The sequence below is a fragment of the Mangifera indica genome, chromosome 2 (genome assembly GCF_011075055.1).
Source record: "Mangifera indica cultivar Alphonso chromosome 2, CATAS_Mindica_2.1, whole genome shotgun sequence".
In the NCBI taxonomy this organism is placed as follows: Eukaryota; Viridiplantae; Streptophyta; class Magnoliopsida; order Sapindales; family Anacardiaceae; genus Mangifera; species Mangifera indica.
In genome coordinates, this window is record NC_058138.1 from 21,289,974 (window position 1) to 21,360,693 (window position 70,720).

Here is a 70,720-nt window from a genome sequence, read left to right on the forward strand (position 1 = left end):
AGTCTATGTCATCGAGTGACTCTGGTGGTTAGGAGAAGAAGTCGTGGAGAACTGGAAGGTTGCCACCTGGGGAATCTTCTGAGTGGGAGTCAGGAACACTGTCTTCGGGTGGATAGGCACGTAACACAAAGTGGTTATGGTTATGGGTACATGTGCTCTGGTGACAGAAGGCAGGATAGGAATCTTCTTGCAAATATCGATAGACCGTTGGATCTTTATCATAGGTAGGATACGTGGCTGGATTAGCATCAGGAGGTACTGGGACAGGAGGAAATTCTCCTTCAATTGTAATGATGGGCTGAGGAGGGTGCCACGTAGACAGCGACAGTTCTGGAGATAATTGAGGGGAGATGTCCATGTCTTGACAGTTGGAGGTAGGCTTTGTCGGATCTGTCGGTTTGTGCTTTTCTTTGAGTTTTGAATAAAAAATATCACGGTCATGTTCAAGCTGGGCCATGTAAGGGGTTGGATATTCTTCCCAAGGTGCATCATCAGCAGGTGCGGGCCAGACTTGGTGTGGAATGATTAAGTTAGCTTCAGTGAAAAAGGTACATGTCCACCAAGGGAGATGGTAAAACCAGAGGAGAAAAATGTGAAAGGGGAGGAATTCTGGATTGTAGGGGCCATGTTCCAGTTGGTGAAGCCAGGTAAGCATAAGGCTAACAGGGAATTCGATAGCAATGGTGTGTTTTGCAAGTAAATACCATAAAAACCAGAGGGAGTTCCATGTAAAATCTCGAGCAAGGTTTTTAATGGAAAAAAGAGTGATGTAAGGAAATTCGGGGTGAATGCCGATTGAGCCAAGAGTATAGGGACCAGTTTCTTGAATGGCTTTGGTTTGGTAAGAGAACATCAATGTCTTGAGGGTTTCAGTTTCATCAATGGGTAAAGTAGAGTAAAGAGAAGGGAATTCGGGGGGTAGATCCGAAATGCCAGGAGGTAGGGGGTTTGGTGAAGAGGTGGAAGTCATGGTGTAAATCAGCAAAGGAGGAGTGTATAGGAGGAGTGGTTTGGAAGGCTTTTTATCATGTAGGCGGGAAAAGTAATCAGGGACAATGTGGTCTTTTTCTTTAACATGTTTGACAATAAAAGAATAGTTCGAGAACCACTCATTCCAGCGCATAAGTTGTGGATGTGGAAGTCGTTTAGACTTGGGGACCAACATTGATGGGAAAGAAGTCATGTCTGTTTCCACTTGGAAATGATGTCCACTGAGATGAAAAGCAAATCGTTCAATGCCTCGTTTGACAGCAAGGATTTCTTTGAATGTGGAATGATAATGTTGTTCGAAAGGCTTGAAGTGTCCGCTTTTATATCCGCACACGTGTCTTCGTCCATTAAGATCTTCGAGAAGAATGGCAGACCAGTGGTCATTGCTAGCATCAGTCTGTAAAATTCTGGTTCCTTCTGAGGGAAGTTTTAAAAGAGATAATTTCGGGATGAGAGCCTTGAGATTTTGAATGGACTGGGTGTGTACATCTGTCCAGGCAGGAGGATTTTTTCTGAGCATCTGGTAAAGGGGCTTGGTGTAATGACTGAGATTGTGGATAAACTCAGAGACATAGTTGACAATACCGAGGAATTGTTGGACTTGTTTTTTGGAAAGATATTCATCAGGAAAATCTTGAAGGTGAATACCGATGTGAGGTTGAGGAACATATGAGCCTTGTGATATTGTCATTCCCAAAAATTCAACTGAATCTTGAGCTAAAATCATCTTCTTTTCTGAGAGCATTATCCCATGAGATTTGACTAGAGCATGAAATTGTTGAAGGAGGGTAACATGGTCTTTTTCAGTACGAGAGAAAAGTAGGATATCATCAATGTAAATGAGGGCGTGATCTTGGATTGGGCTAAAGATTTTTGTGAGGGCTTTTTGGAATAGGGAAGGAGCAGTTTTGAGACCAAAAGGCATAACGGTCCATTGGTAATGATGTCCAGGTAGAGAGAAAGCAGTTTTGGGCCGATCATCTGGATGTATACCAAGTTGCCAAAATCCAGCTTTGAGATCAAACTTTGAAAGTACTGTAACTTGGGCTAATCTTGCAAAGAAATGTTGTTTATTAGGGATTGGAAATTTGTCATCTTGTAGGAAACTGTTGAGAGGCTTATAATTGATCACAAGCCTAAGCTTCCCTCGTATTTGTTCCGCTCGTTTATTGACATAGAAGGCTGCACAAGCCCAAGGGGATTGTGTGGGTTCAATGAGGCCTTCTTGTTTTAGTTGAGCTAACTCCTGTTCTGCTTGTTGGGCCAAGTCGGGATTAAGTCCATGATGACTTGCTTTGGTGGGATTGATGTCTTCATTCTTCTTAAAAGGGAGAGTAATAAAATACTCAGGATTTTTCCACAAAGGATGAGTACATTTGGTGAGGAAATCCGAATGAGAAGTAGCACATGATTCCAGGGTAATCTGCTGTCTGAGTGCATCAAAGGGGGAGATGGTGAAGTAATTGGGAATTTTACTCCATGGGAGAAATTGTTGGGTATGCTGTAGTCCATCAGAACGTAGATAAACTCGTTTATCAAGAAATTTCTAGATGAGATCAAAGCCAATAATTGCATCTTTTCCAGGGAGATCAGAGGCAAGGAATTTGTGGTTAATGTTGATAGAGGGAAATGGTTGGATAGTCACAGTCTTGCTAATAGCTTCTGTAGCAAAGACTTCATTGTTGGCGGCACGAAAATATTGTTTGTGGGGTTTCCAATAGTTATGAGGGATCATATCGGGTTTAAGGATAGAAGAAACAGCACCAGTATCAATGAGTGCAATGATCTTTATGGGGCGATCATACTTATGGAGCAACAATTTGATCTCTGCAAGAGGTTGCTGATGTTGTGGCTGATGAGTATGAAGCATGACACCATAGGAAGGAGGAACTAGATCATCTTCAGAAGAAGTGTCAGGAGAATCATCAGTTTGGGAATCATAGAGAATGAAATCCAATTCTGAATGTTCTGATTCTGTTTCGGAATAAAGGGATTCCACATCATGTGTGGTGAGATCTGCAATCTGAGAGATTTGTTGAATCATCTTCTTCTTTTTGGCATGAGGACATTCTTTAGAGAAGTGTCCTTTCTTTTTGCAATTGAAACAGCGATCATTTTTCTTGAAAGATTTCTTGCGGCGAAAGAAACGTCGTTTGGGTCTACTGGACTTGAAGAACTGAGGCTTCCTTCGATATTTGGGATTGTATCTTCTATGATGTCGTTTTTTAGTGGTACGACAATCACAGGTTTTATCAACATGAGAACATTTGATTTTGAGATCAGGACGATCACATACGCGTCCTAAAGACTTTCCAAGTTTGTCCACATTAACTAGGAACTTGGACTTGTTGCAGAGCATTTGTAATTGACTGAGGACCAATTGATAGAGATCACCAAGGGTAGTCTGGGCGAGAGTGCGGCCTTGGAATTCTAAGAATTTCAGAGTTTCGTTACCAAGAGGTTCAGGCAATTGGTTAAGATAAGCCTATTTCAAATTTGGGTCATCAACACCTTTCAGAAGGTAGAAGCGAGCACGGGCTTTCTTAAAATGCTTCTCTAAATCCTTTGGGTTGAAGGAACAGTATTTGAGCTTTAAAAATTCTTCACGGACCTGATCAGAAATATGGGCCGGACTGCCAAGAAATTTCACATAGATATTGTACATGAATTGATCAATATCGGGAATTTGCAATAGTTGAGTCTGTCTGTACTGGGCAAGAGCAATCCACCATTCTTTTAGATCACCAGTAAAGTGGGATACAAAAGATGTTAAAACCTGTACAAGATTGGCACCAGGTTTCAACATTTCAGTATTAAGCCAGCCAGTCATTTCATGGATCCGGTTTCTATACTGAGAAACAGGGATATCATCAAAAGTAAAAGTCTGAAACTTTGACGTTGTGTTGGGTACATATTGGGATGTACGAGAAGGTTGTGCTGGAAGAGGTTCTTCCATGGTGGATTCAGCTTCATCTGGAGGTTGTGAAGTTTGACCATATTCATAGGTCAAAACGGGATGAGTCTCGGAGGCAACTGAATATGTATCTGAAGTAGGGATGGAAGATACAGTACTGGTAGTGTCTGAACTAGAGTTGACCGTATGGGCCATGAGATAGTCACTGATGGGATTGGGAAATATGGCCTGTTGGGACGGTAAGGGATTAGTGTGGCTAGTGTCAATAGGTTCAGAGATGAAAATAGCTTTGCCTCGAGATGGTGGAGGTGTAGGAGCAGGTGGAGGAGCATATGAAGAAAAAGCAGGTCGAGAGGGGGGTGGAGGTTTAGGTCTTTGGTGGAGAACAGAAGAATCGCCAAAAAGACTTTTGTAATTTTCAAAACCTTGGAGGTATCGGTTGGTATATATTTGTTGGGGTTCTTTAGGTAAAAGGCTAGGAGGAGAGGTATCATGAAAGGCGAATGGGAAAGCAGGAGGAATAGCAATCTGAGGACCTTGTTGGACCATAGCTTCAAGATGGGCTAATTGGGCTTTAAGGGAATTCATTTCTTGTTGTTGGTAATGGAAAGGAATTTGTTGATCAATACAGGTCATAATGTCGGTATGAACCTGTTGGATTTTAAGTCGAAGAGCATCAATGGGCTTCATGACCATATGGGCTTGGGAGTCCAATTTTTTTTCAATCCTTTGGGCCGTATGATGAATGTCGTGCAGAACTTGGTTTTGGGCCAAAGCATTCTGAGATTGCCAATTAAGAACAGTTTCTGCTGGGCTTACTCGTTCAGGAGTGCCATCGGGCTTGACTGTCTGAGGATCTTTAATTTTCCGTGCTTGAGTTGTGCGTTGGACTGAATCAGAAATTGGTTCCAGAGGAGGAAAATCAGTAGGCTGGAACATCATGCAAGGTTGAGCAGGAAAGACTGGAGACTGTTTGCTGTGCTTGGGGACCCATTGTTGTTTCTGTTTGTAGATCTTCAAAGGTGACCGGTGAATAGGAGGACAGCAAGGAGGAGGTGGTTTTGAGTCATCATCAGAGGAACAAGAATCTGTCCATCCAGTAGGAGGAACATAATCAGTAGTATCTGCAAGAGGATCACCACGACCATAATACATAACATAGTCAAATTTGCCAGAGGGTTCACCAAGAAGATCATAACCAGGTACACCAGCTTTGTAGCGTTGCCAAAAAAGTCGTTGGGTATCTATTTTTGGGGGTCTGGCAGAACGCGAGAACAATCTGCGTCGATTTGTAGGAGAGAAGGGATTGGCCAGTTCTGTGCAAGAAACACATTGACACTGAGGGTTGTCGGGATCATGTGGTTGAAGTAAATAAATGGGGTTAACCTTGGTTGGTCGGTAGGTCAAGAGGTCTGGTGTGACCCTTTTCTTTCATAGAGCAATCAAGGCTTATAGATCCTAAGGTATGTTAGGGATTATGAAAGTGAAACAAACAACTTGTACCCAAGGTATGACCCGGTTTAAGCCTAACATCTACAGGCTTTGATGGAGGGTCCTTTTACGGGTCTAAGGTCGCTCAACACATAGTCAACCCAACCTTTCATAGAACCTAAATGTTTGGACTACTCTGTTCTAACATGGGACCAACCCGTACGAGTTCTGATGTACAGGATCCTTGTATACAAGGCAAGTACAGAGCATACTTTCGTATGGATTTGGTATGAGAGGTTTACTGGTAATTTTGACTCAAAGAGATTAACTACTTTTACCCAAGACTTAAGGGGATTAAGCTGTGAGCTTAGTCATAGTGAGAGAGAGATATATTGAAAGTTGTCTGCCTCCTTCGAAGAGAAGGGGTTGTTATTTATAGGAAAACTTTGTACAAAAGAGATGCCAGCTGTAGGGCATCTAAGATGCCAGCTATAGGGCATCTTTTACATGCGTAAGGGCTTACATCACACTCAATAATACATATGGAAAGCAAAAACAGAACATCAACAACAATAATTATACAATATCATCGGCAGATGGTGCCAAAATAGTTAGAGGGCCAAGTGTGGTGACGTGGAAGAGCGTGAGCCTTTTGTTGTGGATGGAGATGTCTTTGATGTTGATTGTTGGTGATGTTGGGCCACCAAGGCATCGATTACATCGAAGTCTATGTCATCGAGTGACTCTGGTGGTTGGGAGAATAAGTCGTGGAGAACTGGAAGGTTGCCACCTGGGGAATCTTCTGAGTGGGAGTCAGGAACACTGTCTTCGGGTGGATAGGCACGTAACACAAAGTGGTTATGGTTATGGGTACATGTGCTCTGGTGACAGAAGGCGGGATAGGAATCTTCTTGCAAATATCGGTAGACCGTTGGATCTTTATCATAGGTAGGATACGTGGCTGGATTAGCATCATGAGGTACTGGGACAGGAGGAAATTCTCCTTCAATTGTAATGATGGGCTGAGGAGGGTGCCACGTAGACAGTGATAGTTCTGGAGATAATTGAGGGGAGATGTCCATGTCTTGACAGTTGGAGGTAGGCTTTGTCGGATCTGTCGGTTTGTGCTTTTCATTGAGTTTTGAATAAAAAATATCACGGTCATGTTCAAGCTGGGCCATGTAAGGGGTTGGATATTCTTCCCAAGGTGCATCATCAGCAGGTGCGGGTCAGACTTTGTGTGGAATGATTGAGTTGGCTTCAATGATAGAGCGTTCAAAGTTACGGTATTCTTGGGTGTATTTGGTACGGTATTTGAGGAGGCTATACAGAAGATGGGCATATTTGCGGGTATGGGTTTCAAATAAAACCTTGTGGTGGTATTTTAGGATTTGGGCTTTGTGTGTGAAAAACAGGATGGAGTATTGGGCTTCAGCAGAGCGTCCAAAACTTTGGTGGTCCAATTGGTATTGGAAAAAGGTACATGTCCACCAAGGGAGATGGTAAAACCAGAGGAGAAAAATGTGAAAGGGGAGGAATTCTGGATTGTAGGGGCCATGTTCCAGTTGGTGAAGCCAGGTAAGCATAAGGCTAACAGGGAATTCGATAGCAATGGTGTGTTTTGCAAGTAAATACCATAAAAACCAGAGGGAGTTCCATGTAAAATCTCGAGCAGGGTTTTTAATGGAAAAAAGAGTGATGTAAGGAAATTCGGGGTGAATGCCGATTGAGCCAAGAGTATAGGGACCAGTTTCTTGAATGGCTTTGGTTTGGTAAGAGAACATCAATGTCTTGAGGGTTTCAGTTTCATCAATGGGTAAAGTAGAGTAAAGAGAAGGGAATTCGGGGGGTAGATCCGAAATGCCAGGAGGTAGGGGGTTTGGTGAAGAGGTGGAAGTCATGGTGTAAATCAGCAAAGGAGGAGTGTATAGGAGGAGTGGTTTGGAAGGCTTTTTATCATGTAGGCGGGAAAAGTAATCAGGGACAATGTGGTCTTTTCCTTTGACATGTTTGACAGTAAAAGAATAGTTCGAGAACCATTCATTCCAGCGCATAAGTTGTGGATGTGGAAGTCGTTTAGACTTGGGGACCAACATTGATGGGAAAGAAGTCATGTCTGTTTCCACTTGGAAATGATGTCCACTGAGATGAAAAGCAAATCGTTCAATGCCTCGTTTGACAGCAAGGATTTCTTTGAATGTGGAATGATAATGTTGTTCGGAAGGCTTGAAGTGTCCGCTTTTATATCCGCACACGTGTCTTCGTCCATTAAGATCTTCGAGAAGAATGGCAGACCAGTGGTCATTGCTAGCATCAGTCTGTAAAATTCTGGTTCCTTCTGAGGGAAGTTTTAAAGGAGGTAATTTCGGGATGAGAGCCTTGAGATTTTGAATGGACTGGGTGTGTACATCTGTCCAGGCAGGAAGATTTTTTCTGAGCATCTGGTAAAGGGGCTTGGTGTAATGACTGAGATTGTGGATAAACTCAGAGACATAGTTGACAATACCGAGGAATTGTTAGACTTGTTTTTTGGAAAGATATTCATCAGGAAAATCTTGAAGGTGAATACCGATGTGAGGTTGAGGAACATATGAGCCTTGTGATATTGTCATTCCCAAAAATTCAATTGAATCTTGAGCTAAAATCATCTTTTTTTCTGAGAGCATTATCCCATGAGATTTGACCAGAGCATGAAATTGTTGAAGGAGGGTAACATGGTCTTTTTCAGTGCGAGAGAAAAGTAGGATATCATCAATGTAAATGAGGGTGTGATCTTGGATTGCGCTAAAGATTTTTGTGAGGGCTTTTTGGAATAGGGAAGGAGCAGTTTTGAGACCAAAAGGCATAACGGTCCATTGGTAATGATGTCCAGGTAGAGAGAAAGCAATTTTGGGCCGATCATCTGGATGTATACCAAGTTGCCAAAATCCAGCTTTGAGATCAAACTTTGAAAGTACTGTAGCTTGGGCTAATCTTGCAAAGAAATGTTGTTTATTAGGGATTGGAAATTTGTCATCTTGTAGGAAACTGTTGAGAGGCTTATAATTGATCACAAGCCTAAGCTTCCCTCATATTTGTTCCGCTCGTTTATTGACATAGAAGGCTGCACAAGCCCAAGGGGATTGTGTGGGTTCAATGAGGCCTTCTTGTTTTAGTTGAGCTAACTCCTGTTCTGCTTGTTGGGCCAAGTCGGGATTAAGTCCATGATGACTTGCTTTGGTGGGATTGATGTCTTCATTCTTCTTAAAAGGGAGAGTAATAAAATACTCAGGATTTTTCCACAAAGGATGAGTACATTTGGTGAGGAAATCCGAATGAGAAGTAGCACATGATTCCAGGGTAATCTGCTGTCTGAGTGCATCAAAGGGGGAGATGGTGAAGTAATTGGGAATTTTACTCCATGGGAGAAATTGTTGGGTATGCTGTAGTCCATCAGAACGTAGATAAACTCGTTTATCAAGAAATTTCTAGATGAGATCAAAGCCAATAATTGCATCTTTTCCAGGGAGATCAAAGGCAAGGAATTTGTGGTTAATGTTGATAGAGGGAAATGGTTGGATAGTCACAGTCTTGCTAATAGCTTCTGTAGCAAAGACTTCATTGTTGGCGGCACGAAAATATTGTTTGTGGGGTTTCCAATAGTTATGAGGGATCACATCGGGTTTAAGGATAGAAGAAACAGCACCAGTATCAATGAGTGCAATGATCTTTATGGGGCGATCATACTTATGGAGCAACAATTTGATCTCTGCAAGAGGTTGCTGATGTTGTGGCTGATGAGTATGAAGCATGACACCATAGGAAGGAGGAACTAGATCATCTTCAGAAGAAGTGTCAGGAGAATCATCAGTTTGGGAATCATAGAGAATGAAATCCAATTCTGAATGTTCTGATTCTGTTTCGGAATAAAGGGATTCCACATCATGTGTGGTGAGATCTGCAATCTGAGAGATTTGTTAAATCATCTTCTTCTTTTTGGCATGAGGACATTCTTTAGAGAAGTGTCCTTTCTTTTTGCAAATGAAATAGCGATCATTTTTCTTGAAAGATTTCTTGCGGCGAAAGAAACGTCGTCTAGGTCTACTGGACTTGAAGAACTGAGGCTTCCTTCGATATTTGGGATTGTATCTTTTATGATGTCGTTTTTTAGTGGTACGACAATCACAGGTTTTATCAACATGAGAACATTTGATTTTGAGATCAGGATGATCACATACGCGTCCTAAAGACTTTCCAAGTTTGTCCACATTAACTAGGAACTTGGACTTGTTGCAGAGCATTTGTAATTGACTGAGGACCAATTGATAGAGATCACCAAGGGTAGTCTGGGCGAGAGTGCGGCCTTGGAATTCTAAGAATTTCAGAGTTTCGTTACCAAGAGGTTCAGGCAATTGGTTAAGATAAGCCTGTTTCAAATTTGGGTCATCAACACCTTTCAGAAGGTAGAAGCGAGCACAGGCTTTCTTAAAATGCTTCTCTAAATCCTTTGGGTTGAAGGAACAGCATTTGAGCTTGAAAAATTCTTCACGGGCCTGATCAAAAATATGGGTCGGACTGCCAAGAAATTCCACATAGATATTGTACATGAATTGATCAATATCGGGAATTTGCAATAGTTGAGTCTGTCTGTACTGGGCAAGAGCAATCCACCATTCTTTTAGATCACCAGTAAAGTGGGATACAAAAGATGTTAAAACCTGTACAAGATTGGCACCAGGTTTCAACATTTCAGTATTAAGCCAGCCAGTCATTTCATGGATCCGGTTTCTATACTGAGAAACAGGGATATCATCAAAAGTAAAAGTCTGAAACTTTGACGTTGTGTTGGGTACATATTGGGATGTACGAGAAGGTTGTGCTGGAAGAGGTTCTTCTATGGTGGATTCAGTTTCATCTGGAGGTTGTGAAGTTTGACCATATTCATAGGTCAAAACGGGATGAGTCTCGGAGGCAACTGAATATGTATCTGAAGTAGGGACGGAAGATATAGTACTGGTAGTGTCTGAACTAGAGTTGACCGTATGGGCCATGAGATAGTCACTGATGGGATTGGGAAATATGGCCTGTTGGGACGGTAAGGGATTAGTGTGGCTAGTGTCAATAGGTTCAGAGATGACAATAGCTTTGCCTCGAGATGGTGGAGGTGTAGGAGCAGGTGGAGGAGCATATGAAGAAAAAGCAGGTCGAGAGGGGGGTGGAGGTTTAGGTCTTTGGTGGAGAACAGAAGAATCGCCAAAAAGACTTTTGTAATTTTCAAAACCTTGGAGGTATCGGTTGGTATATATTTGTTGGGGTTCTTTAGGTAAAAGGCTAGGAGGAGAGGTATCATGAAAGGCGAATGGGAAAGCAGGAGGAATAGCAATCCGAGGACCTTGTTGGACCATAGCTTCAAGATGGGCTAATTGGGCTTTAAGGGAATTCATTTCTTGTTGTTGGTAATAGAAAGGAATTTGTTGATCAATACAGGTCATAATGTCGGTATGAACCTGTTGGATTTTAAGTCGAAGAGCATCAATGGGCTTCATGACCATATGGGCTTGGGAGTCCAATTTTTTTTCAATCCTTTGGGCCGTATGATGAATGTCGTGCAGAACTTGGTTTTGGGCCAAAGCATTCTGAGATTGCCAATTAAGAACAGTTTCTGCTGGGCTTACTCGTTCAGGAGTGCCATCGGGCTTGACTGTTTGAGGATCTTTAATTTTCCATGCTTGAGTTGTGCGTTGGACTGGATCAGAAATTGGTTCCAGAGGAGGAAAATCAATAGGTTGGAACATCATGCAAGGTTGAGCAGGAAAGACTGGAGACTGTTTGCTGTGCTTGGGGAGCCATTGTTGTTTCTGTTTGTAGGTCTTCAAAGGTGACCGGTGAATAGGAGGACAGCAAGGAGGAGGTGGTTCTGAGTCATCATCAGAGGTCAGTTCGGCTTGTTTTTTATATCAAAACGGCACCGTTTTGTGTATATATGAGGATCAAAACGACGTCATTTTGTATAAAAAAATTTTAAAAAAATATACCGAACCAACCCGAGCCAGCTATGGCTCGGCTCGAGCTCTATCGAGCTGAGCAGAGCCCGACTTGTTTAGGGCTCGAACCGAGCCGAGCCGAGCTCGAGCTTGAGCTCGAGTTGGCTCGGCTCGAATCTAACCCTACAAGGGATCCAGCATATAAAGCAGGGGCCATTCATACAATAAACTTTCACCACACGGCACATATCCGATGACCTCAAGTTCAATAAGAAGGAACTCAGGCAATTATTAAAACTTGTACTTTTCTTATTTGTTTATTTATTTTGACTGGTATAGGGGAAGAGTAAATAACTCATTCAAGAGTAGACATTAGTTGGCCAACAAAACCCCTAGATCCTAATGAAGGAGATTAATGTCAGGTCACTTGTCTAACTTTTTACTGAACTCATCTGCCTTTATGTAGCCAAACTTCATTTAGTTTGTAGATAAAAATAAGTTTTATTGCTTATTAAATTAATGTTTAATAATTTATATATTTTGTTAATTATGAAAAATATGTATAATATAAAATTTAGTATGTAAAATATATATAATTAAATATAATTTTTTTAGGTTATTATATATAATTAGAATTCTGATCGAACTGGCCACTTCAAACGGTCTCACTAGTTCAATCGAAACCAATACTTAAAACAATTTTTATTCTGATCCGATTTTAAAAACTTTAATATTATTAAATAATTTTAAATTAAAAAATAAAATAGTATTGTATCAATTAAGTGTATATAACAGTGCGCTATAGGCCATTGTTCCTGGCTTAGAAAATTATTAGCATAAATGAGATGCTCATTCTGTTTAACGAATGTAAAAAATTAAAGAGAGATGCAAATCCCACAAACAAAAGAAAAAAAATTCCTACAAATCCTTCTTCATTCATTTAAGAGCAATACTATGTGTACTTATTTTTTATACATAATTTATATATACAGTGACATGTCATCATGTAATTAAGTGATTTTAAAACATGTATCATCATATAATAAAGAAATATTCAATCACATAATAACACATTATCTGTGTATATAAATTATATATAAAAAATAAATACACATAATTTTATTGTTCATTTAAACATGAATATGTGCAATGATCTTTGAATCTGAACCGTTTGATTTGACCAACTCCAGCAAAATTTTGAAATATTTACCATAAGCCCGTCTCGGTTGAGAGAGATCCTCTGATAAAAATTTGATAAAGTGTTTGATATCAATGTCACGTGACTCTCTGAATGTAATTCAAATGGAAGATAAGCTATCAAAATCATGAATTAAACTACATCTACATCTGTCTTTTGATCTGCTATTCCGCAGATCTGGTCCTTACACACAACCACTCGTGGAATTGTGTGAAACTGCTAACTTCCACATTAGATATAGACAAAATTGCTGGCCCAACCTTATTGAATTAGGTTTAACTTTTTGACTGCCTCCTCCCCTCATGTGCTTTTTTACTCCAAGTGACGTATCATTGAAAGTTGTGTATATAAATTGTATATATAATTTTATTATTTAATCTAATTCCAATATTTTTAAAAGGTCAAAACAATATTTTTTGTCCAACTTTTAATATAAAAATAAATATATATATTCATCTCTATCAAGTATTGTTGGTCATCTCCCCCCTCTATCAGAGTAAAGATGAAGACAATAGAGACTACCATTGTTGTTATCAGAGTTTACAATAGATTTGAGAGGAAAATTATACTTTTCAAAATTGAGAATAAAGGTGAATTGAGAATTTTTTAAATTTGGAAGAAAAATAAGATAAAATTATATATTTTTTAATATTATTAATAAAATAACAATTTTATCTTAATTTTGACAAAAAATTTTAACGATAGTTGATTCATATATAAGACTTTAAGTTTTTTTAACTTTGTAAATATGAGTTTAGGAATATATCAAAACTTGTTTGAAAAACAGTTCTTTGACCTTTTAAAAAACCTATACCTTTAGGGTACATTTGATATAGGTAATATTTTATTATAAAAAATAAAATATTATTACACAAGTAAATTAGCATAAAAATAATAGAAATATATAAAATTAAAATTATATTGATAATATTTTAATATTTAAAGTAAAATTAATAATTAAATTATTTTTTATATTATATGTCACCACCGAAATTCTATAAGTAATAAAAAATATATTATCAAAATAATCATTTTATATCACAAACCAAACCTTGGGAGTAATTTTTTAATTCATCTTATCAAAAAGCAATGATACATGCACCTAATTTTGATTATTTAATTAAATACTCAGATAATATATCATCATATGATTTAATATTATTTTATCTCTAATTTAAAATTAATTAATAACATAATAACATATAATTTGAGTGTTTAATTAGATATTGAATGCACATAATTTTATCGCTAAATTAATAATTATAATTATAATTAAATGTATAAGTTGAGAAATCTTCAATGCTCTTAACATAAATTAGATGAAATCTCAATCAAATCTTTATTCTAGAAACACCCACAGTTGGGTTGGCATTAGAATTACTTCTGTGTAGTCCATTATGTCAAAAGATGGAATAAACTTAAGCATGTTCCATGGCTCCAATACTATGTTTTTCTACCCATAGATTTTTACTACCTTCCCGAAGCAACCTTATTTTCTTCTGTCCAATTTTCTTTCTCTTCAAGTTTCCATACCAAACAATAAAATAATGAAATGATGAGTCACATATGAGCAGTTTGCTTATATATTTACACTTAACAGTCTGAGATTCCCTGCAAGAAGCCTTAAAAATTTTTAAAAGAAAACAAGAGTTCCATGTGGATTGGTATGAATTCAACATCAAAACAGTGTTCTAGAATGGACCTATTTATATTAAACAATTATAGAAAAAAGAACATGTAAAAGCATAGAAAAATAAAGAATCCAAAGCTTCAACAAGTACTTCAGTGTTATGGTTTATCCATGGAAAATAATGTCAATATTGTGAAGCACATGGGTAGGACCTAGTTTGGCACATGGAAACTGATTCATATTGTTCAACTACCAAGAAAATGCTTCCAAAAATGAAAGCTCACGCTCAAACCTCCATTTATTTGATCCTTAAGCTGCTTCAATTTCTATTTATTGATCAAAGAGGCTGAGTCTGAAGTGGGTTGGAGACTTGAAACTTGATCAGATTTCTTCATAAAGATTCCTTCAAACTGAGATAACTTGTCAAGATGGAGCTCTATTCTACTTGTGAAAAGCGTGATTATTATTTGCTTTAAAGACAGGCCTCAAAAAATATAAAATCACCAATAAAACCAAGATTCCTAATTCATTCATTGCATCAGAAAAAGCATTTGCTATGTCCTGAAATTGTGGAAGAAAGGAGTACCTCAAGAATGAAGTCATAAAGTTTGTTAAATGTCAATAACGCATAAGACTAGTAGGTTCTATAACCCTGTTCTTCTCTGTTTTAATATGACAGCACAGCAGGCTCTTTTCAGGCTGTAAAGTCAAAATTTTCTGGTTTATACCAAAGCATATTCCATGACTCTGGCCACTAAAGGATGTGAAGATTAGGAAAAAGGTAACAGCTAGATAGCTTATACCAAAAGAAAGCATATTTTACATATGAGAAACAAATGCATCATTCAGACTCCCAACCCAGAAAGCAAAACAAAATATGGTTTAAATCCAAGGATATGCCAAACGCGACAATCAAAAGATTCAAAGTCACAAAACCTTCACATGCTAGTATTATTTTTACTCATCAACTTGTACAAGTAGCAGTAGTGGTAGTAAAACTACAAACTTCTCAGCTTTCTCACTTCCTTTAACTCTAATGTAAACAAAGCAAAGGCGGAGAAAAACTGTAAATTTCTCTGCCTTCTATCTATCTACAAGCTCTCGGATTCTCTTCACAACATTAAAGAGAAACAAAGTACTTTCAGCCTTTTGAGGCAGAGACCCATGTGGGCATCTTCTCTTTTACTCTTCCTCTGGCATTGGCCTGGTAAAAAAAGCACTGGAATTTCTGGAACCATCCATCAGAGTTTTGTCCTGTAGAGAAGAAAATGGAATCTCTTCCTGGGGCTGATAGGAGTAATATGTACAGTAATCAGCACTGATAAGTTATGCTACAACAGTTTTTTTTTTGTCCTGATTTTTTATTTTTTATTTTCTTGGGTAAACAGTATTCACATCAGTCCATTGGAGCTGTTTCTCCTTCGTTTAGGATCCAAGGGTGTCCTGCATTGAACAATGAACAAAACAGAATTAGTACTTGAACCCAAAATGTTAAAATTGAATCTCAAACTTTAAAAAACAAAAATAAATTTGTTCAAGTTTACATGTAACACCCATTTGCATTTTTCACATTTAACTTAACAAAAACCCAATAAAAATTTGAACTTTGTAAATCTATCAGCAATCAAACAATACTTACTCAAAGCTTGTTCGGCAGAGAATCTCCTAGACGCGTCTCTACAGATCATCTTCCTCAACAAATCTTTAGCCGCCGACGAAACTGAACGGAAAATCCTGGTTGGAAATCTCAAATTCCCTCTAATAATAGCCTCAAAAATCTCGGCAGCCGTCTCTCCATAAAACGGAGGGATCCCAGCCAACATCGTGTACAAAACGACACCAGCACTCCACACATCCACCTTCTCATTATACTCCACCCCCATCACCACCTCCGGCGCCACGTAATACGGCGTCCCCACAAGCCCGCTCGTGGTCCCCACCTCCCCAAGCCAATCCGCCGACCCGAAATCCCCAAGCTTTATCTTGTTCCTCGAATCAAGGAAAACGTTCTCCGGCTTAATATCACGGTGAACAACACCGAACCGGTGGCAATGCGCCAGCGCCGACAGCAACTGTTTCATGTACACGGCCGCACGTGGCTCCGACATGGGACCCCGCAAGATCTCGTCGTACAAAGTAACGGGTTCGCAGAGCTCCATAACAATGGAAAGAAACTCATCCGTTTCGTAAACGTCGTAGATTTGAACGATATTTTGATGCGGGGACAAAAGGGTCATAAATTTTGGTTCGTTCTGTAAACACTCACGATCCAAAGGGTCAGTGAGAAGAGTTTTGTCGATGACTTTACAGGCGAAGAAAGAGTTTGAAGAGGGTGAAAAACAGCGAGAGATTGTGCCGAATTTGCCGCTGCCGATCACTTCACAGAGCTGGTAGTTGTTCTTTAAGGATTCACACATTGCGTTTGAATTTCAAAGTGAGCTTTTTCTGAAGAGTCTTTGGTTTCTGGTTTGGTTCTTGTGTTGTTTTATAGAGAGAGAGAGGTTTGAGGAGGATCTGTGGGAGGAATATTCGTCTTCGCAGTGCCAGCCAGTAAAGATTCACCACGTCGGTGATATCAACGGCTGTGATCTATCTTTAAAGGCGTAAATTATGTAATGCGGAAATGACGAGATTATCCCTGCCCGAGTGATGTGATGTGGAGGAGGAAATACATATTAAAAGAAACTTATAAATTGAATTTTGGGAAATGGAAAAAACCTAGAAAATTTCAATTTGGATTGAATTTTTGTTTTATTTTTTTAATTCAAATTTTAATTTATTGATTTATGTTCTTCTCCTCTTTGGTACCTTGAAGAAGGTTATTGACTTCTAGTTTGTTTTCGAAACTTTTACTTGGTCAAAAGCTTAAAAGCCGGCCGAACGACTCAATGTTCATGCACAAACATTCATCGGAGAATTTGAAGACAAAAAAGATTGTTGCTCTTACAAAAATTTTACTCTAATTAAAACTAACAAATAATACAATATTATGGGTGGGTTAGTAGGTTAAAAAAGTTAACTATAAGAGGATAAATATTTAATAAAAAAATCCCACCCTAGGTAAATTTGGATGACTTATTCTAATCTTGTGTACTTATCAATGTGCCACCTTCCTCCAATAAGTTATTTTATTACCTTATCATAAAAATAACACATGTCATTTTTTAACTTAACCCCACTCTAATGGTACATATTATAATAATATTCTTATGTGTGTCTTATATGACATTATTTAATTACCTCTATCATATTTTACGACCTATTATCTTGATATAATATAAGATATTATTTTTTGTGAGTCATTTTCTACTATCATAAGTATTTAATATTCTTTGATATAGTTACAGGTCTATTATTATATATTCATATTAGCTAAAAGAATTTTTTTTTTTAATGGGAAAATGACTATTTTCCATTCAAGGTTTGCTCTAAGGATAAATTTTCAATTTTTAAATTAAAAAACTAAATTTTTATCCATTATTTATTTCTGAATTTCATTTTATGAAAGGGCATAAAGATCCTTTCACATAAATCTTGGGTAAAAAATAGTTATTTAACGGTTTTTTTTAATTTAAATAAGCTAATATCAATCAATATTTAAAGTTGAAAGTTTAGAGTTATTTAGCGTCTCGTATAATAGAAATTGTTATGGCTATTTAGGGTAACAAGTACTTCAATTCTTCTTCGATCTATACTCTTGGAAGTGTCTTGTACAGTAGTTATTATTTACACATTTTAATCACAAATTCACAATTATAATCTTGTAAAAAAAAAAAAAAAGTAGCATATAAATCGGCCAATTTTATGGGATTAAGTAACAAGAAAAAACTGAAATTAGGATAACTATATAGGAAAAAAACAACAAAATAAAAAATTCCTCTACATCAATCATTGAATCCTCCTATTTAGAAAAGATCAGAACATGATTGTCTTTGTACAACTTTGCATCCTTATCCATGTGTCTCATCATCATTTTCATGTTAAGAGTAATATAGATTAGTTTTTCTATTAAGATTTATATTATATTAACCTACTAATAACAGAGAAATTTACATTATTTTTTTTAAAATTCAAGTGGGGAGTTTGTTATTTTCTTAAACCTTAGGGGTTGAAAAGGACCCTAATTTTTGCACTCTAGTTTGCTTGCTCTTGCCTTCAAAATGAGGTATGTGATGACATGACACACTGAGTGAAGAGTGGGGCAGTTGAGAAGCATTTATGTCTCCACTATCGAAAGCTTAATCGCTGAATTAAAAGTTAATTTTTACAACATAATTGGCTAGCTGTAGTGAATCATCTAAAGTTATGGAGGCATACTTTTGGGATATGAATTTAATAGTATGAAATCCAGAGATCATTGCTTTGCAAATTGCAATAAACAAGTATGAAATCTACGTGCTACCTGGCCAAACTCCAGCAGCTCGAGGATTTGTAAGGCAGATTCCAATACAAGTAGTAAATTAATATATTCCATCATAACAATGCTTTTAGTTTTAGGCTTTGTGCATTCATAAAGCTTCATTTAGATAAATATATTATATATCAAGGGGTTAAATCTTAAACTTTACAGTGTTGTTTGTAATTAGTCCTATCTAATCAAATACAAAACCCACTTTAAGTAATTAAAAGTTAATTAAGTTGAGCCAACAGAAAGGGCAAATTGGTTTTTCTTGATGATTTATATAAAATTTACTCAGGCTGTGCACTCAATGGTGCCATGAAACAAGGGGAAGCTAATTAAGCATGCAGAGAACTACTTAAATGTGGAAGCTTCCACTGCAATTTGCAAGTTGAATGATGCCTAATTAATTACCATCCTTTAAAGCTCACGAGTCTTGCCATTGATATCATCCAGACTACAGTTTTCAATGCATATTCATGCCTTATTTTTCCTTCCCCTTCCCCTTGGCCTTGCTATACAGCATGCATGCATGCATGCATCCTGCTAATTTACTGCGCGCTGAGTGTCGAAGTCTAACATAATTAACTCCATGAAACATTTTTGCTATCTAGGATGGCCTGGTGGGAATTCTTCTGTACCATATGGAGTTTGACGTGACGAATGAGTCATTTGATTTGCTAACAATTGGATAAAATTTTGTTGAATCTTGTAAGTATGATAAATTTAGCAAGTTGAAAGTTATATTAGTGGCTCCCCATTGCTACGTACAGGTCTACACTCTAAGCAAATGCTTTCAATCGTTTTCTTCCTTCTTTCTCCTCCATTGCATCTTCCATTTTTCAGTTTTTATCAGTGACTTTACTGTTAATAGTCGGTATAGATTGCCATTTGAGATCTCTTTCTGTGCTTTTGACTTTGTAAGAAAATATTAACCGCAAATTAATTAGCAACAGAAAAGAAACAATACATGAATGGTAATAATCCATAGGCAGCCAAAAACGACAGGGAATATATACCACTGAAAAGGCAAAGCAAAGCAAAGCAATATGTGTGCTAAAGCTAAAACTAATAGCCAATAATTCTCCCTGTGATTACCACTTCACCAGTTGTCGACACTTTGTTTATGGAGAGATTCTCTAATTTTGAAAGCTTCGTTAATTAGGGCATGAAAATTCAATGATCAGGCCGAGAGAACAATGAAAATTGTTGTCTTTACTAACTATTTTTTATTATTGGTTGATTCATTAATATATGTTTGTCCAAAATAATAAAATTATTTATTAAATTTGAATTAAAAATAAAATAGCACATGATTACATGATAAATCATTTAAATACTTAATTAAATACTCAGTTAATTTCACATTCATCAAGATTTAAGCCACTGATTATACATATAATATTAACAGAAATTAAAGCGAATTTTAGGGTTTGATGATGAGAGATTATAATTGAAATTATCAGAAGAGCCAAGAAGATGGAAATGGCATGGCCGATTGGGGCCTGGGGTGAAGAAAATATAGCTGGGTAGGGTTTAGTTTAATTTCATTAATATATTATTATTATTAAGTTAAACCATAATTAATTTAATAATAAACAGATGTCAAATGCATAATTAAATCATGTCTTACGTCTATCATCATCCCACCCACCTCTCCAAAACTTGGTGCTTCACAGCAGCCAGCAATAGTATTATAAATTAATAATATTTTATGCAAGAATGGTGAACTAGAAGCACGCCTAATACTGGAATATCCCCAAGCTGTGAACTGCTTAATTATAATTAATTCTTGATTAAGAATCCGCTGTCATCACGTAAACATTAATTAATTTTGCAAATTAAAGTCTTAATCTACAAGTAATATCCCATGATTATTTTTATATTCCCGTTTCACCTCTTATTCTGGAAGCTTATAATATGGATAGAGGCTCAGTTGAATAATGCCAACAATAAAATACAATAATTTAATTAGTGATTGGAATTTGATTGCCGCCTTCAAATTTTTTCCTTATTTCTTTATGCTTTTACAGGTTTCATCAGTTGGGATTCTTGATAATGAAGAGGTTGAATATATTTTATTATTTTTAATTGTCTTGAAATGAGTCACTTCGTATTTTAATTAAAATAGTATATATAAGGGAATAATATGTAATGCTCTCTCTCTCTAAACGCCTTAATGATGGTAGTTGAATTATGAGGAATTTGAGATTGATTAGGAAGTTTGCAATTATTGAGATCAAACACAATTTTTATTTATTTATTTAAAAAAATATTTTTTTTCATATAAGATTGGGTTTTAAAATATTTTTCACTATTAATTAATTTATAGTGAAAAATAAAATAGTAATTTTATTTTTTATTTTTTTGAAATAATATAAAAATATTTTGTTTATCTATCCAATTCAAATATTTTAAATATAACAATTTAATTGTTAAAATAATTTGTAACTCACAAATCAATGTTTTGAAAATGTTATTATAATTTTAATAGTTTGTAATATAATATTTATATTTTTAATTTAGTAAATATTATTGAAAAATATATTAAAATTTTAAAAAAACTGTCAAATTTTTTCCCAAATTTCTAAAGTCCGTATAGAAGTTTATTAATATCTTTATTATTTTCAATAATTATAATTTATCTCCAAATATAAGATTACGTGTTATTAACACTCTTTCTTAATTTGTGTTAATTTGAGATTATACAATTATTTTAAAAATAAAATAATAAATATTTCACTTCTTAACTTTATCAAATTTTTGTTTTCATCAATTTTGGGTAGATATTCGTAAATTATCTAGAAATTAATGAATTCAAGTCATCCCGAGATAAAACCGAGGATCCATGGGCCAAGTTCTCAATCAATTTATGAATTCGGCCCATCGTGTTGCCAAGCAGACCTGGGCAACCTTGGAAATGGATCCAGAGCGAAATTCTGACGGTTAATTCTGCAAAATCAAAAGCTACAAACAGTGAAAATGCAAGTGGTAAGATAAAAAACCTTATTAGTGTATCCAATTTTAAATATTTAATTAAATACTTAAATTTAAATGTATATATAATTTTATTACAAGGGAGATTCGTAACCTCTTACAAAGTCGTCCAATGGTTTACTTAATGACATAAATGAAATTCCTATTAGGATCCCATAATTGTGATAATGCTGCTAATCATCCTTCATTCTGCCATCATTTGGTTAATTTCCTCTCAACCATGAATATTAATCCACTTAAAAAGTTTATAATATAAAGGAGATTTACTTTAAAGTACAATATTATACATTAATATGAAACAATAGAATCCAAACACCTTCTAAAACAATTTTTTTTTTTTTTTGGAATTCTTCCTTTACCTTAGTTTAATGCAATGCATGCACAAGTGCACAACCTTTTTAACAAATTCAACAGCTTCTTTTGTTTTGGGAGACTTCAATTTATTTGTCTAATTGAAAAAGTTGAGGATCCTGGACACCAAAAAGTCAAGATTTTGTTCATAATTCCTTGACACCATAGAAACTTTTAAGCCGACCAAAATCATTCATTTGTAGAAAATCTAATGCAAAGAACCCTACTTTCCACATCCATTACTAGATCTTCAAAGCCTTGAGTCACATGTGGGATTGTATATATATGAATTCTATCATATGGGATGATGTAATTACAAATCCAAATAAATATTTTCCATTGGAATTATCAAATATTGAACTCAATCGAGATCTTCTGTATATATACCACGGCTTGTAGAGATAAATGGGAGATCGCATTAGAGAATATTCTAACAAAAGTGACAAGTTTTTGTTTGGAGCCTTGTGGATTATAAATGTGCAAAAACCTAATTCAAAGTTCAGCTTTACTGTAAAGAAGTCTATATAAGGCACGCCTAAAACATGGTTGTCCCATGAATGAATTGGAAAATGAAAAGCAGGTTCCCAATATCGCCAGCAACGCACCTAATTTTTGACTATGGGACACCAATGTGCTGCATGCTTAACCCCAAAGGCAGCAACCCAGAAGCTTGTGGACAATGATGCATGACAAAATTATATGGTCATTGTCTTTTATATAAAGCCATACAAAATGTCCATGTCGGTCGAAGAATTTCTCGATCTCCCATCCCATCACTTAGTGACCAACGTAAACATTTCACCCTTTTTATTAGAAGATCTTTGGCTTTGCTTCGAAACTTCTGCAGTACTCCATCTTGGACAGAAGGCGTCAAATATAAAGCCAAACATATTTTGCTTTACAGTCTGAAAGAGAGAGAAGCATTAATTATATATATTTGTATATACAAATATATATAAGATCAGGTTTTAACCCTTTTGGGTAATTTGGAGGAGGAGATAATCATGAGGGCTCCATGTTGTGAGAAGATGGGGTTGAAGAAGGGGCCATGGACGGCTGAAGAAGATCATATACTGGCTTCTTTCATTCAGCGAAATGGCCATGGAAATTGGCGTGCACTTCCAAAACAAGCTGGTAATTTAATTAATTTGATTAACTAACAATTAACTGCATGGAAATTATTAATTAACCTTTGATTATTATTTGTTTGTTTAATTTAATTTCTGCAGGATTGCTGAGATGTGGAAAGAGTTGCAGGCTTCGGTGGACGAACTACTTGAGGCCAGATATTAAACGAGGGAACTTCTGCAAAGAAGAAGAAGAAACCATCATTAAGCTGCATCAAATTCTGGAAATAGGTCAATTATCAAGAGTATTTAGCGATAATTAACTGCTTAATTAATGTATTTATATTATCATGTATTTATATATTACTTGCAGATGGGCTGCTATTGCTGGAAAGTTACCAGGGCGAACGGATAATGAGATAAAAAATTATTGGCACACCCACTTGAAGAAGAGAGTAATTAAAGAAAATTTAATCTCCATTAATGATAATCAAATGCCAAAGCCAGCTGAGGATCTCACGACTCCTGAAAGAACAATTCAAATTCCAGGCGATTCTGTAGGCATAGAGGGCACAGATGATTCAGCAGGTAGTAAAGAGGATAAAAAGTTGGCAAGTGCAAAAGGAGAGAGTTCGAATGTAATGGACTTCTGGTATAATGTTTTCATGCAAACGGGAAACTCCATTGAAATACTGCAACAAAGCTCAGGACAATTTGAGTGGTTGGAGGACTAAATTTGTAATTGAATTCATGAGTGTCTTCTTTCTAGCTAGTTCAAGAATAAGATTGTAAACTTATTATCGTACTTAATTCTGATATATGTGAATAGGAGATTTGATGATTGTGCCAAGTTTTTTCGAGCCTTTTTGGTATAACAAAATATTATTGTGGTAATTTTTATCTATCACTAGAGAAATTAAGAACTTGAGAAGTTAGAATTATTGGAATAAATTTGGAATTTCATTTTAATTTATTATATTTTAGAGTTTGATTAACTTAATTTTATTGGAAGATTAATCACTTGACTGAAAAGTTTGTTAAAATTTTAAGTATATTTTGTGAAGTAGAATTATTAGTTTGATGCAAAAGCAAGCATGTTTTCCAACAATCCCTCATTTGATAATCCAACAACAGTTGAAATTATCAATTTTTTTTATTGAAGATATTAAACTTTATTTTTTAATTTAAATTATAATATTTTTTTTTATTGAAGTAATCAATCTTGTATTTAGTCATATATCTTTTTATTAACTTTTTTATTTTTTTTTCCATTGTTCATGAATTTTCTGTTCCTCCTAAATAATAAATAAATTTTAAACTTTTAACTTATAAAATTGTTATGATAAAAATAAATTAATTAATTATAGCTGGACTTTATTTATTACGGACAAATTTTGTTTATTTTGAATATTTTTGTGATTTTTTAAAAATAAATTTAGAAAAAGAGTATCATTTGAGGTTATCTTAAGTTACAAACAACGTTGTTTGTAGTTGTTAATTTATTTTTTAAATTAAAAAATAGTAAAAATTTGATCAATTTCATTAAAAAAAAATTGGTTTGTTCATCTTAAGGTTGATAGTTGGTACCCGAGGTTCATGCCTCTCAAACGAAGATGAGATGAAGAGCTTCGTCTCTCGATAAAGCTCTTCAAATTTTCAGGCAAAGATGATACTATATCTGGGTCGATCGACGTTCCAGAGGAGAGAAAAGAGGTTATCAGAGCATGATGGTGCGTTGGAAAAGTTTCGTCATTGGCAATGGTGTCGAATTTGGGGTCAAAGATTGAAAACTAAACCCTAAGAGGGGAATGCTATTTTTGAAAACTTGGCCTAGGCAGAAATGGTTATTTTTTGGGGTTAGGGGGAAAAAAGAAATAAAATTTTAAGGGGTTAGAGTTCTGTTAAATTTAACTGCCATGAATAGATATTTGGGCATTTCAAAGTTAAAGGGGGGAAACTTTGAACGCAGCATACCTTGGGTGGGAAATTGTTCTTTGGCCTAATAATAAATGTAGAAACCCGAATATCCGATAACCCAACAGATTTAACGCCAAACAGTGTTGGATCCATTTGAACCCCCGAATAATTAAAAGGATCCGATCCAATTCTACCAGACCGTGCAATTTCTATCTTCTTTACACTCAATGAGGAAAAACCCCATTAAACCCTAAATTGATTGAATTAACTTAGCAGCTCCAAACCAATGGCTTCGACAGTCTCCAATGTATTTCACTTTCCGAACCCGGAAATTTCACTGAGGAATAATAATCTCAAAGCCCCAATTTCAAGATTCTCATTCTCTCTTGTTAGGTAATTCGTGGGTAAATTTTCATTTCAAACACTGTTTCTTCTTTTTATTGTTAAAGTAATTGGCGTGATGTTTTTTGTACGTTTAAATGCTAAATTTTGTAACTTTGCACCTAAACTGTTTTAATGGTTGTTTTGTCGATAAGGTTGGATATGAAATTAAGTTTCATTCTGAAATTCATAATTTTTAAAATATATTATAGCCATAAGAATTGCAATTATTATAGTCAAAATTCGGTGAGAATTTTACTTCAGGAAGTGCGTTTTTTTTTTGCGTGACTATGATGTGAATTTTAACATGGAAGAACGTTGTATTAGCTGATTGGGTTTTATTTATTTATTTATTTATTTTGAAATCTATAACTATACCATCACGGTGTTTAATTTAACAGGTTTCCTAGAACAATTTCATGGAATAGACGGATGATTTGTGCTGCTGCGTCAACCGCAGGAAGTTCAAATTCAGACAGTGAGTTAAATCCTTATGAGGTGATCATGTTTCTTGCAAGGGATTTTGGTTAAATTCCTTGTATATTTGGGAAAATTGAGTGAATGAATTGCTGGGTATGCTCTTACATCAGTGTTAATAGATTTTTTTATGCTTGTGCTTTTCAGGTTCTAGGTGTGAGCCCCATTGCGGGATTTGAGATGGTCAAGGCAGCATATGCAAAGAAACGCAAAGAAGCTGAGAAAAACAATGATGAAGCAACTGCTGCTCGAGTAGGTTACAACACACTCTCCATTGATATGTTCATACATATATATTTAAATATATATAACAAATGTCTCTTTTTAATCAGGACGCTTTTATTAACATGTTGGTTCATGTATGTGAATATTTCTATAGAAAAAGATAAAGTTTACCTTACTATGGGATCTTTTGATTTGTAAATGTCTCCCAGCTTGAGAAGGCATATGACAAACTCATGATGGAACAATTAACTAAACGGAAAAAGGGTGTGACATTTGGTTCCTTTAAGGTATGTTTGTGATTTTTTCTTTATTTCATGTGAAGTATCTTGAATCGACAGGTGAAACAATGAAAGATCTGGTTTTTAATACTTTTATCAGTGAGTGGGTATAAAAATTTACAATAACGTAGACCAGCATATTGGCTATATGTATATACATGAGAACTTGCTTGTCTGCTTAGATTATCTTGTATGCCATGTCTTGAATCTTCTATGAACGAGTGACTTGCTTGTGGATGCCTCAGAACAACTGCATCAGGAACAGTACCATCCACTTGCTTATGTGAAATATTAGTTGTGAATTTAATTTTCTGTTAACTAGTAACAAATGTGTACTTAAAAATATAGAGAAATTATAGTTATGCTTATAGAGATAGCTAAAGGAGATATTATCTGAGAGAAGTATTCCACAAAATTTTGAAGACTCTTTATTACTCATTAAAACTGGTTGCTTTTCTAATTAACTTCTTTGGTAGTCATTTTTTGGGACATTTAACTTCAGTTGTAGTGTATATGTAGTTGACTGTGTTGTGGGTGAAACATATTTTGAAAATTCACTTTTTCTCTTAAAATTTTCCTTTGGCTTATCAAAATTTAGTAATTTATTTAATGGTTTTTGTTCATGCATATTAGTTCTCTGCATGAAGAAATAAATTCTTTTTCATACCTAGTAATGACGTTAAATTATTATCTTCTTATAAATACAATGCAGGTTTCGAAGGAGATCAAATATGCTGATAAGCAACCAATTGTACCATGGGGGCCAAGGTTTTGTGATTGTGCATAGTAGGATAATAATTTTCTTCTTCTAGCATTATCCATGTCTAATTATTCTATTACCACAATTTCTCTGTTTATTACTTTGTAGTTCTGTTATCATTAGTTGATGAATAATGACAAATGTGGTTAGCTATAATCTGAATTATGTCTGCATATAGGAGAGGGTCGTTATATTTGCCTGGTGAAATGAGATCTGAAAACTGTTCTTCTCAGATTTTGGAAAATGCTGCACATATCATCATGCATGAATTTACAAAGTAGAATACTGTGCATATTTTGTAGCAATTATCAATAGTCTTTGGGCTTTTAGTCTCGTGGCTTTTGTTGACATGCTGTTTTAACCCACCATATTTTGATAATCTGTTAAGAGAAGCTAAGCCAGATTATATCTTTCTCCCAAAATTGTAACAGTAACATAGAGAGCTTTGTCGTGTTGTCATTTCCAATGTATTGCATTTATTTTGGGTCTTACTCTGTTTTCAGGTACTCCAAGTCAGATGATAAAGACATGCGCATAAACTTAGCAATAACTGCAGCATTTGTAAGTATGAAAGATTGGTGACTCTGGCTTCTTGCTTATTCGTTTGGCCAAATATTGTTGGTTCATGACAGTGACTACACTCCAAAGGCCTGTTTGTTTTTCTTTTTATGAAGTTTGCTTATCTTCATTGCTCATGTGCTTCTATTCTCTATTGTAAACAGACTGTTTGTGGTTTTTGAATTTTAGACTGTCGCACTTTTGTTGTATCATATTTTTTTGTTTTCCATGTTGTCTTTTGCTTGTCAAGTCACGGCTCTGGTGTGTGTGTTTCAAAGTTGCAACAACTTCTGCTTTTTCTTTTAAATGTATGTGTTGTTTTTGCTTTATTATTATTATTTTTTAGTATTTCTGCCCTTACATTTTACTTTTCATTATGCAGACGGCTTGGATTGCTATCAAGCGCCATGCTGAATACAAACCTTTGCAATTTTTAGCTTTTGCATTTGTTTACCGAATTTTTGAAAAGTTGAAAAAATTTGAGCCAGCTGTATCACCAACATTTACAGTGAGTGTAACTTGGCCTGCCTTTTATCATCTTTTGGAACATTTCTAGGTTTCCTCTTGTACGGGACATCATACCCATGGGAAGTTATCCACAAGTTGAGTCACTCCAATTTGTTATAATATTCAAGTTGATCTTGGTTGCAGGAAGAGGGTGAAGATGATGGCCGGGCAGTGCGAATGGGAAAGCGGATTCTTCGTTCCCTTGGACTTGTTTTCGGTTGTATTGCTGTTGCCTCACTGGTATGATATGTATGCAATTTCTTGCTGTGTCTTTAAGAATATGTTGGTATTAACCTGTGTCGGTTGAAGTTAGCTAGCACTTACACTCTTATTTCTGTCATTAGCACTGAGTACTGACATTTGTGTGATTTTACGCAGGCATTCACTGGTATTTTGAATTTCATTGAATCTACAAACGGTTTCATACCTGCTTTTCTTTACAATAATCAGGTATTGGCATTGAGCTACCTTCCCTGTTGGAAGGCTTTCTTATGTAAATAGCATAGCTGTACACTCTCTAAACAACATACTCTTTGCTTGTGCCATGGTGCAAAGTTTGTTCTTAAAATTGATTTTTATTATTATCTTGAACCAACATCTCTTAATTTAGTAACTTTTGGGAACTTTTCTTTTGAAGATAACACAGTGCACAGCTTACATTTGATAATTGAGGTCCTCATTAAAACATTCATCTCTTTGTCTGTGCTTATAGATCAGCAAGAATGTTTGAATTCCCCGGGAAAATGAACATTTCTAATTTGCATAAATATGGTATCAGAACACCATAGAGATTTTTGCAGGAGTTACAGTTCTTGCTTCTCTGGACAATGAAATTTTTATGTTTTATGTTGGTTTCCACCCTGATGCCGAGTTTTCATGTGCAGGAATTGATAGTCACAGCTTCATCTGCAGTCATGCTCTACATTATGGCATCGTTCTATCGATGATGAATCCTTAAGAAGCTTTTTATTGGGGAATCAATTGGATAATGAGTTTATATCGCTGTCAGTTTTGTCAAATGAAATTCTAATTTTGTAAGATGAATATGATTACCCAAACTTGTTTATAGCATTAATTTTATTCATCTGGAGAATGCAACTCTATTGTTAGATTGTTCATCTTCAGCGGATTTGCCGTAGGAATCTTACCATTGAATTTTCAGGCATATCAATTTTTGTTTTTTAACATATCTGCCCTGCTGAATTGTTCTATTCCTATGTAAAAGATAAGCACTTTCAGAAGAATGAACTGCGCAAAGCAATTTTTACATGAAAGATAATAATCCCATGTTAAAAATGTTGAGATATCTTTGATCAATGTCATGTTTGTCAAAGATATCCTGTTCTATCTGCTTTCATTATTTTCTATGTTTTCTGTTCTTGCTCCTGTCCTGTCCATAATTGCCGTGTATTAAATTGAATTATGAGACAATTATAAAATTTTATAATATTAATAAATCCAAATCATCCTATTTTTTCCATCCGAATATATTTCGATATCAAATTAGAGATATTGAAATCCATAATTTTAGACGTTTATCACATAGTAGATGGGATATGTACGTGTAATTTCGAATGCATAACTATATTTATAGAGTAATATTATATGTATATATTTTTTTTATATAATTTATGTATACAGATAATATATTATCATGTGATTGAATGTTATTTTATCTTTAATTTAAAATTATCTAATCATATAATAACATATCATTTATATACCAAATTATATTTTATTTATAGTTTTATTAATATTTATATAATAAATCCATAAAATTATTAACTATTAGAAAGTTAATTGAAAAAATAATTTAATTGTGTAATGTAGTGTGTTTGATATTGATATTGAAGAGAACGCCTTGGATAACCCAAACCCGGAATTTATTACCCGAAATACCAAATCTATTTAAATATGGATCCAGATATCAAGTTTCATTTGAGAGGTCAATCAACATTTTTTACACATTCATTTTTGTAATTTCTAGTTGCAGTATATAAAGCGGCAGCACCATCACCACCATCCTCAAAGCAGATTCAGAAAAAGAAGCAGACACAGACAAAGAAACCCTAGCTGGGTTTTTATCCAAGCCGATAATATACAGTAGGTGGGTGTTGAATCCATCAAAAGAGAGGCAAGATGAGGATTATGATAAAGGGAGGCGTGTGGAAGAACACGGAGGATGAGATCCTTAAAGCTGCCGTTATGAAATATGGTAAAAACCAGTGGGCCCGTATCTCCTCCCTCTTGGTTCGTAAATCCGCAAAACAGTGCAAGGCTCGCTGGTACGAGTGGCTCGATCCCTCCATCAAAAAAGTACGTTCTTTTTTTTTTAATTCTTGTTTTCTCTCGCCGTTTTGGAAATGCGAGTTGTTGTTTCGTTTCTGTATGTTTTTGTTTTGAGAATGAACAATATTGATGATATCTGTGGTTGGTGTTACATTTAATTCCGACAAGAAATGGCTAGATTGGGCGGATAAGCAGAGTGAGAGTTTAGTGTTTTTAGTTCACTATGTTGAGTTTGATTTAGTTTAACTTATGGACAAATTTGGGGCTGCTGAAAAGAGGTAATAAGAAATTTCTTCTTGAAAAATTGTTTGTTAATGTTTCTGCGTTTTTAGGATCATGGTTTAGCTGCTGCAATTTGTATTTTTTTACTTAATCATGCTGGATAATGTTCATGTATTTTTTTTAAACTGATTTTTGTGGTGTTTCTAGACTGAATGGACACGAGAAGAGGATGAGAAGTTACTTCATCTTGCTAAGCTTATGCCTACTCAGTGGAGAACAATTGCCCCAATTGTTGGCAGAACTCCATCTCAGTGCCTTGAGAGATATGAGAAACTCCTTGATGCAGCTTGTGCCAAAGATGAGAACTATGAACCAGGTGACGATCCACGGAAATTGCGTCCTGGAGAGATTGACCCAAACCCAGAATCAAAGCCTGCTCGTCCAGATCCAGTTGATATGGATGAAGATGAGAAGGAAATGCTTTCTGAAGCGCGAGCTCGTTTAGCTAACACTAGGGGTAAAAAGGCAAAAAGAAAGGCTAGGGAGAAACAGCTTGAAGAGGCTAGGAGGCTTGCTTCTTTGCAAAAAAGGAGAGAACTGAAAGCTGCCGGAATTGATACTAGGCAAAGGAAAAGGAAAAGGAGGGGAATTGATTATAATGCAGAAATTCCTTTTGAGAAAAAGCCTCCTCCTGGCTTTTTTGATGTTACTGATGAAGACAGGCCTGTAGAACAAGTTAAATTCCCAACGACCATTGAAGAACTTGAAGGGAAGAGGAGGATTGATGTAGAAGCTCAGTTAAGAAGGCAAGATATTGCAAAGAACAAAATTGCACAAAGGCAGGATGCTCCTTTGGCCATACTGCAGGCAAACAAGATGAATGATCCAGAATCAGTTAGGAAGAGGTCAAAACTCATGCTTCCTGCACCTCAGATTTCAGACCATGAATTGGAGGAAATTGCAAAAATGGGTTATGCTAGTGATCTTCTTGCTGGGAACGAGGAACTGTCAGAAGGCAGTGGTGCAACTCGTGCTCTTCTTGCAAATTATGCACAGACACCACAGCAGGGAATGACACCATTACGAACCCCACAAAGAACACCAGCTGGTAAGGGTGATGCTATTATGATGGAGGCTGAAAATCTGGCCAGGTTGAGAGAGTCACAGACACCATTACTAGGAGGAGAGAATCCAGAGTTGCACCCTTCAGATTTTTCTGGGGTCACTCCTAAGAAAAGGGAAATCCAAACACCTAACCCTATGCTGACTCCTTCCGCAACGCCTGGTGGTGTGGGACTTACTCCCAGGATTGGCATGACACCTTCAAGGGATGGCTATTCTTTTGGTGTGACCCCTAAAGGAACTCCCATAAGGGATGAACTCCACATTAATGAAGAAATGGATATGCATGATAGTGCAAAACTTGAACAGAGAAGACAAGCTGATCTGAGAAGAAACTTACGCTCTGGTTTGAGTAATCTCCCACAGCCCAAGAATGAGTACCAAATAGTAATCCAGCCACCTGCAGAAGATAGTGAAGAACCAGAAGAAAAGATTGAAGAAGACATGTCTGATAGGTTAGCCAGAGAAAGGGCTGAGGAAGAAGCAAGGCAGCAGGCATTACTTCGGAAGAGATCAAAAGTGCTGCAGAGAGAGCTTCCTCGGCCACCAGTTGCTTCATTGGAACTAATTAGAAATTCTTTGTTGAGGGCTGACGGAGACAAGAGTTCCTTCGTTCCTCCCATGTCTATTGAGCAGGCTGATGAAATGATAAGAAAGGAACTTCTAACACTACTAGAGCATGATAATGCTAAATACCCCCTTGAAAAAGTGGAGAAGAAAAAGAAGGGCTCCAAGCGTTCTGCTAATGGATCTGCTGCTCCTATACCTGTGATCGAAGATTTTGAAGAAGAAGAGCTGAAGGAGGTATGTTCTTAAGTAACATCTTTTGCTAGCATACTTTCTATAATTTTTCCTTTTCCTTTTATACATGTAGTTGCAGCTTAATAGATTGAATGTAAAACATTATTAAATTTATAAATGGCAATAAACTTTTCCCCTTTTTCAGCAGTAACATACTTTGGTTGTTTAAGGTTAGGCAACATTTTTGTGGTTATACATTGGCTGTAAGATCAAATTGTGGTTGGACAAGGTTGATTTATGGGATATGAGAAGGCCACCTATCCATTGAGCCTTTTGTGGATCAAAACGAAAGAAAAAAAATTCAAAGGTTAACTAGATTCCCCAATTTTAGTGTAAGGATAGGACTGAGCTGCTTCCTTTATGTTATTTCAAAAAGAAAATATTTTCTTTCATATGAACTCTTGGTATAAATTCCAAAAGTAGCAGAACCTCAAATAATAATATATGTTCTTCTTAATGTTTGTGTGGTATAAAGTAAGCGGGGAAGATGTCTTATTAATGTGGGAAAAAATAAAAATTTGGGCTTCTATTACTTTTGTGTTCTGGAAAGTCTCTTTCTTCTTTGTTCAACACAATTGGGAAGCATCAATTTCCTAGCTAAGAAAAGGTTTTTGTATAGAGTTTGAGTAGGGATTCTTTACATTTTTGGAATGGCAGCTGCTACCAGTTTACTCCAACCAGAAGCCTTCTCTTGCTCAAAAATCCTTGTTTTTTTTTCAAATTTCAGTTTCTTAACTATTTAATATTTTAAAATTTCAGTTAGAAATCTCTTGACATTCCTAACATCTTTACCAAGTTCAAAACTGGGTTACATCCAAACTCTACTACATATGGAGCAAATTAGCTTGTGAGAGATAAATCTTCTCTAGTTGGTGGCCCTAGTGGATGTGATTCCATGACTTCCTTGGGTGATAGCAAGCGCTTTACCACTAAGCCCAAGCCTGAGGTTAAATTTCAATTGTTAAATTGTTTTGAAATTGGTTTGAATCATTATGTAAATGTTTGGAATTGTTCAAATTATGGGATGATGGGCAAGGTCTGATTTTAATGCTTTTATTGAAGTTCTACTGTATAGTTTAGGTCATATATTTCATGATTCAGCTTTAGGTGATTTTTTCCAATGCTTTTTGTATCTTGTTGTAATCAATGGCCATACTCTTATGATACAAGCACGTAAGATTTCAAATGATGCCTTCTTTCCACAAGCCCTCCATCCTTGATGCATTTGGCTTTATGTATGCTCTTGTTGCAGGCTGATAATTTGATAAAGGAAGAGACTCAATATCTTCGTGTGGCAATGGGGCACGAAAATGAATCCCTCGATGAATTTGTGGAAGCACACAATACCTGTTTAAATGATCTCATGTACTTCCCCACCCGAAATGCTTATGGTCTCTCAAGTGTAGCTGGGAGCATGGACAAACTTGCAGCCTTGCAGAGTGAATTTGAGGTTGTGAAGAGGAAGATGGATGATGATAAGGAGAAGGCATTGCACCTTGAGAAAAAAGTCAAACTTCTCACACAAGGTTATGAGGTATGCTGTGGTATGCCTGCTGATCATATGTAACAATTTGGTTGAAATCTTTTGCTTCTATTCCACCAAAGGTTATTCATCATCTTTGAGAGTCTAGATTGTGTTTGAATGGTCCGGCAAATATGATTTATTACATTTCTTGAATGTGGGCAAAAAAAAAAAAAATGTGGTTATCATACATAGGACTATAACTATGTAATGCTAATATTGCTTCTTCAAACATATATATCACAGAGGCCTATCACTATTTAATGCTCTGTATTATGTGTGTGTGAAGATAACTTAGTTTTGAGGTGAAGTAATTTTGTAGCTACACATCATCGTATAGGAAGATCTATCATATTCAACAGATGATGGGGACTAGTATAGATATTAATGAAGATCAGCATAGGATGAAATAGTACTGGATTAGACAAACTTTTGTATTGGGGCCAGCATACTTGTTTAATAAGTTGAATATTTATTAAATTCAGATCCTATTATTTTTTTTTTTTTTTTTGCTGACATTCTATTCTAAATTTTATGAGTAAGATACATACCATGATGATGCGGGCAAACTTTTTGCTCCTTTAGTTCGAAGTTTTTCAGAATTATTTTAAATTGTATAACATGAAGGATAATTAAATGATCAGTAGATTATGTGGTTTATGCCAATTTTAAGCTTTCTTTATCATTCATTCCTGTTGTTTAACATCAGAGTTATAGAATTCTAAATCATTGACATTCTGAATGATCAGAAACGGGCTGAAAATCTTCGAAACCAAATACATTCAACTGTCAAACAGATGGAAACTGCTGGAACAGAACTAGAGTGTTTCCAAGCTTTGCAGAAGCAAGAGCAACTGGCAGCATCAAACAGAATAAATGGTCTGTGGGAAGAAGTTCAGAAGCAAAAAAAGCTTGAGCAAACATTACAAAAGCGCTATGGTGATGTCTCGGCTGAGCTGGAGAGACTAAGCCAACGCATAGATGAATACAGGGTACAGGCACAAAAACAAGAAGAAATTGCTGCAGAGAAGCTTGCACTTAAGGCAGCAGAAGAAAATCACATCATTGAGCAAAATTCAGGAGCCTCCGAAGCTCTACCTTCAGAGAAACTTGGAAGCTCTGTGCCTGCTGAGCGATCTCATGATGAAAATCCAGGCCCACAAATTGATGCTGTTCACATGGACGTTGGTTCAGGGAAAGATCATATAACAATTGATGTAGATGTGAGGCAAAATGTTGTGGAGGCCAATCCAGATGCGGTTGCCCCAGAAACTGTAATACATAGAGGCAGTTCTGCTAATGAGGATGTCATGGAAGTTCCCAGTGCTGAAGTTGATAATGCATCCTTGGCATCCAAAGAGGCAGAGGCCAATGATAATCTGTCTATCTTGAATGGAGACTCTACCAACAAACAAACTGGAGAAGATGTTGCTATTTCCGAACCGGTAAACACAGAATTGGATGGGAAACAAGACAATCAAGAGAATATGGTTATATTAGCCGATGATGATTAAAAATATCCCTGATTAATACAGCAACCTTTTGGGTGTTGAAGAATTGTGAAATGAGGTTGTTAGGTTACGTTTCAGAATGATTTGCTGAGGACATTGATGATTAAGATTGAATGCACGTAATCTTCCTTCATTGTCTTTCAAGTAGAACTGGAACATTGATGCCCTGTGTTTTCGTTTTAAGTGATCGAAGACCAGAAGAGTATAATCTGGTCCAATGTACTGTGTAACTGTTACTAAACTGGAATTTTTAATAGTGCTTTTGCTATGGAAATTTTTGCTCTGGATAATTTACAAAATTACTTTTAGATTTATTTTCTCCTCACACAATTAAGGTGTCAAAATAATAATAATAAGAGAAAGAAGAAGAGGAAGTTCGAGCAACATGTTTCTGGTTTGATAGGCTGGTAAGCATTTTGATTCACTTGCACGTGTATAGACATCGCTGAGTGATTATTCAGATAAAGATTTTTTTTTTTTGGTGGGTAAAAATATATATTAACACGTCTCAAAAATATTCAAGTTTGCAGACGTTATATATATAAAAAAAAAAAATTGTAAATTCTCTTCCCTTGAAGATCATCAAAGATCTTACAATAATAGAATCCAAGAGGAAATAAGTAACAACCCTGTTACTCACAATCTTAACAAAATCAATTGCAGGCCTGTCAGACACCAAAAACACTGCCTGCACAGGAACTTAAATGAGGCAGGATCTTGATGGTGAAGCTTTGGAAGCCCACTGGCAAGAGAGAACAGCTGGCTGCTAGTTGGCCAATAACTAAGGAAGGTCTGAATTTTCCAGTGAAGACTGGTAAGGTTACTGCTAGGGAACACAGCTGGAAAACCAAGGACGAAGGAAGATTTTAATCCGGTTAAAATTTTACTACAACAGTACTATATTTATTGGACAAAAAAGAGCTTATTTGTTAATAAAAATCGTAATATAACGCTATTACAATATTATCTCAGAAGTGGAGCCACATACAAAAATCAAACAAATTAAACCTTGAACTAAAGAAATCTAGCTTACCCTACGAAAGAAACGACAAAATTGGACGAAAATTTTCTAGGCTTCTCCTTCTTGGATCAGATAGTCATTCACCATAAGCTTCCAATCTTCTTTTCCATTTGATATAGGAGGTTGATCAAAATATGGAATTTGACTGCCACGTGTAGTCTTCTTCTTCAACTTACAAAGCACAACATCACATCTTTCTTCTCCAATCAAAGAAAACTCGTGCATTATCCAACTAACTTGTTTATCAGTAACTCCTTTAATCCTGAACGTAAAAGTCTTCTTCAAACCGATTGTACTGTTGGTTTCACCGTCAATAATTTCAACTCCAGACTTCTCGCCGTGCCAAGTTCCACCCCCGCCAGTTCTACCAACCCTTTTCTTGCTATTGCCTGTGTAATTCAATTTCGTAAAACAATACCATACTTTTTGATCGTTGCTTTGATCAAAGATCTCCCATGGAGGCTCGTTTCCGTAAAGACTGCGTTCCATAATGGGACTCCATGGCAGTGGCTCTCCCCTCAATCTTCTATGAAGAAAATATTTCACCAGTTCATCTTCCGTCGGACTAAAGTGATACCCTAATGGGCAGACTGGTCGTAGTACCTCTTCCATGCTCTAAGTTTCTTGAAAAACGTTTCTTGAAAAAAAATGATAAAAAACTATATCTTATTCTCATCAGTATTTATAGAAAACTATAACCTTATTTCTGTTAAGGATTTTAATACAAATAAAATACATTTAGTAACTAACCCTAGTCAAGTTAATTAGGGTTTGAGTCCAAATAAAACTCTGTAATTAATGATAACTCCCACTCTGCAAGCTCATTGTTTGAAATAAATCATGTAATTTTGATTCATTAGTTACCAAAATTGTAAAGGGTCAGTTTACTTAGAATTTTGTCTTGCTTAAGAGATGATTTATTTGACTTTGAAGATTGTTCTTATTCTCTTCTTAATCTTAGTATTCAAATATTCTTTCCACTTGTTTTTGACAAATACACAAATTATATGTAATTCAGGATGTTTTAAAATCAAGAGAATACGGTGATAATAGCCAACGATGATTAAAATCTCCCTGATTAAAACAGTGACCCTTAGAAAGTTGAAGAATTGTGAAAGGAGGTTGTTATGTTTCAGAGTGATTTGCTGGGGACATTGGTGATTCACGAAAACTTCCATTAATGACTTTTGAGTAGAACTGGAACATTGATACCATGTGTTTTCGATTAAATGATGGAAGAAAGACGAGAAGAAGAGTTCAATCTGGTCCAATGTACCGTGTAACTGTTAACTGAAATTTTAATGGTGCTTATCTACGGAAATTTTTGCTTTCTCTTCTCACAATTGAGCTTTCAATATAATAATAATAATAAGTTCTAGCTACATGTTTCTGGTTTGATAGGCCGGTAAGCATCTTGATTCACTTGCACATATATGAACATCACTGAGTGATTATTCAGGTAAAGATTTTAATCTGCTTAAAATTTTACTACAACTGTACTATATATATTGGACAAAAAAGAGCTTATTTATTAATAAAAATCATAATATAACTCTATTACAATATTATCTTGAAAGTGGAGCCACTTACAAAAATCAAACAAATTAAATCTTGAACTAAAGCAATCTAGCCTACCCTACGAAAGAAACGACAAAATTGGACGAAAATTTTCTAGGCTTCTCCTTCTTGGATCAGATACTCATCCACAATAAGCTCCCAATCTTCTTTTCCAATTGATGTCGGCGGTTGATCAAAATATGGAATTTGATTGCCACGTTTAGTCTTCTTCTTCAATTTACAAAGCACAATATCACATGGTACTACTCCGATGAGAGAAAACTCGTGCATTATCCAACTAACTTGTTTATCAGTAACTCCTTTAATCCTGAACGTAAAAGTCTTCTTCAAACCGATTATTCTGCCGGTTTCACTGTCACTAATCTCAACTCCAGACTTCTCGCCGTGCCAAGTTCCACCCCCGCCAGTTCTACCAACCCTTTTCTTGCTATTGCCTGTGTAATTCAATCTTGTAAAGCAATACCACACTTTTTGATCGTTGCTTTGATCAAAGATCTCCCATGGAGCCTGGTTTCCATAAAGATTGCATTCCATAATCGGACTCAATGGCAGTGGCTCTCCCCTCACTCTTCTATCAAGAAAATACTTCACCAGTTCTTCTTCCGTTGGACTAAAGTGATACCCTAATGGGCAGACTGCTTCCATCGTCTAGGTTTCTTGAAAAAAAAGATTATGAAAAACTATACCTGACTCTCATCATGAGTATATATAGAAAACTATAGCCTTATTTCTGTTAAGCATTTTAATCCAAATAAAACACATTTAGTAACTAACCCTAGTCAAGTTAATTAGGGTTTGAATCCAAATAAAACTCTGTAATTAATGAATAACTCCGACTCTGCAAGCTCATTGTTTGAAGTAAATCTTGTCATAATATTGCTATAGATGAACCCTGAATTTTCAGTGTCCAAATTGGAGTTTTATTTATTTTTTCCATTTATATATGCCATGGAATGTACTATATATGAAATTAAAGTAGACAATGAAACAAAGAAGAAAAGAAAAAAAAAATTAATAGAGTTGAATTTCTATATTATATTATTAGTTAAAGAAAAGTTAAACTCATACTTTATATAATGTATTATTATATGATTATGTATTGTTAAATCTTTAAATCACTTAATCATATAATGATATATTATTTGAATAACTAATTAAACATTCAAAACTAAGTATACGTAATCTTATTAAATTTCACTTATAATAAAACTATGTGTATCTACTTTGAATACATATATATATATATATATATATATACACATTTATAGATATCATTATGTAATTGAATGATTTTGAATTAAAAATAAAACAATACTCAATCATGTGATGATATGTATAAGTGTGTATATTTTTATATACTCAAAGTAGGTATACATAATATTATTAATTCAACTTACTGTTAAAAGTTGACAAACAAAAAATATTTTTATTCTTAGTTACCAAAATCGTAAAAGATCAGTTTACTTAGAATTTTACCTTAGTTAAGATGATTAATTTGACTTTGAAGATTATTCTTGTTCTCATCGTAATCCTTAGTTCAAATATTACTTCCACTTGTTTTTGACAAATACAAAAAAAACATACGTAATCAAGGATGTTTTGAAAGAAGCCTCATGGAAATTGCTACGTTGCTCATAATTTTGACTCAGAACATCAGTCCCAGCTTCCACTATTTGGGAAGCCAAAAGCAAATTCTCTTATGTTTCCTGGGAAATTATCTCTAATCACACGTTTAATTAATTTTTCCTTTTCAGTAAATGATTTCATTCCATCAACTTTTCTGGTTATCATCTCCATTATTTGGGTTTTGGACTATTGTCCATATGTTTTCAAAAGAAATTAAATTTGTTTTAGGCTGGAATTTTCATGCATGAGTGCTTGTTTGGCAATGTTTTCTTGTCCACTTAAAAGCTTCCAGGGGGTTCTTGGGTTGCTTTCAGTTGTAATATTATTTATTCTTCTTCGTGCTTGTATTTAAATTCTTGAATTTCCTTGAGAATACAATTCTAACCCATTTAGAAATTTGACCAGAGCATATAACTCTGGGAAATTTAAATACAAAATATTCTGAAACTGTGTCTCTTGCGTTCTTTAGAGGTAACAGAATGTTCCTATTGCCTATAAAATGTTTCAATTCAAGTATATAAATCAAAATCATTGGTCCCCCTTGGCTTTTAGAAAGTAATAAGTTAGTGGGCACTTTGACATAAATAAATCAAGCCACCTAACCACTTAAACAGAGCAGCCTATAAAGATCGAGATTCCAACGAAGCGCACACGGCAAAAAGACAAGCCAGCCAGTGGAATTCAAGAGATATCATCCCAACCAAGCACAAAGACAAATGCTATCTTCCTTCCCCCCGATAACCTTGAGCCGCCATTGCAACACTTTAAATAGAGCTCTTCTCGTCATTTCCGATATCTCTTCGAGTTGCAAGAACTTGAATTCAGCACTAACCGTATTGCATGCAGGTACGTTCATTATATTATATTATGATTTATCAAGGTTTTGTTTGGGGTTATTCTGGTAATTTATTTTTTTATTTTTAGTATTATCTTATTTAATTTATAAATAATAAAAAATTATAATTTTTTTATTAATGTGATAAATAATATAAAATATATTTTTATTATAACTTCATTTTAAATATTAAAAAATTATCAAAATAAATTTATTACAAAGTTGTAAGTTAAAATTTTTATTATAACTTCATCTTAAGTTTGGTTATGGGTGGAAATTAGAATTTTCTATCTCTCATGGGTGTAGGTGAGCGTGATCTAAAATTTGGGTGGAAAATAGTCTTCTTCCCTTTCATAAATCAGATGTCAATTGAAGATGTTTAGTAGTGTTTTGAAATTACAAACTACTCTTTCATCGAACTTTCCGCGTTGCCCTACTATGTAATCCTAGGTTTGACTCACAACCACAACAAGTCTTTTTCCCACCAAATGGGAGGCCAAAAACAAATTCTCTTGTGGAAAATTGCAAAGCCGCCACCACCTCGCCAATTGTATCAATAAAAGTATACGTATTTAATTTTAATATTTAATTAATTATCTAAATAATATACCATTAAATATTAATATATTATCTAAATTTTTAATTAAGTATTTATAATTAAATATATATTATTTAATTATATGATAATATATTATTTAAATATATTATTAGATATTTGAAAGTTGTGCATATAACATTGCTTACTCAATATTAATTAGGCCAAATGACTATTTTCCACCCAAGGTTTGATGAAATAAAAGATTTCCACTTGTTAGGTTTGGAAAAATCAATTTCTCACTCCTCTATTAAATTTCTAACAAATTATGTAAATTATTTTATAAATTTATTGAAAAAACAAAAAAACCCCAAGCCAAATTAAACTTTATTTCAAAAATTTTAGTAAATAATTTTATACACTAATTTATATTAATTTTAATTTAAAATAATAAAAAGATATTGATACAAATATAGATAGAGTGTCAATGATATATAATCATATGTTTAGAGTTAAATTAAATTTTTTGAAATAGAAGTGTTAATGAAGTTTTTATGGAGGGTTTGAAATTGGAAAAAAGTTTGGAGTATTTTTGAAAATTTTAAATTTCAGTACACCTCTCAATAGTTTCGAAATTAATAGTCACATCCCAAAATATACAATAAATAAGAGATTTAAATGTCACATTACAAACTATTGAGGTTATATTATATTTTGAAAATACATGAAGTGAGTATGGTAATTTTCTAAATAAAACAGAAAAAATATAAATTAATACTTAGCAAATTTTTAAAAGATAACATTGACGTCCACAATACACCTCTATCATAATATTTAGAAAATTAACACAAATCTCCTTTGATTATTAAAATTAATAGATAGGTGAAAAATTGGTTTTTCAAACTTAACATGTGGAAATGTCATTCCATCAAACCTTGGGTGGGAATAGTTATTGGCCATATTAATTTTAACCAAATTTGAGAATTACTAATCAAAACAAATCTCATCTTTTATGCCAACCATCTTTGATTATATGGTTTTTTTTTTTTTTGGCAAGTTGATGATATTTCATAGTCACACGTTTTATTTTATACTTTTAGCAAAGTTTTTTAATTATTTTTAAGGGTATTTAAATAAAATAATATATTAATATTTTTGTATTATCTTTAATCAAATATAATAATTATTTATATCTATCTAGTTTTATCAAATATAATAATAATTTATGCTTAATAATTTTTAAAATAATCTATCTTTAAAATAATTTTTTTATTTTGATAATAAAATATTTTTTAAATCAAATGCCCCTAAATCTTTTCCAATTGAAAAAAGGAAGCCCACAAAAGAAAAATAAATATAATTTGAAGAAATAAATGTGTTGTGTTGTCATTGCCTTTGCTGGGAGCCAGTTTTCTAGAACTAGTTCAGGGTTTTAATGTGACAGTTCAGCAATTTTTCTGCCAACTTTTTTATTTTGCATGAAAATAAACAAATCCGGAAAAATTAAAGGCCGAATTAGGCAACGCCAGATTATTCACCTTCCATACATGCAACCTTGCACGTCACGATAAATTTATAAGAAATTAGATAGAAGTTTGGTTGTTTCTATTCACTTTATAGATTTGAGTGATCCATTTGTATATATAAAGGTGGGGCGATAAGAGGTGTTGTGGTACAAAGATTCCCTGAGTTTAATTCAGTGGTAAAGCTTTTGAGCATGCAGTATATTCTTGATTCTTCGGTGTGTTTTATAATATTATGATATATTCTTTTGATTCTGTTAAAAGGGTTTCTTAATTGTTGTATGTCTGCAGATCGAGAAAATTTTCTCAAATTAAGTTGAATTTGGCCGCAAAGAGAGAATTTTTGGGTCATTTGAAGTGCTTCCATCTTGGTTTAAGTTATAGAAGAAAAAGGCTTAGACAGGTATGAACTTGTTTCTCTCCCTCACTTTGTCTTTGGTTTCTCGATTTCCCTGAGAATAGTTCAATTTTTTATAGATAAAATGGACTTATTGTGAGTCTTACTAACACATCCCTTTTAGGATTTGGATTGCCAGCCCATAACTATACGAAATTGTTGGCCAGGATTAGTGTCACACGTATAGAAATTCAACATAATCTGAAATTATGCTCTGTTCAACAAAACATGGCTATTCCCTTTTTTAAGGGATGTAAAAATTGTTGCTCAAACATGTCACAGACTCTATTGTTAATCTTCTTTTCCACTTTCACTGCAAAGATTTTGGTTTCATCATATATAAATTACTTGGTTTTGTTGGAATTCTTGATTGTTATTATTTGATCATTTTTGTTAATTTTATCCAACAATGGTGGCTGAAAGAAGATTCTGTAAGCATCAATTTATTGAAAGTCTCATCTTCTCCCCTTTTTGTAGCTTTAAGAATTGCAGAGTTATTGATTTTTTTTTAACCTTTCCTTTTGGATAGGTTCAGCGAAAATGGTAACTAAAACTGTGGATCTCCGGTCAGATACAGTGACCAAACCAACTGAATCCATGAGGGCTGCCATGGCTACTGCTGAAGTTGATGATGATGTGTTGACATATGATCCAACCGCCTTCCGCCTAGAATCAGAAATGGCAAAAGTTACGGGAAAGGAAGCTGCTCTATTTGTCCCATCTGGCACAATGGGTAATCTCATTAGTGTGCTTGTTCATTGTGAGATAAGAGGAAGTGAAGTCATTCTTGGGGACAATTCTCATATACATATTTATGAGAATGGAGGCATTTCAACAATTGGAGGTGTGCATCCAAGGACAGTAAAGAACAACAAAGATGGAACAATGGATGTCGATTTAATTGAAGCTGCCATCAGAAATCCAAAAGGGGAGCTCGTCTACCCAACTACTAGGCTTATTTGTTTGGAGAATACACAAGCTAAGTAAGTTTATTTATGACTTTGGTTGTTTCTGAACTAGGCTGCACGTATATTTCTATACACTTCCATCAATATCTGGATACTCCAATTGCATTTGATTGCATTGAATAGGAGAGTTTAGTATTTTTGCAGGTTCTCTTTCTGCTAGTGGATTATTCTGTGTTTTCTTTTCACATTAAAAATTAAAGCTGATTTATCAATGGTCTGAATTTAGCTAGTATGAGAGATGGAATGGATGGCAGGTGCCTCTTCAGTATAAAATTATTTTTATTGTGATTTCCATTTAACATCAGTTGAGTGAATATTAGTTTACTCTGTTTCGGAGATTATTGAGAAGCACAATGTCACTTATCCTTCAGTTTCTATGCCTTAGTAAGGAAGATATTATTGCCCATTCTTGATTCTTTTTGGTGCAAAATGGGTGTTGAGTCTCAACAACAAAAAGTTGGCTAACCACTTATGTTTGGAGGAATGTACTTATTGCAGATCCTTTTGAATTTTGAGAATTGTTTCTTCTCTTGAATAAGGCATCATATATCAATCGTAAATGTATATTTAATGATAAAAATATCCATTCAACCAAAAATCTGGGAAAAGGAATTATGGCATATGCTCTGTATTTGCAAAATATTTGTAGATCATCTAACTGGTGTGTTGAAAAAATTGGTATCACCCACATGGTTACATTATTACTCTTCTCTTTGGAATACATTGTATTTGATTATTCTTTTGTCTTTTGTGCTACATAAATTTATATCTGGTATCTTAACTGCAGTTGCGGTGGCAAATGCCTTTCTGTAGAATATACAGACAGTGTTGGAGAGCTAGCCAAGAAGCATGGTCTAAAGCTTCACATTGATGGAGCTCGAATTTTCAATGCTGCAGTTGTGAGTTAATTTCTTTTCCTTCTAAATGTTTTAAGTCTTTACGACTATAACATTCTATGGCATGCCTTTCTATAGTGATGTAATCCAACATGGAAATAGACATAGGAAGCTGATGTCCCTAGAATTAATTTTCTTGATTGGTATAAAATTTTAGGTTTGGCATCTTTAAGTGTAAGAATTAAATATCAATAAATTCTTTGTTTTAAATTTTAAAGTGGCTATATATATTTGGTGGTAAAATGTCAGCAACACTAGCTTATATCCAAATTAGAACTATGATTTCCACCGCTTTCACAGGAAGTCTGGGAAAAGCAATCTAGAAACTAAATGCATTTTTGACAAAGAATTGTTTTTAGCAGTGATGGCTGAATGAAAAATTGATTGAAATGGTAATCTGTTACAAAAAATGAACGCTTGGAGTTTATAGAAAACATAATGAAATGTGTTTTTCATTTCTGGAAATCCCAGCTTATTGTGTGGATACAAAACTAACCATAAAAGGGTTACACAAAGAAACTTGGTTTATTTCGTTTCATGGATAACAACCTGAAAAAGCTTATAAAGACATATATATACCACTGAGAAATGTTATTGAGTTGGTTTTGGGGACATTCTTCTAATCCTTGTCTGATAAAATGACAGGAGAGAAATAGCTTCAATGCTGATGGTTGTCAAACTGATTATTCTAATGAGATCATTTCTTTTGATTTTTCTGGCACTTTGCTCAGCTCTGTTTCAATTGCCCATTTGTTTGTTTAAGTTTGTTGGTAAACAAATTTAGTAATCATTTTAGTGGCATAAATCTGGCCTTTCACATATCAACTGTGTGCGCATCATGCAGTGATCATCTCTGGATATTTTCAGCTCTCATTGTTGTCATTGGATCTTACAATGGAAAATTTCAATCTTATTTTTGTCAAAACTTCTTGTTGTATCTAATCCACAATAATGTACTGCCAGGCACTCGGTGTACCTGTTCATAGGCTTGTACAAGCTGCTGATTCAGTTTCGGTATGAATACTCATTTCTTATGTTATTTATGAATTTTCTTATGCAAGTTTGGGTGGGTCTTATCACATTTGGTAAGTTCCTATCATCCATATATCTGCACTTTCTGAATGCATCTAAATTTTTGAACCAGGTATGCCTATCAAAAGGTCTGGGTGCTCCAGTTGGTTCTGTTATTGTTGGTTCCAAAAGCTTTATTGACAAGGTAATGGTGAAATTTTTTTAGTCAGGATTCCTATCTTCCTCAGAGTTCCCAGAAGATTTTTTTAAGCATTTCCCTCTCTGCTTGTTTAGGCTAGAAGGCTTAGGAAAACCTTGGGTGGTGGGATGAGACAGATTGGCATCCTTTGTGCTGCTGCCTTGGTTGCTTTACAAGAGAATGTTGGAAAGCTTGAGTCTGACCACAAAAAAGCCAAAATACTAGCAGGTAAATAGTTCTCTAGTGTGGGTGTACTGATGAACCTACATCTTTGGTTGATGAAACGGATATTCACTCTCTTTGTTCACTTTATCATAAGTTACTATGACTTTTTAAGTTATTGGATCTCCTTTGGCTGCTGTTATTTGCAGAAGGATTGAATCAAATTAAGGGTCTAAGAGTTGATGTTGATTCTGTTGAGACAAATATTGTAAGTGTTTCCTAACCAAAGTTCAGATCTTGGCAAGTTGTTATTTGTTATATACTCAAGGTTGGAGAATTTCTGATAGATTTGCTATTCAATCTTTAAATGAGAAATGAGGCTACAATCTGTTAGTAGGGCTCATATCTAAACTTCAGTCAAGAGTTTTTGAAAAGAGTACTGTATTAATACACACCTCTTTTCCTGCATATTACCAGTTTTATTTTGAAATAGAGGAGGGCGCAAAAATCAAAGGAGACCATCTATGCAAGTTCTTGGAAGAACGTGGTGTACTTTTGATGCCACAAAGCTCAAAGAGGTATGTCAAAATACTCGACCATGATTTTATTCTTCCCATTGTTCGTTTTGAATGTTCAGGTAAGCACTTTATCCACCTAGCTTGAAAGTACATGCTACAAGTTTTTGCAGGGTTTCCAGTTTCTGCTTATATAGAATACAAGTTAAAACTTATTTTTGAAGGGCTTTCCTGTGTTGCTTTTCTCCCTATTCCAAAAGGTTCTGCAAAACCAAATCAGAGCCATGGCTCTTTAAAGTAGTGGCTCTACATTTCATGTTAATTTCTTCCACAATGATGCATATAATGTAAAATAAAACGATTTGCATTTATAATAAGTATTAACAGATACCAATAATGATATGTCACTATATGATTGGGTTAAAACATGCTAATCCTAGTGTATATTTTCATTGATATCAGAATTCGAATTGTTCTCCACCATCAAATTTCTGCTAGTGATGTGCAGTACACATTGTCATGCTTTCAGGTGACTGATACCACATTGTCATCTGTTAATTTCTTCAATCAGAATTGAACATTAAACTTGTAACTTAACACTTTCGTTTACATGTATTTTGCAGCAAGCTTTGAGTGGAGCACAGGCAGAAAATGGGAACTAGTGGAAGAACTTGCAATCCATAAGTTTAAAAGAAAAAATTGTTAAAACTTGAATCAGAGGCATAATCTATTAAGTGCCATGAATCCATAAGAATTTGGGTAAGGAGTTAATATACTCCTAACCATATCTATTAAAATCTGATTTTTCTTTTTTTAACTACACCATTTGTTGCATCTCCTTTACATGAGAATCTTGATTTTAATGTTGATTTAGTTGCCAACTTTAATCCAAGGAAGAATGGAAAATCCCAACAACTTTTGGAGCTGCATTTTCTAACTCTCAAATAACATTTTCTTAATTTGTTTCTTCTGGAGAAGTTTACTCTTGACAATTTGGCACCAGACTCTTCTCTTAACGACAAACTTTCTTTATCTATCATTTCTTGAACGCAAATGAATTGGCGACCATGGATAGCTAATAATGGCTGTCACATTTATAGGCCCCAAATGGCAGTGAGCCAGGCCCAAGAGGCCTGCTTTCATATCCCATTCATTTGCTCCTTTATTTATGCTCTCCTCCCCTCATAGTGTATTTTAATTCTATTTTTGCACTTTATGATGTGACATGATATATCATTGTACCATTGAATTCTATAATGATAAAAAATATTGAACTAACATTAATTTTAATTGTTTTTAACTTAATATTAAAAATTAAATTAATAATTTCGAATTTACAATACACAGTTGAAAATTTGGTATTAATAAATACTTAATTAAAAAAAAAGTATTACCAATTGGAGGACAATTTTTTAATTTTAAAAAAAGGGAAAATATATTCAAAATAACCTAAAAAGAGGTTGTGCTAAATAATCTTTATCGGTTTCTCCGTATTAAAAAAATAAATTTCTCGTGATCACCAAAAATAGAGAAAATTACCTAAATCCGTATAGTACTTAATTTGTTTTCTTGAAATTAAATTATTAAAATAATAACAAATTAATCATAATGCCTCCCATAAATAGCAAAGAGAGCAACGGCCAAACAAGGTAAATAATCACGCACGCACATCAAAGGCTCGATCTCTCGCCGTACGGGCATTATTTAGCACATCAAGCGGGTCAAAACTTTCCACGTCTTATGCATCTACTTATATTTCATACACGAGGTAGTAGGCAGACAAACACATGAGTCACATCACAGCCCATTGTTTATGGTTATTTAAATTTGTTTTGGTAAGTGGGACTGGGAATTATCTGGCCCCCGCACGACATCCAGTACAAAATTGCACGCGGGAAAACGCGTTTAGTGGGGACCACATAAATGTGCACGTGTCAGCTGTCTTTGATAGTAGAATGCGGGATAGTGTGTACGGAATGTATAAAAGTCCACTCGAGGTTTTTTTTTTTAATATATAGTGTCATTCCTTAATAATTTCCTCTTAAATTACATTATTTTTTAGGGGTAATTAAATTGAATTTTTCTTTATAAATCAATTAATTAAAATATATTGTTTTTAAATAACTTGATTTGACATGGCTATGGGCACTAGCATAGGCGTGTCATGGACAGGCCTCCACATCTGACTGTTGTCAGCGATGGCAATAAAAATACAGAGGCTTTCCAGATTTTTAAAAGGCCAAAAGTATTGGTCACCCCCAAGTTTGAGTGCATTATCGATGCACCCATGGGGTTTGAAAAATCTAAAACCCACCTATAGGCTAACCTTTGTTACAAAAAGTAAAGGTAAAATCATCATTTTATTAATTATTTAAAAATATAAATTTATTATATTTTTCTCCTATAGTTTTAAAAACTAACAATTTTTACCCTTATCTAAAGTTTTCCAACTTTCAAAAGTAACATCTCCCCTCCCTTAAAATCTAAGGCTTATTTTTCAGAGGCTCTCCGACCACCATCTCCAGCCACCGAAGAAAAAGTTTCAACCCACTATCTCATCGGCCACTTTCGAAGCTTCTAGATGACCCACTAAAGACCCATCTTCATCGATTCTATTGAATTAATGAAGATAAGGGTCTTCGTCAATTCTAGAAGAATCGACGAAAATGCTCATCGTCGTCAATTTGTCTAGAATTGATGGAGATAAGGGTCTTCATTGATTTCAGAAAAAATAACGAAGATGCTCATCTTCGTTGATTCGTCTGGAATCGACAAAAACGCATCTTCGTCGCCTCTTTTTCAATCAGAGAGTGAAGATCTGGTGGCCAACGAATAGTGGATTGAAGTGTTATCATCGATTGTCAGAGATGGTAGTCAGAAAACATCTGAAAAATAATCCCTAAGTTTTGGGAGGGGGGAATTTTACTTTTGAAAGTTAGAAAACTTTAGGTATGAGTAAAGTTATTAGTTTTTAAAATTATGGAGAAAAAACATAATGAATTTATATTTTTTTAATATAATTAATGAAATAACAATTTTGCCCTTATTTTTTTAAAGAAAGTTAGCCCATGGGTAGGATTTGGGTTTTTCAAATCTTGTGGATGTGACTAAAAATGCATTAAAATGAGGTTGAAAATGTTTTAGGCCTTTTTAAAATTTTAATTTATAAATTATTTTGATATTTATCACATATAATTATTTTGACATGTCAAAAATAATTTTAATTTTAAATTATTTAGATATCAATTACATACATGCATTTTCATGTTATATGTTTGCTAGCCTTCCAAAAAAAATAATCTATAGTTTTTTCCTTGCAAATATATATATATATAAAGTTTTCAGTCTTATCCATAGAAATTTACCTACTTCACGTTGTACGATTGAGTAGAATCCTCGTTGATACTAACTGTTATACTTTGGCTCAATTGAGTAAATATTCTCCATTTTAACCTAATTACATTGATTGTTTACAGCTTAATGCAACTATCTAAAATATTCGTATTTATTAACTATATTAAAAGAATCGAAAATAGAATTTGTCAAATTTACTTTTGGGTTTTACATGAGTGTTCTTCCCTTAAAACGGAGATAATAATTTTAATTCAATTTTTGAAATTTTACCCCTAACAAAGAGAATTCTCTAATAGAAATAAAAAAGAAAAGACAAAAACAAAAATGAAAAAAATCTTCATAATCAAAGACAAAGATGTGTTTCTTCCCCACCACCCCTCTTATGTCATTTTATATTAATATATTTATTTAAAATACTAACATATCTTTATAATTTTATATTATTTATATTTTTCAAATTTATTTAAGTTTTTGTTGTGCATATTAAAGTAGTTAATATATTATATTGTGATATTTGAAATAGTATATTAATTTTAATTTTACTTAATTTTATTATTTAATATATTTATAATGTGTTTAAAAAGTATAAAAAATATATTTTTTATTACGAGTACGAAAAGGGAATTTTTTCCTATGAGAACAAGACAGAAATTTTTCTTCGCGGAGAGAAAACGAGAAATCATTTTCATCTTTGTAAAGAAGACGGATCGAAAATAAGTATTGATATCTCATACGAGGATGATGACAAAGATTGAAATCTCTTCTCTACCCCTCTCTATTGTCATCCCTATCTTAAAACATATCTGTAGGTAACTATTTATAGGAACTTATCCTACAAAAATAAAATCGAGCAAACTCTATTTGCTAACAATGTGTGATGTGGCAATTTTCCATTTAATAGGCTATGGGAACCCAAGCTTTATTGAAAGAATTTAGGTTTCTTTCGCTAGCCATGTGGAATGAATCACCTTGCTAGAGAATATATGAGGCTTGACAAACTTCCCACTTTATTCTTACCCAAGCTTTATGAAATATTGAGACCATGCTCCATTCACTAGTGATGGCTACGAGAGAGACAAGGTTGAATATCCTATTTCTTGTCCCTACCTTGTAAAGAGTATCAATCATAATTTTTGACCCATTTCCGTTATAAGAATTATAAAAAAATTTTGTCTCTTACCCTTGAAGAAAATTTTCATTTTCGTACCCTTTAAACATAACATAAACTATTAAATAACAAAATTAACTAAAGCTAAAAACAATTTCTTATTTCAAATGTCATAAATAACATATGCTAACCAAGTTAATTGCATAACAAAACACACAAATAAAATTTAAAAATATAAATAAATTAACATTATAAAAACATGTTAACATTTTAAATAAATATATTAATATAAAAAGACGAAAACAATGAAAAGACAAAAGAGTGATAGGATATATATATATATATATATATATATATATATATCATCTCGACACGACCCCCAATTCCAGTGATATTTCTCATCCTTATCTTCATTTACTTCCTTTTTTTTTAATTGAAAAATTCCTTTTTTGTTAAGATAAATACATATCAAAAACCCTAAATTTGAATCTAAACTATAAAGGAGTGCTTGTTACATTTTTCTTGCGTACTCATTTTCGGGCTTTGAGCAAACCTATTTTTCTCAAAACAAGTCAATTTAGTTACGAAGACTAAACATTTTTTTTCACCAGGTTAATATATCAAAGTGGGAAAGAAACTGTATTTTGTTATGACGACATAAATTTTATTAGCTAAACATTCCTCTATTTGCTAGGGATATTGCATTTGATAAAAAGAGGAAACAAAATAGTTGAAATTTTCGAGATGACATCTCTTCATTTAATAAAAAATACAATACTACTCAATATCAAATTCCGTTTTCGTTTTCAAGAAGCTTTTTTGAAAATGCATTATCAAATCTTGAAAATTCAGAGTTCATGAAATTTTGGTTTATCTAACAAAAATAAAGCCATGTTAAATCGATTCAATAAGTGTTCATATAAGGATGCGAGATTGCAAGACAAAGTAAATATATATATATACATATATATATATATATATGTGAAAAGATTTAAATAGTTAAACACTAGAAAATTTAGGTAAAAGATAATAATGACTCGTTCAAATTTATTTATGCAAAAATATGCAATTCAAAAGCAATTTCACTGTTGCCTTTAGAATGCATCAGAGTGTTTTGAAAGAGAACCAGAAGAAAACGATTGGCTATAGCTACCTCAGGTTCATGCATATGCCTCAAGTCCTCGACCATTCTTCACAGTTTCCAATATTTTTTTCTGAAAAGACATGAAGTCATTTTCCATTGTAAAGCGGTACAGTTTGTAGTGGATGGAAGATCACATCCATCTTCTAAACCACCAACGTTTTGGTTTATTAATTTTTTTTGTATTTCTGCAGCATTTAAAATCAGCCCAATTGAAAATCGATCTTGAGTAATTTTATTTCCAGTATAGTAGACTTACAAATACATGCAAGATTCACGAGTCCTTGTTTTCAAGGCCAAATTCACATTCATAGAACATCGATAGAGAAACCGCTGGAGATCATAAGGAAAGCATATTCACTTTATTCTTGAAGCTACTTTTAGACTTTACCCGAAATAGAAATACCATAAACACAACTCTAAAATTTGGGTACTTTGTAATGCATGGCAGACACATTTAGGGCAGTCTCAGATAACTAAGTTCTCCAACAAGGTTCACTGATAAAAGAAAAATAGGATATCCAAATCTGGAAACAAGAACACAAGAAGAATATCATGTGTTCTTTATATATATATATCATTTGGATCAGAAAAACGACTGAGCCTGGATCTAAACATATCTGACATAAAAATCATTTGGGATTATAGAGATAAAAATCATGAATCTTTCTTTTTCAGATATAACATATTATATATATCTTGTGCAAATGCCCTATACAATCAGATCATATATATCAGAATCAAGAATATATGCACATCCATGGATTCAACATAATCTCTTTATCTGGTGCCTCAAAATAATTACCTTCAAAATCAAATCTAGATGAACCAAAATGAATAAATTGAAAATGAAAAATATGTGCTAAGGATTATTTTTCAAAGTATAATCCTCACATGATCCATTAATTCCATATACAGGCAACGAGGAAACTACATATTATAACAGATTAAAAAATAAAAATTTCATATTGAAAGATTATAATTAATATTGTCCGCGAATTAGTATAATATCATCAAGAGGTATCAAACTATCACCTTTTTTTTTATATTGAAGACACTAAACTTTGTTTTTTCCTTTTGAAACGGTCGAATTTTCAAATTTTTCTATTAAAGCAATTAAACTTTAAAGTTTTTCTATTCAATAGACTAAACTTTCACTATTTTCTTTTGAAATTATCAAACCAATCAACTTGTTTTCAAAACAAACAAACCTAATTATGTTTGATTCTATAACTTCACTAGGAAATACTAAAATTTTGGTCTAATCTATAAGAAAATCTAAAAATTTAGTTTTTTCGATATAAAAATTTGATTATTCATTCTCTTCAATTTAAAAAAAAAATTCAATTCCATCAATAGAAAAAAAATTTTCATACCTCAAGATGTTGTTATCCTTTGCTAATTATAATCGATTAAGCATAATTGCTTCTAAATAAAGTAGGAGAATATTTAAAGAATATATCATACCCTTTATACAGTATCCTGGAAGCATAGAGAATCAGGCCAAAACCTATAAGTAAATTATGTAAATAAAAGATTTCAAAACATCCAAAAGCCATAAAAATCATCTCAAACAAATAAGTTAGATATTTAAGCTAATTAATTATTATATTTGTTGTTGCCATCAAATCCTTAGCTTTGATTCTTCAACAGTTGAATTAATCACAATCTCCACAGATTCACCAAACGTACTGCTGAGCATCATTTCTTGTATCATCAGCAAGCTCTACATACAATTTATACTCATCGTATCAACTTTTACTGATTTTGTTAAATTCGCTCTCAAAGCTTTTGAGTATTTTAATGGTGAATCCTTCAAAGGTGACACCAAATCAGGTAGTCCCAAAAGGGCAATCCAACTTCATATAACAACTAATAAAAAACTAGTATCATTATTAAATTAATCAATTAATCATGTCAAATTAAAGCTTGTCGCCCAAGTGGAATAGCAAATAGACTCTCAATCTCCCAATTATATTCCAATTCATGTATAGACTACCCTCCAAAGTAATTAATTACTTTACAACGTGTGTGTTATTTAGCTGGCATCAATATTAGGAAAAATGAATCTAGGTTTTGTCTTTTTGCCTAATAATAGATCTGTTGAGATTATCTTTAAATTACTACCCAACCGACTTCACCCTTTAAACTCTCGTGAATGTCCACCTCTCCTACTCTTTGTCCCTCGTTAGATATATATTTTATTTGAAAAAATTCTAAACAATTACATAATTAAAAAGGGAATTGAAGAGAGAGATCAGAGAGCTAGCTGTGTTGTAGTTTCCATGTTCGTGAAACATTCACAATGTCTGCTTGCTATCTCCTAGCAATTGCTTTGTTTCAAACAAAAGTGAAAGGGTTTGAATTGCAAGCTTTTCTTAATCATAATTGAGCTTCTATCAAGCTCTATTGCTTTGATAACGAGGAAGACAATTCTACATGCATATCTTTATTGTATTCTGATGTTATATGTATATTTTGTGTGGGCAAAAGGGAAAGGAAATTTGATGAATTTCAGTATATAAACAGAAGAAGTAGAAGAAAGAGCACTGAGGAAAGCAATAACATTTTTAACAAAATTTATGGTACATACACAAGAGACCAAGTGAATATTAATGACCAGATAAATTTTATATGTATAATATCATCTCACTCGCTGCAGTCATTAATTTCTACTACATTTCTGCTTCTTCAAGACTCGAGTGCCCTCTGAAAGAGCAATTTTAAGGTACCCAACAGGCAAAACATAACTAATAATATATAGCAAATCAAGGTACATTCAGGGCACCCAAATGAAACTAGAGGAACAACACAAAATAAGTAAAAACACCCCTATACATTACTTATAAAGCAAAGGATTAATGCAAGACATAAACGGGTCTATGTTGTTATTCGTTTTATTTTACTTAATTTTTTTATTTTTTTCATTATTTTTCACTCATTTGGACCAGAATCCGACGGTGATGGTGTAACGGTTACCTTCTGTTTCGGCCTCTTTCGCTTCTTCTCATAGCTAACACCTCTCGCTTTGGCTTGAAAATCACGAACCTCCCTCAGATAAATCCTCACAGCTCTTGCACCAAATGGGTTTGCTTCCGGTCTCCCTCCGTGCTCCTCGTAGGCCGCTCTGAGCCTTCCAATCAGTGCATCGAGGCTCCCCCACGCCTGGCGGAGGGGGCATGGACAGGGGGCAGGCGGGTTCGGGAGTCCAAAGAAGGGACAAGTCTGGTTGTGGACCTTGGTCTTTCCAAATTGGTCCAAGTAGCGGAGGAATTCAAGGACATGAGCGCCACTACACATGGGGAGAGAAAGAGGGGGCCTGTGGTTTCGCAGATACTGACAGAAAGTGTTCCAGTCTCTGCGTTTTTGGTTCTCATAGCGGCTTGGCGTCGTGGGAGTTGTTGAATTTGATGGGGATGAAGAGCTTGCGCTGATTGAACTGTTTGATGTGGCGGTGGTGTTGGCGATTGGGTTCGCGTGAGTGGGGCTTGAGTAGCCCGCAGTGTGTGGTGGTGCTGGTGGAGAAACTAAATCCATAGAATATGAATTTGTTTTTTTCTCGATCAGATCTTAAATGAGATGATATTTGAAGATAAAATAACCACTCTAGGGCTGCTTGTCGGCTCCTTTTAGGGTTTTTTCCTCTAACGTTTGGCCTCTTTTGATGGTAGAAAGAACCCTAAAGAGTTGACTCTTAAGGAGTGTCGAGAAAATAGTAGAAATGTTGATGTTATGCTACTGAATAGTGAACTAAAAGCTGATGATTATGAGATATTGAGTACTAGTCCAAATCTTCATGTATTGAAGAAAAGAGAGAAAATCTGTGAGGTAGATTCTGCATGGAATCCTTAATACTTCATGACAGAAAGAAGAAGAGGAAGAAGAAGAAGAAGAAGAAGAAGAAATGAAATTGAAGAGAGAAGAATAGTTGGAGGTTTTAATTGATTTGAGCGAAAGAAAAGCAAATAGGCCTTCAAGAAACGTGGCAGGACTGAAGTTACAAATGGGTGGATGGTTACAGTAAGTAATTAACTTGAAGAACGAAAAAGATGATAATAAGAGATCAGAGCCATCAGATTTTCTTTATGAGAACTGGAGTTGAACTCCTGGTAGATAAAGAGAAAGAAAGAGAGAGAAAGAGAGAAAGGGAACAATCCATTGGGTTAAACAGGAGGTCTTAGGTCTCAGGTAATAAGTAAAGTTGACAAGAGACTGCATTTGCTAAAAATAGGACAAGATTTACCAGTGAGTAAAGTTGACGGTGACCCAAGGTAGTACAAAAGCTAAAATACGCTGCCATGTACACACTTTTATCCTTTTTCAATCAAATTATTTATCAGAATAATCATATAATTTTATTTTTAAATAATAATATATTATTATTTAATTAAATATTATTTTACTTATAAAATAAATAAACATATTTTCACCCAAAATTGAATCTAAATCTAAACTTATATCTGATAATTTTTTAAATCTTAAATATTATATTAAATTTAAATTTAGGTTTTAAATTTATATTTAAAATTTTCTAAGATTAATAAATATAAATTTAGGTTTATAATAAATTTTAATTTAAAATAAGCTTTTTAATTTATTTATAAAATTATATATTTTATTTATGTACATTTTTTTTTTTTTTCAGTTGCGTGGCAAGCACAACAGCCTATTGTCTAAAAGTATGAAAATTGAATTGATTGATATTTGATACCAATATTATTACGTGAATTTGTGATAGAAGGAAGTAAGGAACCTTCACAGCAATTACTAATTTACCCTTCTATCTACTTTCTTTCCTTTTCCTTCGAGTGAAAATTAGGACTTGAGTCCTAGTCATTTCAAATTTCCATATGAACATTATAAGCTAGACAGCTTCCTTGATTTGATTTCATCATGTGTAAAATGTTTATTTAATATAAATGAGATTTAGTGGATGGTGTTATACGTTAACAAGGAGCACAAATTTATGTGTAAATGATAACATATATAATTAAATGATTTTAAATTTAAAATAAAATAATAATCGATAATATAATAATATATTATCGTTCGTATATAAATTTATATTTATTATTTATACACATAATATCACTCGAAATATTAAACTATATTGTTGATGTTCAAATTAGTAAAAAAAATATATAAAATATTATTATATGTACAAAGAAATTATATAAAATTTTATGTATAACTTGATATAATAATCTCTAACTAGATAATTTTGAAATAAAAAAAAGTAAATAATCATATTATGTAATTATAAATTATTATTTTAATTTATACATAAATTAATTATATAATTTATTTATATATATAATTTTATTTGTGTATATAAAACATCATTTAACAACAGTTAGCAGGGATAATATGTTAATTTACTTAGTTAATAAGCTTTGTCTCATTATAAACCAATCAAGAGGGTGAATCTAGGCCAATATTAGTGTTCAAAGACAGAAGATTTTTTAACTCAAAATATATTAAACTTATATTTTATTTGTTTTTCATATTAAATATATATTTTTATTTTTTTATAAATTTTCAAGATATTAAAATATTTTTTATATTTAATTAATTATTATAATATCATAATTATACCAACAAAATTAATATTTTATTAAAAAAATCTCTAATCTTTCTAAATAATTTTTTATGATAATTAAATCTTAACTATATATTATGTTATATTAAATTTAATAATTAATTAGATAGTTTATATTTAAATTTTTAACTAAAAGATTTATAAAAAGAGTTAAAATTATTATTAATATTATCATATTTTTATAAACATATTATAGATGATGTATCATATTAAATCCGTATATATACCTTTCATATCTTTTATGTATTTAAATTTTATAATTTTTTTTATAAACATATTTTTTACTATTTATTACATTATATTTATATAATTTATGTACTTTTTTATCTTATTCTCATATTTATTAATTCTGATATTTAGAATTTAAAAAAAAAAAGATTGTCCGGTGTCTTAATTACTGGCAAATAGTAAATCTTCTATTAATGTTTTCAAATGATATATCAACACATAACTAATACAAACACATAAACTTGAAAAACATCGATCCTGCATTTAAAAATTTTCAACCTCATTTCTAAATAGAATGTTGTATAATTTTATATATAAAAAATAACATATCATCATAAAATTAGATAATTTTAAATTAAATATAAAATAATATATAATTAAATAATAATATATTATTATTTATATATAAAATTGTGTATATATAAATATGTGTGAGAAATGTTTGATGGAAACATATTGATATTGACTCAGGTGTCATGCTTAGGACATTTTATGATGCAGTCTTCCTAAAAATCAGGATCTTGCATCAAACTTTTGGCAAATTTAGCAAGAATTTGAAGTTCACATGTACAGTTAAATTTGCATTATTATGACTGAAGACCCGTAGTTTTCAGTTTAGGTGAATGGTCATAGCAATGGCTCCACTTTCTTTAACTATTACAATTTTTATGTACCTCGTATCCACATGAACAGTAATTAATCAAGATTCTTCTTATTATATTTAATAATAAAATTATTATTTATATATTTATTTATTATTATATTCCTTTTATATATATATTTATGGAAATAATTTAATTTTCACGATCAAACAGTGACTACTCTTATTTTTTTAAAAATTCTTCAAAATTCCAGGTTGGTAGGCGCTTAAATCTTAATAATAAATAGGACAAGTTTCCTAAATTTTAATTTTGCTAAATGACAAATTTACATTGTCCCACCTACAATACTTCAAAAGAAAAAAAACAACAATTTCTCACACATCTAGCAGGTGTCCTGGATTGGCCCCAAGGGTAAACTCGACCAGGTGAATCCCCTTGCATAATCCAATAGGGTAGAAGTTCAAAATCTATTGCCATTAGAACGTGACAAAACTCTTGAATTATTCTGTTTAATGACTATAAAGTTAATAATCATTAAATTTATAATTTTATATCAAATGTGGTGGATCAAATCTTCATCAAATCTTCATACAAACAGATAGATTTAGATAATTTTTTTCTTTATAAAAAAAAAAAATATTCTTTTTATGAGAAGTTTAAACTGTCAGAATACAGTTGTTAAAAAGATTTACTCTCATTATTTTACCTTTAAAGATTATTTTATGAAGTGATGTGATATGAATAGGGTATATGGATATCATTTTTTAAGAATAAAATTATTAACATAGCTTAACTCTTAATAAAATTGTAAATTTTTAATATATCTTTCTAGTCATATATTAAAATAATATTAAAAATAATGAATTTATGCTTGAGATTTCTATGTGTAACGATGACAAAGTTTCAAAATTTAAAACCTATAAAAGCCCACCCCCTTGCAATTGAATTCCCACATCTTTTTAACCTTAAACCAAACCCTAACTTTACCAAAATTTCACTCTCTTCATCATCATTTATCAATTGAATAACTCCATATTTTTTCATAAACTGGATCACTCTTAAAACCCACCCCGTTGCATTAACGAGTACTCTTAAAATATTCATGCCAACCATATTTCTCATTATCTCCCTAAACCATGCTCATTCAAAATCCATGAAAAACTTAATGGATATGTACAATTCTAAGTTGTCAAAAAAGAACTGGAAATTTTCAATAAAAATATGATGGCAGGCATGTTTGTCATAGGCCCTTTTATCTTATAATTTCTACATTGTAAGCTAATATTGTCAAAAATATGCAAAGCAACGTGAAAAATGTGGAATAGCAGTTCTAATACATGATTTTTCCCAAGCATATTTTAGCCATCAAATTCAAAAGACAAAGAAACTAAGAAAAAATAGTAGGTAAATAACTCAACAATAAGTCAATATCTCAATAATTAAGGGAAAAAAAAATTAGCATTCATTAAAGTTGTTTGATGTGGCTACACTTAGAAGAAAGTGTTACAGTTTAACATTAGACCCAAATTTGGCATAAACAATGGCATAGTTGTAGAAACAAAAAGAACTAAGTCTTTACCCTCCCTATGGAAAGCAACCAATCAACTGCTATATAAAAGCAAACTACCAGTTCGCATTATTAATTTGTTTGACCTACACAAGACTAAATATCATTGTAAGGGAACCTTATAATGAATTGACATGAATATAGAACATGCTAAAAAAGACTGATAAATACCTCTTGATGAAGGCATTAAATCTTTATGGAAGAGTCAATTTGTGAGTTTCTTAAGCATTATTTTGATTTGACAAACTGTAAATTTATCTTGAGCCTTTTAATTTAAAAAGTTGTAAAAACAAAAGAATCATGATAGATTTTAAAATCATACGAAATGAAGTTTTGATAAAACATTTTGAACCCACAACTTCATGTAATTTGAAAAAGAAAAAATTCCAAAATTTTCATGTCAAAAGTTTGAGAACAATAAATAAATAAATAAATATTGTTGGCAGGAGTGAAGTTTGCAGGATAATGGGTGTTCCCGAGAGGTTCTTTCTAGCTACACAGAGAACAACTTCGTTTTTGTTAGTTCCTAGAAATAATGGATTAATTGTTGTACTATGCCTCCAAAATGTACTTGCTTGGTATTAATTTAATATATTTATATCTTGGTATCGTAAAAATAATGGTTGTTTCATGAACTTCAATTATGGGATTGGTTATAACTTCTAAGTTCTAACACCGGGTCTGTGAACCAGTCAAAATTTTCTTTATATAATTTTCTATTTTAAAAATCTGAATCTGGGGTATAATTAAGTTAGGTGGCATTTCTTCTCTTGTCTAAATGTTCAAAAAAAAATTTCTTTTAATTTTTATGGGACTTGATCTCCATTTCCTTGCGTGCGGGGATTTTTTCCCTCTGCGTTTGGAAGGCTTATTCATCCAGTAAGTTTTTCATTGACTTGGACTTAAAATTGAGTGAAAGACAAGCATAATGTTGAGTCTACTCACCATCTTTCTAAGTTTTCAAGGCATATCCAAAGACACTCATTCATTGTTTGGTTGGTCTTTGAAGGGATAATACACAACATAAATCATCCCATGACCTTATTGCATCATTTGAGTATATATTATGCAAATCTTCTTTTAAATTTCTTGAACACATTTTCTTTAGTTGTGATTTATCTTCCTATATAAAAAAAGAAGTTTTAGCAAAGACATTTATAACCTAATCGACTTTTTCGTGGTTTTATTTACTCTAGTAGATTATCACTCATCTCCATAATAAAAATGACTTCAAATACATTCTTATATAATTTAATTCTTTTAGTCACTATCTATTTCCAATTATATGAGTAGAATAAACAAATATTTCTTCAATAATATAAATTTTGTAAACCCATCATTATTGACGTTTACAATCTTGTTCAAGCCAAGATTCATGGTGTAACTTATAAGTTTGTAATTCTACCAAAGATTGACGTCATTTGATATGTAGATTGATTTTCATCTTTTGTTTATATTCTTATTGTTAGATTATTGAATTATTGTTTGGTTAAACTTTCACTTTCAATCTTAATTTTTTGTTTTTTGTTATTCGGTTGAAGTTGAAAAGATGAAGTTTATGATTCTTTGTTAAACTATAATCTAATATAAACTCCTCCTTTGACATTTTCTCATATTGGTATCACATATGTATAAGGAGAGATCTCATGGATAATATTATATATACTCTTTATATTTATTTATTTTTTATATATTTCCAACAAGAAAACTTTAAGATTAAAAAAATAAACACCACCTTCAAATATTTATATCAAATAAATATAGAGGTATTCAAACTTAAATAAATAAATAGCTTTTTAAAATGAATTTTAAATAAATATATGTAAATAATAGCATTGTGTTTTTTTTTTTACATTTTTTTTATTAAGAGTTAGTAGAGTTATTAATTTGGAGTCATTATAATAAAGTTTGTTCATTGCTAAATTACCAAGAGAAAAATCTTTCCTATATTTGTATTTATTTGTTCCTCTAATTAATCAACATAAATCACATCAATAATTAATAATTAAATTATTTATCATATATTGGAAAATTGAAGGAGAATTTAGAAATATTAATTAAAAAAAACAAAAGAGCCTTGTCAAATCGCAAGACTTTCTTTCCAAGTTTCTTTTTGATGAGGGCAGTTGTTTCTGAACCGAAAGAATATTTTTCTGCTTTAAAGCTTAATTATTGTACTACTCCACAGTACCTATAAAAGACTTTTAATGATGCCTAAACTAGAATTTTATTCACCCTTTGAAAAATACATTAAAGTTATATATATAATAATAATACTTGATTTTGTAAGACTGAATTGACAAAAGTGGGTGGCAATTCAACATGATGATCTGTATTGACTCTTCAATAAACAAAAATATTTAAAATGAAATTAATTAATGGGGAACCATCCATTAGTTTGTTTAGAAAATTCGATGAAAATTAAAATATTTGGAGTTTGAATATCAACTATTAAGTGACAATACATATATGATATAATTTCTACATAATTAAAAAATTGGTAATTAGAAAAATAAGAATGTAAAATTAATCCAATAATCTTTTGATTGTGGAGGGGAATATCTTGCTGGCCATTGATTAATTATCACTTGTGTGGGTCGATTGAAAAAGAAAGCTACATAATTCCACTGAAAACAGGTTCCCACTCTCAAGACAATCAAATCTTATTGAAAATAGTCTTATGCAACATAACGATGTTTTGTAGTGTTTATATGCTATGATCCATTGCAAGTTTTCTGTTGGAAACTACCATCAATTTGATACCAGATTTGCATATTAATTTTACACCGTAGTCAACATGAAACTGTGTATTTACGTACATCTAGAGTTAAGTACTTAATTAGATATTTAAATAATTTATCATCATACAATTAAGTGATTTTAAATTAAATATAAAATAACATTTAAATCATATAATTATACGTTATCTAGATATAATATTAATCTTCTTATTAAAATATTTGAAATATTTTACAAATATATATTAAGACACAATTAAGTGTACAATTTAAAGGAAATATAAGATCTAAAATTTAAAGCAATGTTAAAGAATTCTATTTATCTTCAATCACATCCGGTCTAGTGCAAGACAAAAAATTTGTATTCAGCATAAACAACAACTCATGAAACTTCATAGCAGTTACCCACAAATACAATCTTCTTCTTAACAAACTATAAATATCTTTAAGGATCAAAATTGATGTTCTATACTTTGGGAAATGATTTGGTTCATTCAAATTGTGTAACTTGTTTGAGAGTTGTTGCCCTGAAAGAGAAAGGGCATTATGTGATTTGGCAAACTTGGGCAAAGAATCATGAAGCAAAGTTACCAAAAGTTAAATGGAAATTAATGAATGATATAGTTGGGGACAAAATTTAATCTACTCGAATATTGAAGGAATAACTAACTTTGGCTTTAGGGTTTGATGAAGTTTAGGGTATTTATTTGGAGTTTACTGAAGTAATTCTGGTGTTCCCTTAAGAAAATAATAATGTTTTAAAATTTTTAAATGGGTTTTAGAATTATTTTATTCTCAAATGTCTTAAAATTCTCTTTATTATTATTTATAGTTAAATTAAGAAGAAATGTTACTAATAGCCTTTGCAACATCCTGTAGTATATTTTCGTGGGGGTTTTGAAGAGTTGTGATCAATCCTATACACTTGTTGATATATTTTTTTATCATCAATTAATGCATATAATTTAGAGTATTATATAAGATCGATCACTATAATAATGATTAAAATTTGAGAAGACATAAATAGGTTTACGGTCTATAATATATGTGTTGTCACTATAATGTGAGTTTACTATTAGATGAACATAATCTAACAATGTTATTTTGTTTATGAAAAAAGTTAATATGTTATTGAATGAGCGATGTGAAAATATCATATTGTGTATAATCTGAATGAATCCTTTGATATAATTTTAACAGCAACTTTATTTTAAAGCAAACATTTTATTTTATAAATTTTAGAATTAAAATCGACTAGTTGATTGATTATTTGTCAATATATCTTTAAATTTCTAGTCAAATTTCATTGAATTAGACGCTTCTAGTTGAAAATTTTTTAGTTCTTGTTTATTAGTCACCGCATTTTGATCTACCTGCATTTTAATGATTGATTTAAGAGAAAACTTTTTGATTGCACATCGATTGATTTCTAGAAGAACCTGTTTTACTGCAAACCACCACACCGCCCTATTTAGTATGGTTCAAATTTGTCTCTTACCTATCTCAAATGGTAAGTCTTAAAGCAAAATTTTCCGTTAAGTCCTGACTATCATTTCTCAAAAATCTCACTCACCCAGGTGGGTATAAGATGTTAGACTCCCCTTCTCATTATTTAATGTTTATCAACCAATTATAATGTGACAGAAGTACATATCAGTGGGTCATTTAACAAAACGAGTGTACAAAAATTCATGAAATGGGAGTAGGGGTTAGACTGATACAGGCAGGAGGGACCATTTTCATTGAAGTGCCAAAAGAGTTGTAAATTCTTCTTGGGACTTCACTTGCAGGCAATTAAAAAATTACATTATGGATAAACAAATCCAGGCTCCAGGTCTCCAACCTTGTTAAATTATTGTTTACGTATAAATTTTGTGAGAGTGGTTGGGAATAGGGAATGTTTATGAACCCAATAATACTATTAATCATGAAAGCAACAAATATAAATAAATAACAATCACCATGCACAAATCTACATAATACTAAATAAGGAAAACTGTGCAACTTCCACTTAGAGTAAGAAACACAATGCCTGCATTTGGAATCTCAATCTGCAAATTGGGATACATTTTTTCCTGTACAGATGCAGACTACTATTCATAGCTAGCTGTTGAAACCAAGGAATAGTGTCAATTTTATTTCATTCCTTAGTTTTGATACAAAAATGGATAATTCGTCAGCTCTTCTGTGCAAAGGTAATCTGTTTTGCCCACCTACTATCACCTGCATCTTGTTCAGGAAACAAAAGGCTTTTATCAACAGTTCTTTCAAACTTTAATTTGCTAAGCCCACCCTGTCTAATCCCATTATTGGTCTTTCCTTTTTCTTTGCTTATCTGGGTTTGTTTGGTTTTCCATATTAAATTTAGAGGGTTTCTGAAAAGTTGGAAGGGTTTTTCTGTTTTTATATCTAGGGTAGTTTTTGATACTTTCCAAACAAAACGGATGAATTTTATTAAATGATCTCACAAGGGGGAAATTAAAATAAATAAAAAGCATTACTGAACTTTCTATCTTCAAAACTATGGTATTAGTTTGATATTATTAATTATCATACAAGGAAGGAAATGATTAACACTTGTGTTTTACCAAAAAACTTAATCTATTTCAACCATAATATTTATGTCTAACATTATGTGCAGCATAATAAATAGTGTTATGAGTAAATATAAATTATTAAGTGCCAAATTTGAAAGCATAAGTTCTGATGGTAGTACTTATGGAGCCCCCACTATGTTGCACTTCTTTTTAGTGAAATAAAATAGAAATATATGCTGCTTTAACAGTCAATATTCATTTTTAAAAAAATTAAAAAAAAAGATAGTAAGATAAAATACAAAGTTAGACATGCAAAACAAAGCTTAATATTCTAACCAATTAAATATACATTCAATTTAGATAACGTCGTATTATATATAATTGAATGATTTTAAATTAATAAAAAAATAATATTTATTTATATAATAATAATATATTATTTAATTAGATTTTTAAAATTAGATATACATAATTTTATTGATATATTGACAATCCATTTAATAGAGTTGGAATGATTTGAAATGAATATATATATATATATATATATATATGTGTAAAAATAAAAAAGATGTATTAGTTATAAAACCTTATTATAGGTGAGTGATGCCTCAAGTACACATTCTCATTAACCCATCCCATAATTGTAATAAATTTAATAGAGGATAAAAATAATTCTTGTGAAATTCATATTTGTTCAATAAACCGTACTGCTTTTAATAATTATGTTTTTTGGAAGAAAATACTTAAATTGCTATTAATAATTAGTGGGAAGAGGTAAAGCAAATATAGCAATGGAGACCCCCAAGTGTGGTAAATTTAAAATTAGCCCATGTATATATTAAGTTGTAGTACATGATTAATAAGAAGCCCGGCTGACAACAAAATGGGCCCAATATGAACTAATTTTTTAGGCGTGTGGCCGATTTACCTTGTCCTACCCCAGGTTTAGCACCTTGACACTTCATATTACGTACATGTAGATTAAAGATTAAGACTTTCAGAAATAGTAGTAAATCTTACGTACATATAATCTCAAATAATTAAAGTTAAAGATATATTATTTATCTAAGAATACTTGTAAATTATGTGTACAAAATTCTAATATCACATTGTTTATTTTACTATTCAATTTCACCAATTTTATTACTTAAAATATAACCCAAATCACATCTGGACATGTGTCAAGTGACACAATTGAGTTGTTAAGAGAAACATCCATGGGCATTTTCAGGTCAAAGTTTTACACAGCTAAAAACACAAAAAAAAACTGTTGGAATGTATGCCCTGCTAGACACCGTGGACAACGTACAACTCAAAAAATAAAATAAAAAATGGGGGCAATCACCGGATGAATTTCCAGGAAAAAAATTCCATAAACTATATTCTAGCTTTTTTTTTTCTTTTATCTATGAAAAAGGAAAAACCAAAAAAAAAAAAATTGATGAATGAGGACTGTAGGTGAATGTAAGAACTGGGGAATTTACAGAAGTCAAAAACTGCCATGGTATGGTTTTGATCCAAATGAATGAATCATCTAGGGCGATTGTGAATCTCTTCGATAAGAAGTCGAGTCAACAAGAATCGATCAGCTTCTGGCCTATTGTCATTCAAAATGCTATAAAGTGAGTGCAGTTCTGCATTAGTTGCCTTCTTAAAGAGACCTCTGAGAATTGTATCAGCTCCAACTGGCAAGAGGTGGCTTCCCGATGAATCCCGATTATTTTGTTCCCCAGATGCCCTACTTAAGTTACTGCTATTTTGGGAAGGTTGTTGAATCTGCATTTGAGCCCGGGAGTAGGGCCGGGAGTCCCAATACTCCAAACAAACTCGATTATGGTCCATTGCCTCTATGGCCTGTTAAAGCAAATGAAAATTGAACCAAGTATTCATATATAATGAACATATCTCTCATAATATAGAAAACTAATGAGCCCTGAAATCAGGGGATGCAGAAATGCTTGAGCCATAGGAGGGCAAAGAAGATTGAGAGAAGGAGAAGAAAAAACAAATGAGGATTGTGGCAATTTTATTAGTGCTTCAAAGATACAAATTTTCAAGGAATTGTATTAATAACGAGGAGGACGAGAACAATGTACAGCACTTCATAAAGAGTCCTAACATATTCATGGCAGCAATAACTTTCCAACTCAATTGTTTGAAAAAGAAATGTCAGCAGGTCATAATGGTGGAAACAAGCAAACTTCCATTATCAATTAACGTTCCATTCAAAAGATAGCAAGCTGTTTTTTGTTTTCAGTAGGCCGTAACTATTTCCTGAACCTCAACTTTTTACTCAAGCTAAAATAAAAAGGAAAAAGAAAAAGCACATACGCAAACATAAAACATGCATAGTTACAGCTAATATTGCCATTCAAGACTAATTATTGCTCTCATACGTTATTTGTCAACCCTTTTCTATTAGTCCAAGTTAAAGGTCCCAGAATTATACATCAGTAGGTTCTATTCCGTCCCAGATTACTCGAAAGATAGAATACATTTGAAAAAAAAAAAGAGAGAGAGAGAAAAGAAGAAGACACATGCAAAAAGAATGAAAATTGTGCAAGAACTTGAATTGATCATATTGTTGTTAGCCCTAATGGCTAATTTACCTGCACAATTGCTGGAGAAGAAAATCCAAACATTTCAAAGCCATCAAGACTCCCAGGAGGCTGTAAAGGAGGAAGGTTTGACCTTCCCAATTTATGTTGCTTTGCTATCTCTTGGTTTACTCTATCTCTCACCATTTCCCAGCATCTGGCAGCAGAAACATGAACAAATACCTCACTGAGACTTTGCTCCAAGGAAACCTGAAAATTATACAAGTATGTCATGCCGACTTGATATCAGGTTATTGATTTTCTGCAGTTTAGAGAGAATGAAAGAAGAAAAGGGAAAGACACACATAATTATTAAACCCTAAGAATACTCTCTTAGGTCCAACCAAAATATAGTTCAGCCTTAGTTTAAAGGAGGGCATGATGATATGACTCAATGACATAATGCTAAATTATTTGAGCCACGGGAATTGGATTGAAATCGGATAATCAAACCATTATGATTCTTCTTTCTCCATAGAAGCACAGAGAAGCAACAAAGTAGCTGTGTCAGCAAGTAAAACTTAACCTAGTTCAGTATCGTTTAGCAGTTGGATACATCACGAATCATTCATTTAATATCTTAAAAATACCAGAAAACCACTTCCCCAGACTTCTTGCAGGAGCCTTGCATTAGAGCAAGATTAGCAGGTATATAGCATAATATATAGCATGACAAAAAGGTAATTTTGAGGAAGAGGAAGAAAACTAATTACCATAAAGAGCGGTCTGTCACGTTCTACATCAAGAATTTCTGAAACATAGTAACACATATTGGTTGGATCTAGAATACTTATGTACCTAACCCGGCTCCTAAAGCCTGCATTCAGTAAAATAGAGTAGCATAAGTACTTTTCTTCTTCATGTAGTTGATCATCTCTCACAATTAATCATCTGTATAAAGAATCCATGTGCTAACCTTTGGGAAATATTGCCTGGCTGTTACACCAAAACTTTCCAGGAAGCACAACGCCATATTCCAGTGCTTCAACATTGCAGTTGATTCTCCGCACAACCTTTGCAATGCGAGGACCTTTCTGGCGGAAACATCTGTCTAAGCTATTTTGTGAGCAAGATGGATTTCCAGAATTAGTTCTCTCACTGCTCACTAAATTTGAGCTGGAGGTTGTTCCTAAATTTTCATGACTGTCCTCATTGTTAGACTTTCCATTATCACATGGTGGAAGATGCTGAAGGTTACTCGCAGCATTTTGCACATTAGGACAACTGGTCTCCCCACTAATTGTGGAACCAGAAAGAATTCTACCAGATTCCTCATGTGTAGAGCCTACAGGACAGGAAAATTCTGGTGGGTTAGATCCCAACAATTTTCCACCATCTGGATGATGTTCATCTTTCTTTAGCATAGTACTAGATGAATAATTAAGCCTTTGTACATCAGATACGGAACACAAATCCTTTTGACTCATTAGTGCAGCATCAGTTATTGATGCAAACAAGACAGGATCTTTATCATGATTACATGTGCTTGCTTTATCTTCAGAAGAAGCCAATCGCCCAGAAAGTTCTACATTTTTTACAGAACTTCCTGTAGATCTTTTTGAAACTGCCTCTTTTGGTTCGTCATCTTCATCGTCACTAAGAAGTATAACAGTAGTACTTCCCAAAACCAAAGACTTATCTAACAAAGATTTCTGGTCAGCTTGCTCAGCATTATTTGACATATCTTCTGGAGAGAACTGACAAGCAGGGTGACCTAGACTGGAAGCCAAATGGATAGATTCTTCTGTCTTCAGCTTCAAATTGGAATTTTTTCTTTCAATTCCATAAGAGGTTCCATCTGATGTAGGCGATGTTTTCATGTCTTTCATAGGCAAGCTGGCTTCTGATGGATTATTATTTTGTTGAAATGACATTAAACCAAAGATTCCGGCTTCTGATAGCTGGGATTTCAACTCCTTCTGTACCTTGCCATCATTGGAATGATATAAATTATCAACTTGCATATTGTCTCTGGAGAAATATGAACTCAGGGCCAGTCCAAGATCTAGTCTTGCCCATCTGTAAACTGCACTTAATTTCCCTTCCAATGCCTCAACAAGGATGTTCAATTCACTGATGTCATAACGAAAGAGGAAAAATTTGGCACTCCAATCACATGAGCAAAAATTCTTTGCATGATTCAAACAGGCGTATTTATCTGAGGAACAATGACAACCCACTGCAGACAGGTGCAAGTCAAAAAGGCATACACTGCATTCCCTCTCACTAGTGGCATCAAAATTACTGTCCATTTTCATTGCTAGTGAAGAATTGCAAAAATATTCTCTCCCCACATGCTCCATTTCTACACGAGTCTAAACAGCAGAAATAAACAAAATCAAGAGTGTAAAGTGATACGTAAGTGTGCATAGTACCAGATGTAGTAGGTTCAGAGTTAATGTTCGAGATTTTTTCTGTGAAAATGATATAAACAATTCAACAAATTAAACTAATATATAAAATCAGTGAAGCC

General features: G+C 33.2%; 8 protein-coding genes and 1 pseudogene across 11 annotated transcripts; 4 read left to right on the top strand and 5 right to left on the bottom strand.

Annotated features, from left to right (window-relative positions):
* Positions 1 to 15,053: 15,053 nt before the first annotated feature.
* On the bottom strand, positions 15,054 to 16,603 carry LOC123198407 (phosphoenolpyruvate carboxylase kinase 1). The gene is made up of 2 exons (XM_044613115.1): positions 15,766 to 16,603; positions 15,054 to 15,569 (listed from the first exon to the last, which is right to left on the bottom strand). Exons 1-2 carry the CDS (start codon positions 16,541 to 16,543, stop codon positions 15,523 to 15,525), a joined length of 825 nt encoding a protein of 274 aa, XP_044469050.1. The 5' UTR covers positions 16,544 to 16,603; the 3' UTR covers positions 15,054 to 15,522.
* A 6,033-nt stretch (positions 16,604 to 22,636) lies between these two features.
* LOC123198683 (transcription factor MYB4-like) lies at positions 22,637 to 23,790 on the top strand. Its single transcript, XM_044613431.1, has 3 exons — positions 22,637 to 23,007; positions 23,103 to 23,231; positions 23,314 to 23,790. The coding sequence occupies exons 1-3, from the start codon at positions 22,878 to 22,880 to the stop codon at positions 23,361 to 23,363; spliced, it is 309 nt and encodes a 102-aa protein (XP_044469366.1). The 5' UTR covers positions 22,637 to 22,877; the 3' UTR covers positions 23,364 to 23,790.
* Positions 23,791 to 25,064: 1,274 nt separating this feature from the next.
* LOC123198674 lies at positions 25,065 to 29,208 on the top strand. Its single transcript, XM_044613419.1, has 10 exons — positions 25,065 to 25,250; positions 25,640 to 25,736; positions 25,863 to 25,967; positions 26,150 to 26,227; positions 26,931 to 26,986; positions 27,482 to 27,539; positions 27,919 to 28,044; positions 28,188 to 28,283; positions 28,422 to 28,493; positions 28,928 to 29,208. Exons 1-10 carry the CDS (start codon positions 25,144 to 25,146, stop codon positions 28,988 to 28,990), a joined length of 858 nt encoding a protein of 285 aa, XP_044469354.1. The 5' UTR covers positions 25,065 to 25,143; the 3' UTR covers positions 28,991 to 29,208.
* A 768-nt stretch (positions 29,209 to 29,976) lies between these two features.
* Positions 29,977 to 35,784, top strand: LOC123198666 (cell division cycle 5-like protein). The gene is made up of 4 exons (XM_044613410.1): positions 29,977 to 30,359; positions 30,762 to 32,480; positions 33,730 to 34,011; positions 34,749 to 35,784. Exons 1-4 carry the CDS (start codon positions 30,183 to 30,185, stop codon positions 35,511 to 35,513), a joined length of 2,943 nt encoding a protein of 980 aa, XP_044469345.1. The 5' UTR covers positions 29,977 to 30,182; the 3' UTR covers positions 35,514 to 35,784.
* Positions 35,785 to 36,364: 580 nt separating this feature from the next.
* On the bottom strand, positions 36,365 to 37,185 carry LOC123209811 (NAC domain-containing protein 41-like). The gene has a single exon (XM_044627965.1). It carries the CDS (start codon positions 37,141 to 37,143, stop codon positions 36,580 to 36,582), a length of 564 nt encoding a protein of 187 aa, XP_044483900.1. The 5' UTR covers positions 37,144 to 37,185; the 3' UTR covers positions 36,365 to 36,579.
* Positions 37,186 to 38,039: 854 nt separating this feature from the next.
* LOC123209795 (NAC domain-containing protein 60-like) lies at positions 38,040 to 38,790 on the bottom strand. The gene has a single exon (XM_044627937.1). The coding sequence runs from the start codon at positions 38,752 to 38,754 to the stop codon at positions 38,203 to 38,205; it is 552 nt and encodes a 183-aa protein (XP_044483872.1). The 5' UTR covers positions 38,755 to 38,790; the 3' UTR covers positions 38,040 to 38,202.
* Positions 38,791 to 40,437: 1,647 nt separating this feature from the next.
* LOC123209317 (probable low-specificity L-threonine aldolase 1) lies at positions 40,438 to 47,705 on the top strand. 4 transcript variants are annotated; one of them, XM_044627296.1, is made up of 11 exons: positions 40,438 to 40,581; positions 42,920 to 43,031; positions 43,555 to 44,008; positions 44,781 to 44,892; positions 45,853 to 45,903; positions 46,034 to 46,105; positions 46,195 to 46,327; positions 46,471 to 46,529; positions 46,739 to 46,839; positions 47,239 to 47,305; positions 47,400 to 47,705. In XM_044627296.1, exons 3-11 carry the CDS (start codon positions 43,566 to 43,568, stop codon positions 47,436 to 47,438), a joined length of 1,077 nt encoding a protein of 358 aa, XP_044483231.1. In that variant the 5' UTR covers positions 40,438 to 40,581; positions 42,920 to 43,031; positions 43,555 to 43,565; the 3' UTR covers positions 47,439 to 47,705. The 4 variants fall into 4 exon arrangements, with proteins under 4 accessions (XP_044483231.1, XP_044483230.1, XP_044483229.1 ...); XM_044627295.1 differs by lacking the exon at positions 40,438 to 40,581 and adding an exon at positions 42,583 to 42,846; XM_044627294.1 differs by lacking the exon at positions 40,438 to 40,581 and adding an exon at positions 42,584 to 42,807.
* Positions 47,706 to 54,985: 7,280 nt separating this feature from the next.
* Positions 54,986 to 56,555, bottom strand: LOC123206488 (protein LIGHT-DEPENDENT SHORT HYPOCOTYLS 1-like). The gene has a single exon (XM_044623716.1). It carries the CDS (start codon positions 55,914 to 55,916, stop codon positions 55,314 to 55,316), a length of 603 nt encoding a protein of 200 aa, XP_044479651.1. The 5' UTR covers positions 55,917 to 56,555; the 3' UTR covers positions 54,986 to 55,313.
* Positions 56,556 to 66,852: 10,297 nt separating this feature from the next.
* The window catches only part of LOC123205797, a 15,331-nt pseudogene continuing 11,463 nt past the window's right edge, over positions 66,853 to 70,720 (bottom strand).

What these genes read in the sequence shown, in the direction of transcription:
- LOC123209811 (XM_044627965.1), bottom strand. Translation starts at nt 37,143, where the DNA reads ATGGAAGAGGTACTACGACCAGTCTGCCCATTAGGGTATCACTTTAGT.
- LOC123198407 (XM_044613115.1), bottom strand. Translation starts at nt 16,543, where the DNA reads ATGTGTGAATCCTTAAAGAACAACTACCAGCTCTGTGAAGTGATCGGC. An exon ending in CTCTGCCGAACAAGCTTTGA is followed by an intron (nt 15,570 to 15,765) that starts GTAAGTATTGTT and finishes TGTTCAATGCAG; the next exon opens with GACACCCTTGGATCCTAAAC.
- LOC123198674 (XM_044613419.1), top strand. Translation starts at nt 25,144, where the DNA reads ATGGCTTCGACAGTCTCCAATGTATTTCACTTTCCGAACCCGGAAATT. An exon ending in TTCTCATTCTCTCTTGTTAG is followed by an intron (nt 25,251 to 25,639) that starts GTAATTCGTGGG and finishes TTAATTTAACAG; the next exon opens with GTTTCCTAGAACAATTTCAT. An exon ending in GTGAGTTAAATCCTTATGAG is followed by an intron (nt 25,737 to 25,862) that starts GTGATCATGTTT and finishes TGTGCTTTTCAG; the next exon opens with GTTCTAGGTGTGAGCCCCAT.
- LOC123198666 (XM_044613410.1), top strand. Translation starts at nt 30,183, where the DNA reads ATGAGGATTATGATAAAGGGAGGCGTGTGGAAGAACACGGAGGATGAG. An exon ending in AAGAAGAAGAGCTGAAGGAG is followed by an intron (nt 32,481 to 33,729) that starts GTATGTTCTTAA and finishes CTCTTGTTGCAG; the next exon opens with GCTGATAATTTGATAAAGGA. An exon ending in TTCTCACACAAGGTTATGAG is followed by an intron (nt 34,012 to 34,748) that starts GTATGCTGTGGT and finishes CTGAATGATCAG; the next exon opens with AAACGGGCTGAAAATCTTCG.
- LOC123209795 (XM_044627937.1), bottom strand. Translation starts at nt 38,754, where the DNA reads ATGGAAGCAGTCTGCCCATTAGGGTATCACTTTAGTCCAACGGAAGAA.
- LOC123209317 (XM_044627296.1), top strand. Translation starts at nt 43,566, where the DNA reads ATGGTAACTAAAACTGTGGATCTCCGGTCAGATACAGTGACCAAACCA. An exon ending in AAGCTGCTGATTCAGTTTCG is followed by an intron (nt 45,904 to 46,033) that starts GTATGAATACTC and finishes TTTTTGAACCAG; the next exon opens with GTATGCCTATCAAAAGGTCT. An exon ending in ACACATTGTCATGCTTTCAG is followed by an intron (nt 47,306 to 47,399) that starts GTGACTGATACC and finishes TGTATTTTGCAG; the next exon opens with CAAGCTTTGAGTGGAGCACA.
- LOC123206488 (XM_044623716.1), bottom strand. Translation starts at nt 55,916, where the DNA reads ATGGATTTAGTTTCTCCACCAGCACCACCACACACTGCGGGCTACTCA.
- LOC123198683 (XM_044613431.1), top strand. Translation starts at nt 22,878, where the DNA reads ATGAGGGCTCCATGTTGTGAGAAGATGGGGTTGAAGAAGGGGCCATGG. An exon ending in TGCACTTCCAAAACAAGCTG is followed by an intron (nt 23,008 to 23,102) that starts GTAATTTAATTA and finishes TAATTTCTGCAG; the next exon opens with GATTGCTGAGATGTGGAAAG. An exon ending in GCATCAAATTCTGGAAATAG is followed by an intron (nt 23,232 to 23,313) that starts GTCAATTATCAA and finishes TATTACTTGCAG; the next exon opens with ATGGGCTGCTATTGCTGGAA.